At 35.3% G+C, this 72,089-nt stretch overlaps 4 protein-coding genes and 1 long non-coding RNA gene across 5 annotated transcripts; 1 reads left to right on the forward strand and 4 right to left on the reverse strand.

Moving 5' to 3' along the window:
* Nucleotides 1-33,477: 33,477 nt before the first annotated feature.
* Nucleotides 33,478-34,426, reverse strand: LOC130986395 (uncharacterized). Its single transcript, XR_009089258.1, has 2 exons — nt 34,230-34,426; nt 33,478-34,148 (listed from the first exon to the last, which is right to left on the reverse strand). It is a non-coding gene; the product is annotated as an uncharacterized LOC130986395 (long non-coding RNA).
* Nucleotides 34,427-34,858: 432 nt separating this feature from the next.
* Nucleotides 34,859-37,431, reverse strand: LOC131025570 (NDR1/HIN1-like protein 10). Its single transcript, XM_057955368.1, has 3 exons — nt 37,408-37,431; nt 36,940-36,943; nt 34,859-35,928 (listed from the first exon to the last, which is right to left on the reverse strand). The coding sequence occupies exons 1-3, from the start codon at nt 37,429-37,431 to the stop codon at nt 35,081-35,083; spliced, it is 876 nt and encodes a 291-aa protein (XP_057811351.1). The 3' UTR covers nt 34,859-35,080.
* On the reverse strand, nt 37,389-38,038 carry LOC130986381 (protein NEGATIVE REGULATOR OF RESISTANCE-like). Its single transcript, XM_057909788.1, has one exon. It carries the CDS (start codon nt 37,910-37,912, stop codon nt 37,556-37,558), a length of 357 nt encoding a protein of 118 aa, XP_057765771.1. The 5' UTR covers nt 37,913-38,038; the 3' UTR covers nt 37,389-37,555.
* A 6,589-nt stretch (nt 38,039-44,627) lies between these two features.
* On the reverse strand, nt 44,628-46,682 carry LOC130986334 (uncharacterized). Its single transcript, XM_057909725.1, has 2 exons — nt 45,886-46,682; nt 44,628-45,786 (listed from the first exon to the last, which is right to left on the reverse strand). Exons 1-2 carry the CDS (start codon nt 46,664-46,666, stop codon nt 44,708-44,710), a joined length of 1,860 nt encoding a protein of 619 aa, XP_057765708.1. The 5' UTR covers nt 46,667-46,682; the 3' UTR covers nt 44,628-44,707.
* Nucleotides 46,683-54,948: 8,266 nt separating this feature from the next.
* LOC130986328 (alpha-xylosidase 1-like) lies at nt 54,949-60,210 on the forward strand. The gene is made up of 3 exons (XM_057909715.1): nt 54,949-55,543; nt 55,631-56,313; nt 58,144-60,210. Exons 1-3 carry the CDS (start codon nt 55,323-55,325, stop codon nt 60,009-60,011), a joined length of 2,772 nt encoding a protein of 923 aa, XP_057765698.1. The 5' UTR covers nt 54,949-55,322; the 3' UTR covers nt 60,012-60,210.
* Nucleotides 60,211-72,089: the final 11,879 nt, after the last annotated feature.

Below are 72,089 nucleotides of genomic sequence, written 5' to 3' on the forward strand. Positions count from 1 at the left end.
TGTATATGATATGATAGTATATTTGTCTTTCTGTACTAACTAGTGGTGCACCCGTGCTTCGCACGGCATGTAAATTTCATACATTTTAATATTTAAGTTTTTTATATTGCAGTTAAGCTCAACCACCCGTGCGTACCACCTGTGCTTCGCACAGTATGTGAATTTTATACATTTTAGCATTTAAGTTTTCTATATTACAGCTGAGCTCAACCAAATACCCTATAAATATTAAACAATTTATAAGTTATTCAGGGGCTTATAAGGTCTTTCAAAGTGTTTGGCAAAATAAACTCTTAAAGAGCTTATAAGCTGTAAAATTAAGCAGGTTATAAGCTTCTAAAAAATAAGTTTCTCTACGCCAGTTTTTTTTTTTTTTTTTCTTGTAACTAGTAATCATTATTATAAAATAACTCAATTGTGATTTTTTTTTTCATTTGATTTCATTCTAATTCATTTCTTTTCGATTTTCTCTCTCTAATATTTCAGCTGCACTCTAAACTCTAAATCCTAAATCTGGGCCTATATTTCTATTCAATCACATTAATGTCATATTAACGATTAAAATTCTTCAGCTATACCCTGAACCCCGACGCTATATCCCATTTGAATTAATGATGGAGTGTGATAATGGTGGGAGAAAAGTTGTGAGAGTGGGGGAAAAGAGGAGGGACGAAAATGAAGAGAGGTGGAGAGAGTGAGAGCTTTTCTTGCCTTGGTATTTTTTTTGGAGTGAAATTGAGTGAGTGGGAACAGTTATCAGCCAACTCTTGGCTTTAGGAAGGGGTGGGGCACGAAATTTAGGGTAGGGTAGAGGGGGGGTGGCTTCCACCAATGCATGGATGCATTGGAGGTCACATTCTACTAGTTCCCATGCAATTTTAATCATTATGTTGGCAAAAATAATAAAATAAGGGTGACTGATCACATGTGGGCTTGGGCTTGAAAATTGGGCTGATATTTAACTAAATAATGAGGCCTAAAATAGGCCCAAGGCTTGTCCAAAAATCGGCCCACCCTTCGGCCCTTTCTACGAGCCCGTTCTCGCTCAAACCCGTTTTAAAAACAAACACATATTAAACTAAATATGCACTTTGCTTTTCATACCTTGAAATAAAAAGTATGCATGTATATACATAATGATTTAAATCAACATCACACGGAAATATCAAATAATCATCTTCTTATTTTTCCATTTTTCTTAAGAGAAAACCTAGGCATCAAGACTCATTAAATCATCGCGAGGATAATTATTCTGTTTAATCGGGAATTAGGGACCTATCATATCGTAATAATATCAATATGATATTATGAATCCTAGGATCGAAAATTCGGGGTATTACACTTTTTCTTATTTTGGATACTCGATTATTTTCTGGCCAAACTTTGTGTCTGGAATGACATCGCTTCCATCCAACTATAATATATATATATATATATATATATATATATATTTAAAATTAAAGCGTAAAATAAGAATTTTATTGAAAGTTGATTAATTTATATGTCATTAGCTTTTTTATAAATAGTTTGTAATATTTAAAAGTGCCGAAAGTGATGACTTGGTTTATATTCACTTGTGCTGGTTAAGAAATATCTTTGGAAGTTGAAATTTTCCATGAGAGCAGCTCCAAAAAAGTTAAATAAAAGCACCTTATTAACAGTGTTGCATTAAATTAAATGCTTCAGAACTGTTGCACCAGTCAATTACCATGTTAAAAGTTGCCATAATACAGTGAATGTAAGTAACCGGGGCGTGGTAATTACCCATGTGGTATATATTGACCCTTTTGGTGTAAAGTAATTAGTTCACAATATATAAGGGAACAATTTTTAATTAATTAAGGTAAGAAATAAATGTAAGGGTAATACTGTAAAATAATAAATTAATTATTAAGAATAATTACACATATAATTATAACAAACATAAAATGACTAATTTGACCCATTATGGCTGCCATAATTATGGCCATTTAGCACTACCCTTTGTGAATTATAGAACGCTGGGGTCCACATATAATTTCGTACATAGTTTCGCAAAATAATCTACACACTACTTAAAATGTTTGTTAAGAATTCTATATCGAAGCCGGCAATTAAGAATCTACGTGTATTATACACTAATTTTATTTTTAACACGTGCACGAAAAAAATTTCTACTTATTTTTGAACTATATCTCATCATTTATAATACTTTATGTTAAAATAAATAACTTATTTAAAGCTATAATTACTTTATAACTAATGGAATTAAAAAGTATTTTTAGAATTTACATGTTGAATAGATTAATTTTGTCACAGCCCGCCCTAACTAGGGATAGTTAGACCGAGTGATCCACGACTAGGGATGGGGTTAAAGAAGAAGGGGAAGAAAAGGGGCGTCATTTATAGCCGTAAAACTTACTCATCTTAATAAAACTCGTCATTTTTATTCATTAATACTCAATTGAAAACAGTCTATGAAAGACAGCATAAAACTTAATTAATATCATTAATCAAGTTATACATCATATGAAACCATTCTCTTAAGACTCAAAGTATGACATAACATACTATAACATCAACAACATCTTGCAGCGGAAAGTAGCTAGACATATGTATGAAGACATATTCTAGACAGGTTAACTATTTATTAACAACCCTGGAGACTCCGCTCATTGCAGCACCATCATCACATCAGCTCAACCTGCACATTTAGAAAACATATGCAGGGCTGAGTACAAAAGCACTCAGTGGGCACGTATGCCTAGGTATAAAAATACATGCTTCAAAACTGTAAATTGTCATGCCATCATAATCAGTACAGCAAGGGAGTTTTTCGCTAAAAAGGCCCAAGCTTACTAAGTTCATTTGTGATTCTTAAAGTTCGTCTGATCAGACTAAGTTCTTTTGTAATCTATCATATCTGAAACTGTGTGTCGGAGAGGTGGCCACCTCTCACGGTCACTTGACCGGCCAACCCGCTAGATGACTCACGGTCACTGGTGTACACTAGCCCTGGCAGGATAGCTATCAACTGCTCAGGACCCGAATTCGATTGCATCATTGGCAAAGCCAAAGCAGATAGATATCATACTAAAATTTAAACATTTTATGGCAAGACAACAGTTGTAATATTTTCCAGTTCAAAGATTTGTAACGAAATAACTTGTTCAAAGGTAGCATTAAACTCGTTTGATAGATATATAAAACTGAAATTAACAGTTAAATCATCTCATGCATTCATTCGTATAAGAGGCCTACGACACGCAGGGGATCTCTATATACGTATAGTAAAAGTAATGCCCACCTCGTTGTGTCTCTGTATCAATGAGTAACGTCACTCTCTCCCTCAAGTCGTTACTTCCCAAAAGGACCTTCATCGTTATGAAGAATTGGTGAGAAGTTATAAAAGAAACCTCGATTAATAATCTAATCTCTTTTATGAAACATTAGTATCTCTAATGTTCATCTCTCTTGATTGATAATCAATATAACAATTATTATCTCTCGTCATTACTCATTAATTATAACATCCTTATGTTATAATTAGCAGTGCTTCAATTAAAAGAAATATTTAACACATCGAAAAGTCCACTTTCTTAGCAGATCTATTCGCTCTCATCTCGTCTAATTAACCGATTAGAAAGTTAAACTTTCCATTAGGCATGTATTTGAGTCACGGGTCAACAAGAATTGACTATGCTCAAATTCTAATTTCACTAAAAATTTCGGCATGACCTATTCATATATAATGTCAGCCACGAGATTTCAACGCGTGAATCTCACTACGTGAACTCGTCTCTCGACTCAAAACTTAACATCTTGACATCTTTTCAACGCAAACCAAACAATTCAAAATCATCAAAACTCTTTATCAGTAAACTATCATTTATACTCAACACCAATTGTTCGAGTGTCAGATACCAACATTTATGTGCGTTAATCATAACTCTCACAACTCACACCATTTAGTCATATCGTATCATCCATCAAAACAAATATAATCAAGTTGTTTTCTAGAAAGTTTTGCTGTTTTTGTGTCATCTTTAAAAATTCATAACAACCAACTCAATCATCATAAACTCTCATACCAATTGATCTCAAAAACTTCAGGAAGTGTAGTTCACTCTAAAAATGGTAGTTAACCAAAAAGGTTAAAGGTTTTTGGAGATATTGCTCTTTCAGTGCAGGCTGTCAAAGATTGACAGTTTCTGCCAATTTTGTTTAGGCCATTAGAAACCAAGGCAAACCTTAATAAAATTCCATCAAATTTAATCATCCAAAACTAAAGGTATCCTTGAAGATTTGGTTAAAATTTCACAAGAGAAAACGTTCATATGATCTGCCAAATAAACAATGAAACTCATACACTTTTACTGTTGGACAAATATGACAGCAGAACAGGGCATTTTTGAAATAATAAACTGCTCTGTTTCAGAGGTCATAAAAATCGAAATCTTATGTTTTTAGAAAAGTATTGAAGTCTAGTTTCGTTTAAAAAAAACGGTGATGCAAAATCCTTCATGGATTAATAGATATAAACGTTTTTGTAAAGTCTACCAATAGTTGACAGATTTTGTCAAGGATTTTTCAAAATATCTTTAAAATAGCAAACATCATCCAAAAGACATGAAATTTTGCAGCAACGAAATACACATATCATAGATAAACATATTAAAATTTCAGAGCCATCAAGCAATGAAAACTCATCGAAACATAAGCTTGAAACTGCTGTAAAATTTTGACAGAATTCCAGTTTTAATTTCGTTCAACAATTATCATCCATAAATTGTAAATCAATTAGCATGCTCATGTGATATCGTAGAACACATATACGCAATAATATTCATTATGCAACGTCTCAAACTTCACGAATTTAAATAATCATACTCTAAAAATTTATACAATTTTCGTGCTTGGAAAAATACGAATTTAATATATATCGATTCTAGCATACCCCTAAGCACAAATATCAAGTCAAAACGATCAAACAAAAATCGAAAGACAAGCTAATATGTGAAAAACGGGGCTGCCCTCATGGGTTTCATAGCTACGGTTCGTTCCGTTCTTACTCCCTTCATTAAACATGCTCAACATTTACCCAAGAACAACATACTAAAATTTCACGACGATCCGACGTCGTTTCAAAATAAAGTCGAGAATCGACGTTTTTCGACGTCGACGAAAATCGAAAATAAAACCATCAAAACGTAGGTAAAGATCTTACCTACTTAGATACGTGATCGAAAAGATGATCGGCGCTCGTCTCGGTGCTCAAATCGGAGGTCAAAAGCTCCGTCCAAGCTTAAATGGAAAATGGCGTGTGTAGTGTGTGTTTTAGGTGTTGTGTGTGTGAATATGTGAGTTGTGTGTGTGGTGTGGGCTGATATAGCGTGAGTTAGTGAGGGGAAAGGGGTTTTGGGAGGTTTGGGGGTGGTTAGGGGTAGGGTAGGTTAGATATTTAGGATATTAACCCGTTAGTCGTTAAATATCTCGTATCGTCTCGTTTTAACAACTAACAACCCATACTCTTTGTTACTCGCCCTCTCAACCTCTACTCACTTTCATTGCACTCGTAATTCTATATAAATATAGAAAACGCAAGCTCGTTCTCAAAATTCTGATAAACGAGCTCGGTTCGTTTATCGAGAAATCCCGATTTACTATTCACTCGTCGTCCAAAAATAAAAACTTTCATTATTGGACTTGTATCGAAAAACTAAGAATATTTCTCGACGACGTGCACGTAAGATTTTGAAAGTCGACAAAAAGACGAAATAGCAGTATTTTACTATTCATCGTCAAAAAGTCAAAATTTTCAAAAACGTCTTAACGGACTCAGATCTCACTTCCGAGTTCATCGTTCTCATTCAAATAATTATCTCGAATTATTCAAATACTCAAACTCAAATACGGATATAAAATCCCACATCATTCTCACATCATCGAAAGAACATCTCAACATCTTAAAAAAATAACAAGAAAACTTCATATAACTCCTCATCTATTTACAAAGTAAATCAAACAAGGGATCTAAACCCTAATTACTCAAACTCAAGCAATTAAACACGTCATCAAAAGCCCGGGTATTACAAATTTGGTATATTTACTTGTTCAAATTTATAAAGAATTGAATGAGTAATTAATGCCCAAAGATAGCCACTGTTCGGACCACATGTTTGCCCAAACAGTGCACGTGACAGTGGTTAAGGACAGAAGAGACACGATGGTTCGGACCACCTGTTTGCTTAAACCTACGTGGCAGCGGTTAAGGACCGAAGAGGCACGCTGGTTCGTACCACCTGTTTGCCCAAACAGTACACCCCTTCGGACATAAAAGACACATCTCTTCGAACAAGAAGGGTGCACCTCTTCGGACTGAAAAGTCACGTCTGTTCAAGGAAATCCCTGGAACACTATAAATAGGGCCATCCAGAATGAGATTAAACACATTAACGAATTCAGATAATCAACTTGTCATATTAGTTTTGTTTACATACTCAGTCCCGAGTGTCAAGCCGTTCGACCGGATAGCGATCTCCTAGTGCTAAGGACTCGTCTAGGGCTGTCAAAATGGGCCGAAAATGGCCCGGTCCGATAGGCCCGCCCGTAGTTTTGGCCGGGCTGGGCTAGGATTTTCAAAGCCCAAAAAACACCGAGCCTCCCTGGCCCGCGGGCCAAAAAGCCCGTCGGGCTTTTCGGCCTAAATCGGCCCGTCAATATAGAAGGTGAAAATTTCGAAAATTTATATCTCCTCCCAAATTCCAATGGACCCAACCCAATCTAAGTCCATTTCTTCAATTGACGACAATGACGAGTCGAAGTCTAACTTAGGATTTAAATTAGCAATCAACAATCAATATTAAATTATTTTTACTTGAAAGATTTATTTATTTTTGGTGGTTGTTATTTGATTCCAGTTGATTTGATTACTGTATTAATTAATTTGTGAATAAATCGTTTTCAGTTTTTGTTGTTTTTGCAATTAGTTTTTGTTTTTTTACTTGTATTCATATTGTTTACATTTAGTTTTAGTCATATTTGTTTGCATTTAATTTTTGTCAATTACGTAATTTAGATGTAGATTGTTTAAGGCCCTTTTTGTTTCATCGAATTTGTCTTCAATTTTTTTCTTTAAATTTGATTTAATTTATTAATTTTTGGAACTATATATATATATATATATATATTAATTTATCAATTTTTGGCCCGTTTTGGCCCGACCCACCCGGCGGCCCGTATAGGGCCGGGCTGGGCTTCAATGTTCAAGGCCCGCTGAAATTTTGGGCCGGCCCGACTCGGCCCAAAAAGTTGCCTAGGCCCACTGGGTTGGGCCGGCCCGGCCCGCAAGGTTTGACAGCTCTAGACTCGTCTATCATCCATAAACCGTTGTATCTTGGGGGCAATTACTGTAGATCCACGAGCACAGAGAGGAAGTAATTTTGCCTTACGGAGAGAGAATTTATTCTCGCATCGATTCTGCATCTTTTCCATTTATCGTCATTCTATTTTCTACACTACCAAATAACACTTCATTTACTCTTATTTTACATATTTTGACCACTCTCAATATACTTAACAATTTTTTCTTCACTCTTAATACATCGCAACAACCTTTAATACATCACAACAACCTTTTTTAAAATCCGTGTCACTCCATTTTAGGAAGTTACTTCATGACGAAATTATTATTTTTATTAAAATAATTAATCGTAATAGAAATAAATTAAAATTAAATGCGTAAAAGTTCAAAAATTACAAACTAATAAAAATAAAAAATATGACAAACCAAGAACATAATTTACAGTAATCGAAATATGAATTCATAGAGAATTTTATTGTGTATATAGTTATAACAATACTAGTGTCTATTAATAGATAATAAAGGTTTTTTTTTTCCTATTTTTAATATAATAAGCAAAAGATACTTAATATTTATTGCTTCCTCCATCCCATATGAATGTGCATTATTTTTAGGTGACATGATTTTTAATAAATATTTAAATAGGTGACATGTTTTTCAATAAATTTTTAAACAAATGTTCAACACTCGTCACAAAATGAGGCATGAGACCACAAGGTTGGCCTTGTGTTTGTGGCAGTCCATGGTCAGTTGGCCAAAATAATTTTTATTTTATTTTTTATTTGAAGAACAATATTGAGATGGCGGTCTGCCATTTCCATAAAATATTTCGTTATTGCTGGTCTTAGCAATATTTTTTACGAATTTTTGTTTAGAAACACTTTTTTTCGTCCATGAAGGCCTATCATTTTTAAGTAAATGACTTAATTTATCATATATTCATTAAATAATTTAACAAAAAGATGTACTAATTCCTCCGTCTCACAAAAATATGAACATTTTTCTATTTTAGGGTGTCACACAAATACATGAACATTTCTATTTTGATACACTACCCCACCACAATCCCTTTACTTTTCATCTCCACTTTTCATAAAGTGGACCCCTTTTAAACTCACAATACACTTTTATGTAATATTTCTTAAAACTCGTGTTATTTACAAATATTCATGTTTTTGTGAGACGGAGAGAGTATTATTTAATCAAATATTTTAATTTATAATTTTTTTAACAATGAATAGAGCGAATTTTTGTTTAGGATTTGAGGTCTATTTTTATTAAAAAGGCCCAACGTGGCCCAAGTGAATTACTTAGTTTTTTTTTTATATATACTAGTATTTACCAAGTAGTTCGACAAAAAGATATAATATTATTATTATCTAGTCAAATCTTTTTTATTAATATTTTTTTCTCAACTATAAATAGAGAATCCTAATTTAAGAATTGTCACACGGTCAAGTTCACTTATTTGTGGAATGTTCATTTTGATTTGTTGTATTTCAAGTTATCATCTCTTCTTGTATATTCGTCATATATATTCATTAGTGGTCACATTTAAGCAAAATACATAGATAATGAGTGTGTCTGTGTGTGTATAGAAACACACGTTTATTTGGATCTCCAACCATCAATATAATGTGATGGGAATCTATGATGCCACTTGTTTCCTTTCGCCACACCATATGCGGTTTCTTCATGTTCACACATGTGTGTGGTTTTGGATGGATGATGGCATGCATTCACACATATATATATAGGGAGAGGTTCAAGAAAGAACTATAAATAAAAGAAGTCCGGAGAACCATTTTCAGCCATTCGATCATCAAGATCTACGGTGGATGCATCATCTTGTTGGATGAATATAGAACCTGGGTTCGAATCCTAAATGGAGCATTTTTTTTAAATTTTTTTAGTGCATTAATTTTAACAGCGAATGCATTAATTTTTACAGTGAATGCATTAGATTTGATAGTTCTCCCGTTCTCACAAATAATGTAGTTCTCTCTAGAACCACACCCTATATATATATATATATATATATATATATATATATATAGGAGTGGGCTACCGTGAGAGCACATTTTAAAATAAGAAATAAGAGCAATTTTTAATATATGAATTTTATGTAGAACACGTATGAATTCGTTGTATAAAGGTACGAATTGTGAAAAATAAATTTTTGCTGCATTTGGGATTCGAACTCAAGACCATAAATCCATCCAACAGGATTACGAATCAACCGTAGATCTTGATGATCTAAGGGCTGAAAATGATTCTTAGGAGAGCTAAAATAAGTTCACTTCTTAGGATATAAACTAAGAATCATTTTCAGCCCTTAGATCATCAAGATCTACGGTTGATTCGTAATCCTGTTGGATGGATTTATGGTCTTGAGTTCGAATTCCAAAGGCAGCAAAAATTTATTTTTCACAATTCGTACCTTTATACAGCGAATTCATACGTCTTCTACATAAAATTCATACATTAAAAATTGCTCTTATTTCTTATTTTAAAATGTGTTCTCACGGTAGCCCACCCCTATATATATATATATATATATATATATATTTCTACGTCAATGTGTCTTTAATTATTATTTATTGTTTTTTAACTGAATAACGTTATTTTTCTTGAAATGTCTGATAGAAATTAAGGGTTTATGAGACACGCTTAAGTTTTAGAAATCACATATTATAAAATGTTGATAGCCCATAACTGTGACCATGTATGATGCCTGTTCATATATATATGAATTCACGCGTTTGCAAACTTTATTTTTTGACAAATTATATAAATGATTTATAACCAACAATCCTGTATATGATAGGTCTCGATCTAGAAATAGAAGACATTGATGACATTCAAACTAGCTAGCAATATATTAGTTACTACATTTTATCTACCAACTAAGTCATGTTACAGTAAATTAATCAAAAAGATTAACATAATTTTAAACAAATGGATCATCAAACAAGAGTTTAGTAAAGTAAAACGTTTATACTCAAGAGAGGTATTTTGCTAGAGAATGGCGATCATTTTTGCCCCATCTGTTCTTCCCAGCTGGAATCCACCAATCATATCCTCTTGTTGTGCCCTTTCTTTGATCTGGTTTAGAAGCATATTTTTAAGTGGTTAATCCACCAATCATATCGTCTTGTTATGCCTTTTCTTTGATCTGGTTTAAAAGCATATTTTTAAGTGGTTAAAAGTTCCCTCTTTTTACTCTTCATCGATTCTTGAACATTTATATGAAGCTATTGAGAAAGAAGGAAGCAAATATAAAAATCTGATATGCAACATCGTTTGACAATGTGTTTGTTGGAAGATTTGAAAAGCCAGAAACGATAGAGTTTTCAATGACTAAAATCATGATTCTAGAACAGTGAATGGTATCATCATTAGTATGAGGAGATGTTTGAAAATTTTCTTCTCCAATAGCTTTTGTTACTCATCACACGATTAATTGTTGGATCCTTTTAGTTGTTGTCCATCTAAGTGATTGTAAGCTCATTTTTTATTTTTGATTGTCTGTTGTGTCTTTTGTATGGGTTGAGTATTCTTTGTAGTCCTTCATCTTTAATTTTATTTATTATACCTTTCAAAAATAAAAGTAAAAAGTTTATAGACTTAAAAACACAATAATTAGTTCCAACGAGTCCAACATTATTACCACTTTTGATTTAACATTACTTTGTGGCATACGTACATTCTTTCAAAGTCAGATTTTCTCCATGTCTACTACCATTTCTTGAAATTTGGGTAATACCCACAAAACTACTGACCATCAAAATTCCTTGCTTGTTGGGGCAAAAAGATTAAATAATATTGAATAATAGAAAGAAATTTATCTTTCTTGAGGGGAAACGTTTCTTTTCTTAGTGATGGTTTCACCTCATAAATAGTGATATTGACCCTTTTCTTATAACAACGTTTGGGGTGGGGAAAGAAGACTTTTCTCATTAGTTGACAGATATATTCGCACAATAAGCATGATTGTTGATTGCTTCGCTTTCAAGAAAGTGGAGTCAAATGATATTGTTATACTACATATTTACACAACGTGTAAGATGTTATTAGTTGTTTTTAGATGTTTTAGATTTCTTTTTTAATTTTTAATTGAATGTTTCATTATATTAATACTTCTTCCATCTCATAAAAGTGCGCATAATTATTGGCGTCACGAATTTTAATAAATGTTACGTGAATAGCCCATTTTTTTTTTGATGAAATTACATTGTAAATAATACAAACCACACACACTCCACCTAGTGGTTATTGTGGCCGAGAGTACTCGAACCTGTGACCTCTTGGACAACAGGCAACCACCCCAACCACTAGGTCATCCCAAAGGGACATGAATAGCCCATTTTTATTAATAGAAGAAGAGGTTCAAAAAAAAAATAAACTGTACACTTCTATGAAACGTACTAAAGTGACAAAAAATGCACTCTTATAGAATGGAGTGAGTATATTTTAACTTTGACGCCTATTTAAGAAGCGATTTTTCAACTAGCCAATATAGATAGTACAAATCAATAGTTATCATCCTAATATAGTTTCAAAACACACACACACACACACTCTTTTTTCCTGGAACTCTCTTTTTCTTTCTCTTTTGCACTCCCTCGCCTCTCTCTCTGTGACTCCCTTCGTTGTTGTTGCCATCGTCGTCTCCAATTTTTTTCGTCGACATCATCTTCTCCGATTCAACCGAACATCGCCGTTTTCATTCTCTTTTCAAGAATCCGGTGAACTAGTTCAAGATCTATGAGATATAGGAGATTGAGTTTCAGATCTATGAGAATTATGAGATCGAGATCCTGATCTACAAAGATACAAAATGAAATGGTATGACTGGTTCCAATATTTGTTGTGCCAAGTGTAAGAATGGATCTAATGGGCCCATTAGCACTATCCACTTCGTCCGTTCCAAGATCTATTGTACCAAGTGTTAGCACAAATGGTGCGAATTAGCCTATTTGCTGATCTTTAGTTACTTAAGAAGTTAGCAGATTTATTGACTTACAAGTTCTATCTTCAACTTTAAGTACGAACAAACTGGTGTATTCTTTCCATACATCAGAATATACTCAGAACCAACAATATCAATAATAAAATTGCAAACGAACCACATGTTACTAATATGGCATAAAATAAAATAATACTCCCTCCGTCCATCAAAAATAATCCTAAAGGTGGACACACGAATTTTAATAAAAATAGTTATTGTTTTGTGAGTCAAGAAAGAGGCCCACTTAAAAGTCGTGTTTATAACAATAATTAATTGTACTGTGAGTCTGTGAGTGGAGAATGAGGCCCACCATGTAATAGAAAGTTTTCAAAAATGAAAAGGTATTAATTTTAATGGACATCCCAAAATAGCAAAAAATGACTATTTTTTATGAACGAATGGAGTATTTTTATAGAGAAAGAATAAAAGAATATAAAGAAACACATGTTAATACCGTTACTATTTTTTTCTCCGCCCCGTATCCTTAATTTTCTTGAATCACTACTTTGTTTTATAAGAAAAGCTTTCATTTCATAAAATGGTACCAGGGGTACCGATCTTACAAAATTCGATAGATTAAATCATTGGAGCTCCATGAAGAGAACTCCATTTCATTGTTCAAAATGCCAAAACATCTATTCCAACTCCATAGTCTCGCTTTTAGCTCTAAAACCACATCCTTACTCTCCCAATCTTTGCCTTCGAACCTCTTACCGTTCTGTTTTTGCCACAACAACCAACAACATCCGACCCAGATCGCCTTTAGCAACTTCCCAATCTTTTTGTCCTTGCAGTGGTAACAGAAGCTCTGCCAATATTCCACCGACGTTGATGGTTGAACTGTCTGAATCCCAATCCAAAGTTGTATTTCATTCCACACCTCCTGTGTTCTTGAGCACAAAGTGAACATGTGATTTATCGATTCATTGTGGGAAAAGCACTGTTTACACACTAATTCCCCGTCACCAAGGTTGATATTCCGCTTTCTCAATTCATCACATGTCGGGAGGCGTCTCCAGTCTCCTCATGATTCTCCACGCGTTGACCACTGCTTTTTACGGTGCTAACGTTTGCCACACCGATGCGGCTGTCAGCGCTTATGCACTTTGAGCTGCGTTCTCGCTTCTTCTAGTTTTGATGGCCTCATACGCCGTTTTTGTGGTGTATTTGCCATCTGTGGACGCGTTCCATGACCATCCGTCATCCGAATCTGGAATCAACACTACGGAGAGATAAAAGAGATTAAGTGATTAGCGGCCTCAGTCTTCGTCTCCCTAAGCGTCCGACGCCACTTGAGCTCCCACTTCCAACTCCCCTCTTCCCATCTCCCACACTCCTCGACTTTGACATCCCTCCTCAAACTAAGCCTAAAGAGTCTAGGGAACTTGTGTTTTAAGAGTTCCGATCCCGCCCAAGGATGTTCCCAGAAATTAGTGTCCCGCCCGTTTCCAAGCCTATGACTGATGTTCTCCCTGAACCACCCATCCGTTCCCCCCTCCCTCCTCAATCATTTTCGCCCACCATCCGGATTTCATCCATCTCCTTCTCTTATGTGCAAATCACCCTCCCTCCCACTCTATCTGCCCATACAAGGATCTAACCACCCTTGCCCAAAGTAAGTCTTTCCTTTCCCAATATCTCCAAATCCATTTAACTGCCAAAGCTGAATTCACCCACTCAATATTTCGAAAACCCAGCCCCCCTCCCTCTTGCCCAAGCACACCACATTCCACTTCACCCAGGGGATGCGACCCCTGTTCCCGACCCCTCCCCACAAAAAATTACAACACAAGGAATTTATGGTTTTCACGATAGATTTAGGAATAAGAGAGAAAGATAACTGATAGACTGGAATAGCTTGTAGAATTGATTTCACCAAGGTAATTCTACCCGCCATGGACAACTTCAAATTCTTCCAGCTATCGATTCTTTTCTTGACTTTTTTTGCCAGATATTGCCAATCCACAATGCTTTTTGCCTTGCCTCCGACCTTAACTCCAAGGAATTTAAAAGGAGCAGTATCCACTCTGCATTGGAGTTTAGATGCCATGCGTTCAATTCGTCCCTCCTCCACACCGATGCCCATCACACAACTCTTTCCAAAAGTTCACCTTAAGACCGAAAAGCAGTTCAAAGAGTTTCAAAACATTCTTCACAGCCTTTGCATTCTCTTACTTATCTTCAAAGATGAAAATTGTGTCGTCGGCATATTGGAGGTGCGACACCTTCACCTTATCCACTCCGATTTTCTTGATTCACTACTAATTTATATCTATACTGTACTAAAATTTTTAAATTTTAATTTATTAATTTTAAATTGATTTCAAAATTAAATGTAAATTTTGTAGTTATAATAAAATTGATGATTTATTTGTAAGGTACATTTTTTATTTTATTTTTCTTTATCTTCTTGTTGTTTTGTTTTATTTCTTTATAAAATTGTGAAATTAGACTATTTATAAAATATTTAATATGCAAATCAAATTAAAGATCACGATAATAACTTTTATTTAAAATATTTTATGTAAATATTTGATTCAAAATGTAAAAGTTATGTTTATTTACAGATTAAAAATTTTAAAAATTCTCTCTCCTCTCTCATTTTTTTTGAATAAATCTATTTTTTTTATTTTAATTTCATTTTTAATTTTTTTATTTTCATAATATTATTTTTTATTATTGTGAATTCTTGTTTATTTTTTATTTTTTTAATATCCAGCTCAAATATATTCAGTTAAAATTAATTTTTTTTATTATATTTATAAATATGATAATTTAGTTGGTATCAATTTTAATATATATATATATATATAATTGTGCTTTGCATGGAGTGCAAATGCTACTTACATTAAAAATTATATCAAGATTTTAATTTGAAATTACTTTTAAAATTGAATAATAATTTTAAAATTATAATAAAATTGAAAGTTGATATGTAACTATTCCCTCAATCCATAATTAAACTTCTTAGGAAGAAGTAGCCCGGGTAAAAGAAGACGATGTGGATGATTTTTTCTTTTGGCTGGGTCAAAAGCTGACGACTTCCAGTTTAATCTGTTAATTATTGAATCAATTGTCAAATTTTCCAATTGATAACGATAATGTGTGTGGGTATGTATGTAAACCACATTATATCTGAATTTGTTGACCTAGCTATAATTAAGATAGAATAGAGGTAGAGCATCCAAGTTTGATCAGCTGCCTATTATACTCTCCAGAATCTTACTGCACGAAAGCAAAGAATATTTTTATCATGGCACTATTATAACATATGCAAATTCACGTTCGCACGATGCCATAGGGAAAATTAGAATCCTTTTTTGAATAATCATTTTTTTATTGAATAATCTCACACGACCTTCTAGCTTCTATATAACCGTCGGTACTTTTCAATATAACTACAATAAAATTGTCTAGCCATGAAATAATTTTAGTGGCACCAAAAAAATTGATTACATCTTTAAGTATAATAAAGTTTAACTACACCAACATATGTATTTATATACTTTTATGAAACAATATACTCGCATAAGCATTTTGAATAAGAAAACACAATATTTGGTCACCAATTGGAAAAATACAAAATTTGACCATTTTTTACGTTTTAGGAATGTTTTGCCCTTAATTAGAGCGGACCAGATTCAGGTAAGATTCGAGTTTGCGCGCGGGTTAGGCACACATGACACTATTAGTGTCATTAGTGTCACATACTCAGTGCCGCACGAATGGTACTTATGGCCATATTAGTGTCATTAGTGCCATACGAATGGTACTTATGGCCATATTAGTGTCATATGATATTATTTAGATGTATACAGTTATATGACCATTTTGAACACTTTCTCGTAGGGTTTAGATTATCATTTAGGCTTTAGATTCTCCATTTAGTGTGCTGCTAGAATGGTACTTATGGCCATATTAGTGCCACTGCCATTAGTATCATATACTCTCTTATGTAGCGTTGCACGAATGATACTTATGGTCGTATTAGTGCCACACTGCCATTATTGCCATATACTTAGTTTTTTTTTTCGGTTGGCACATATGACACTAATTGTTCTCTATGTGCCTAACCCGTGCGCAAACCCGAATTCGATCTGAATTCAGTCCGCCCTAATTAAGGGGAAAAAAAAATCTTTACACGTAATAAATGGCCAAATATTGTGTTTCCTTCTTCAAAATAGCTATTTCAAAAGCGCTCTCTATTTTTATTATATATAAAATGTAAGTAATTTTAAATATAATAAATTTTGTGACATCCATCAGTATAACTAAATTTGCTATATTTAAATCTATGACATATATAGGTGTCACAATATATTATTTTAATTATTAACAAAATGCTCACAAGCAATTATTCTTTCTTGTGATGTGAGCATTTTTGTACTTCCTCCTTTGACGTGAATGATTTGTTTCTTTTATAATATCAAGAAGGAAACAAATATATATTGAATAATTTTTTAAAAATATATATATTTGTTATGTATTGATTTTCTATTTTAAAAAGTGATTTATTAAAATGAGATGTTGAAATAAAGAAATGTGACCTATTAAATTAGAGTGCAAGGAATAAGAAATTTGTAGTCACATAAATATAGAACATCTATTAATTATATGTCATTTAATTTCGACATTGGCAGTGCAATGCATAGGTGAACATACTTATATAAACAATAATTATATAATTTGGTCAATATTCTAATTAAGCCCATTGTTTATATTGATTGGTTGCTAAGTCTAACTATGAATCAACCATTTCACAATATTAATTATTCTTTTGCTTTAATTTTCTTTCAACACGTTTGATAACATTTGTAATAAAATAAATGCACTCTATATAATATTACTAACACGCCAAATATATCTTTTAAAAGTTACAAAAATATAATGTGAAATATGTAGTGTTTTGTTAGGTTTAGAGATGTTGATATGATGACCTGTTGTACTATATATTGAGTAGTAGTTGCAGAGATTTTTTCAACCAAAACTTGTCTTAATGAAAATATCAATGTCACATGGGAGTAGTTGGTAGTGTAAAATAATGAAGCTTTTATAAGTTTATGTTTGTTTCTCTAATCCTACATGTTTTTTCTAAAATTGGCCTCCAAAAAAGAAAGAAAAAGAAAAACAATAGATGTGTTGGTTTCCCAACCTTCCCTTATACAATATTATTAGGGCTGGAAAAATATACCGAAAATTCGGTATACCGGCCATACCGTTCCGTAAAATACTGTAAAACACCGAATTTAAGGTATACCAGTTTTTTTGGTAAGGTATGATACCGTACCGAAGATTTACGGTAAGGTAAAGGTATAGATTTTCCAAATACCGGGGTATACCGGTGTATACCGATACAGCGGTATATACCGAAAAAATCAATAAATACCGTATTAAAGGTATATACCAGAATACGGTATGATACTATATTACTGGTATACCGAATATTACTGCATATACCGGTGATGCGGTATCATACCTTATTCTGGTATACCTTAATATTCGGTATATACCGGTAATAAGGTACAATACCTTATTCTGATATACCGCAGTTGTCCGCATATATTGGTATACCGAAAATCGCGGTATATATCGTATCAAAATATATAATATTTATTTTTATGTCTATATTTTTAAAAATATTTATAAATTTTATAAAATGATGTATATAATCTATATTATATGAATATATACAATTGTACATGAATTTATAAATATCATCAAATGATACAAAAATAAATAAAATAGAGTATATAGTATAAGTCATACAATAAAATAAAATTATTTATTTTGATATTATAGTATAGTTATAATATATAACTAAAATTATTTTTTTACAATAGATTATACATCTAACTTATAATAGTTACATATATAATAGCATAGTTATAATATTAGTATTATATTATAAATAATATTACGTCTAACATATAAATTATATGTAACTTATAACATCTATATAATTTACTATATATTACATGAATGCATACAAGTATGCGAATATAAATATCATCAAATGATATAAAAGTGAATAAAATATAATATAGTATGTAAGTTATATAATTTAATATAACTGAATTATTTATATTGATATTATAACACATTTATAATATAATATTCTATATTATATAACTAAGATTATTGTTCTACAATAAATTATACATCTGACATGTAACATCTATGTATATAATAGCATATCTATAATTAATATTGATATTATATTATAACTTAGATTACATCTAACTTATAAATCTCATATAACTTATAACATCTATATAGTATATAGTATATACTATATAACTTATAAATTTATAAATATCATCAAATGATACAAAAATAAATAAAATATAGTATATAGTATAAGTTATACAATAAAATAAAATTATTTATTTTGATATTATAGTATAGTTATAATATATAACTAAAATTATTGTTTTTACAATAAATTATACATCTAACTTATAATAGTTACATATATAATAGCATAGTATTATATTATAAATAATATTACTTCTGACATATAAATTATATGTAACTTATAATATTTATATAATTTATTATATATTACATGAATGCATACAAGTATGTGAATATAAAGTATGGTATACCAATTGAATTTTTTCGATTTTGATAATACCGATTATTTTGGTATACCGTTAAAGTGCGGTATACCGTGAAAGTACGGTATACCGAAATTCGGTAAGGTATACCGAAATAAAGGTACGGTAAAGGTTTTGTATATTCTCTATACCGTACTTAAGGTATACCGAACTAAGGTATACCGTAGGTAAAGGTAAGGTAAAGGTATGAATTTTCTCCATACCGGAGGTAAAGGTAAGGTATAAGGTATGATCGATTTAATAAGGTATACCGTACCGTGCCACCCCTAAATATTATGCGTATACTTCTTTCCCAACTGCTTGGATTTTTTTCCTTTGTCGGTGCAGAGATAATGAAAGATAGACTATATATATCCATTAATTCAGTAATCTGAAAGAAATTTAGCATCTAGAACAAGAATGAAGCAACCAATCTAAATGAGAAGATGGATTGTTTGTGTAGTCATTTTATTGTAAATTGACTAAAACATAATTAAAAGGGTAAATATCATAAAAACCCCTGAATTATACTTACTTTAAAAAAATACCCTGAAATTTTTGAAATGCTCTCTAAACCCTTAAACTATTAGTTTTTTTTTTATCAAATATATCCCGTATCTATGTTTTGGTTACCAGAAACGTGATGTGGCTTGCCGGATGCCACAATATAATCCATATTCTATTTTTTTAAAAATGACATGAAAAAAACGACTTCGTTTCGTACCATATTCTATCGCGTTTATTCATAATTGTAGGTTATTAGCGTGAATTTCAAACACGATATGAGTGAATTTTAAATTTCATAGTGGATTTTTTTTTAAAAATGATATGGTACGAAACAACGTTGTTTTTGCCATTGCATTTAAAAAATTATAATCTAAATTACATTGTGGCATCCGGCGAGCCACATCACGTTTTTGGTGACCGAAAAATAGATGCGTGGTATATTTGATAAAAACCTGATAGCTTGAGGGTTTAGAGAACATTTTAAAAGTTTCAGGGTATTTTTAATAAAGCGCGTATATTTCAGGGGTTTTCATGATATTTACCCTAATTAAAAATAGAATTTTTTTTATATAATATATAAGAATGAAGCATCCAATCTAAATGAGAAGAAGGATTATTCATCTATAATGCACGGATTCGCCGGAAATCAACCCCGTGCAGTATCCGATTCGCGTGGGGGGCGGGTGCGGGCGCGATTCGCGTGGGATTCGCACGGGATTCACCACCTGGCGAATCCCCCCCAAAAAAAAAAATCGGATTCGCGAATCGGGAGTTGTTGGCTGGCAGGAGGCGAGGCGGCATGATCCGAGACGGTTGAGCAGGGCAGCGGGGCCGAAGGCCAGGCGCCGCTGATGCAGCCGAGAAAGGAGCAGTAGCAACGGCGGCCCTTCTTGGCCGTCTGCTGTCAAAAACGCGTGGGAGAGAGAGATGAAGGACAGATAGGAGGCAGTGGGCCGAAGGGAGGCGAAATCGGGCTTCTGAAGGGTTCGGGGCGGGCGGCGGCGGCGGCGTCAGTGGAGCCGGTGAGCATTTGGACGACTTGCTTGAAGGAGGAGGTGTCGGATTGCAGGCGTGGGTGCGTGAACAGAGAGAGAGAGAAACAGATCTGAGATCTGTGCGTGTGTGCGTGTGATAGAGAAAGAGAAGAAAATAGGGTTGGGTAATTTGGGTTAATTAATTCAGCTGGGCCTCTATAATTTATTAAAGTAGTTGGGCTTATTTTTAAATAAGTCTTGGGCTGTCCAGTTTCTTTTAATTAAATGATGCCCAGCTTCTTTTACTTAAATGAGACATCATTAGTTTAATTAATTTATTTAAAAAATAATTTGCATAATAATAATATTATTATTATGTATATATTTTAAGTAAATTAATTATCATATGTTTAAAGCATGACATGTATTACTTATCTCACACACACACACACACACACACACATATATATATATATATATATATATATATATATAACAGATGTATCCTTCACGAATCGCACCCTATAATTTTTGAAAATCCGTATCCCCGTACCCGAATCGTATCGCTCCCGCCTCCGCCCCCTCGCACCTGTGCAACATAGGTGTAGTCATTTTATTGTAAATTGACTAAAAAATAATTTAAAATAGAAAAAGTAAAAGAATATATATATCGGGCTAGGTTACATGAAGAATTATATTTTTCGAGAAAATAGAGAATAACGAACAAATCTAGTAAATATGGTGAAAATCTCGTCCCTTCCAATTCCAGGTTTCGAACTCAGACCAAAATGCTTGTCCATTCGATACATTGATTTGTTTATAGAAATTATTGGCTTGTTCGTCGTTTTCACACGTATTTTTCATTCTCTAAATATTTAGCATTCTCCATGAAACCCCTCTTTCTATATATTTAATATTTTCTATGAAACATCTTTCTCTGTGTGTGTGTGTATATATATATATATATAGAGACAGAGAGAGAGAGAGAGTGAGAGAGAGATTTAAACTATCTTTGATACAATTATTCCTTCGAAATTCTGCATTAATGAAATAGTCTATATATCTAATTCAAACCCTAGAATATATTATAAATCAATAGAAATCCCCTTCATTCTTTTAGGGAGCGTTCAGTTGCCTAGATTGAATTTGCCCGAGATTATCTGAGATTGAGCTGAACCCAAGATTAATTTTGTTATAAGGGGTAAGTCAAAATTCATAAGTCAAGAATATTCCTATTAGGGTTGTAAACGAATTGAATTAAAGCGAATATCACTGTATTCGATTTGTATTCATGAAATTATTCAAGATTTGAATCAATATTCGAATACCTTTCGAATAATAAATCTAATTCGTATTCGATTCGAATTAATATTCGAACTATTCGTATTTGATTCATTCAAAATTTTATAAAAAATATCTAAAGTGATATTCTAAACAATAAAAGATTCTATATTCAACCTAGAGATATGAAACTGAAAGAAAGGTGAGCGCTTGCTCTTAAGTTTAGGGCTTAGAGATATTAAGATTTAGTTTTATCATTTTTGTTTTTTTGTTGAGTTCATTTAATTATAATTTATTAGTTTATCTATTTAATCATAAGGTTTAGGTTGGTTGTTATTATACTTTTATTTCATTAGTTATCTCTATTCAATTATAATTAGATTAGATAGTTATAAATAACATATTATATATATATAGTATATTATAATAAATATTTAATCAAATCAAATAATTACGAATATCAAAATTTTTAATTTGTATTTGGTAACTAACCGAATCAAAAATATTATTTGTATTTGGATTCGATTCGTAAATTTTCGAATACGAATATCAAAATTCGAACAAGAATATCAAATCGAATAAAATTATTTGATTCGTATACAACCCTTTTCCTATGTGACATTCTCCCGAGATTGAATATTAGACCGTATACATCCAACTGAATAAGATATTATAAGATTAATCTAATCCTTCAAACTGAACGACACCTTAAGATATTGTATCTTTTGTGTGTAACATAGAGAAAAAGTTGTTACTTTACTTTATGAATAAAAAACATAAAACAAATAATATCACAATTTCGAATAAAAAGTTCTGTATATTACTTTTCGAGAAAGTTATTCGCAGCTAAATTAAATCAAAAGATTAGCGAAATTTGTTGACATACCTTCCGATAAGATATAATTCAATAATGCAAAATTGTCGTCAAAGAAATAAAGCTAAATTCATACACAGATATTTATATGTGCTACATGAAATTAGTGGTCTTCCTAGGCCAGCGACCCCTCTAATTGGCGATCATAGCAACAAATTAGAATCGTTAATTAGAAAAAATAAAATAAAAAGTTCGTTTAGCCATCAAGATCCGTAGGTAAGATCGTGGTATGAGTAGTGTGTGATAATTTATTTATTTTTCTTTTTTTATTACTAAAGTAGGAAAAATTATTACAACGAAATTGGATAGGAAACTCACAAACAAAGAAAATAAGATATCGCAGCTTTCATAATGGTTCACCAAGGTAGTTTCCTCTCAATTACAACGAAACTTTAATTAGAATTCTGTTTGGTAGTTTCTCTGTGTCTCTCCAAAAAGTACACAAGGTAATTTGTCGATTTGCGATTCAAAAGGGAAAGTATTTTTTTAGGGGAAAAGAATAACTATATTAATTCATATCAGATCGTATCATATTTACAAGTCAAATAAAAAATTTCGACTTCCAAATTATTATATTTGGAGAACTAATAGAAAAATTAGCGAGCGCATGGGCCGCTTTGTTCACCTCCTAACACGACTTTCAAAAGGGAAAGCATTGTTGATCTTAAGTTTGAATAACTATAATTATTAATCTAAGACAGAAATAATTATATATTCTTTTTGTCCTAATTCAATAGGTTTTTTTTTTGAGGGGGGGGAGATTTGGATGTTCCATTTCAATAGATCACTTTCTAAAAAATGGAAAGTCAATACATAACAAATATTCCCACAAAACTCATTATTTACAACAAACGTAATTGTGATCATACATAATTATCTATCATTTCATTTAAAAATAATATCTTCATTTCTCTATCTTAGTTTTTGGACAAATATATCATCAAAAAAAGTTATTTTCTCTCTCTTATTTTATTATAAACTATTCATTCCTTAGTATAGATTATGCTAGTAGTATGTAAGCTCAGGGGTATTTCAGCACTTTGGAGCATACAGATTGACTAAGTTGCAATTACTTAAGTCTGTTTAGTTGAGTTAGTTATGAGCTTGTTCACAGCTCATCTCAACCGTTGATTTGTTTCTAATCTAGCCGTCTACTACTGGAATGTATATCAGCTTATCTTCTACCCTGCTGATGAGTGAGAATTCATACTGTATGCGTGTGATACAGTGAAAGAAAAAAGCGTAAGAAAAGTGAGTTAACCATAGCCATAATTGTGGGAGCTCGAAGCTCATCTTGATGTACGATTTCTTTCTCCGGTGATAATAAAAGTGATCTATGTTCTTCTCCGTTTAAAGGTCTTGAGTTGATGTTCATTCTGAATATTCATAACTGTGATGACCTCATTTGTTAATAGTAAGACTATATTTATCAGTCAGGAATTGGAGACATGTTGAACGCCAGGTAAGTAAAAAGAAATTAAAAATAAAATTAAAATTAAAATAGGTGAAATATGACTTGATCCACCTCTACAAAAATAAAACCAAGGTGCCTCTCTCTCTTCTCTAAATTCTACCAATGAGAGAGACAAGAGATACTTGTCTCTATTATATTGATTTTGGAGATTTTGTTGAGATAACCATATAAAATTACCATATCTTTTATATTAAATATTTAAAAAAAATTAAAAATATCAAAATTTATATTTTTTTCATCTCTATAAATAGACCACTCTTGCAATATTTCAACACACCTTCAAATTCTCCTATTTTTTCCTCTTTACATATAACATCTTCGTCCCTCAAAAGTCAAAAGTTTGCCCCAAGAGGAGCAACACATATTTTCATAAAAGTTGTTAAAAAGTTGTTTGATGTTGGGGTCATGTACAAAAATAGAGTTTAAAATGTTACAATTGTAAAATTGATGGTGGGGTCATGTACAAAAATAGAAAGTAAGAAGATTGTGGTAAACTTTTTGGGGACACCCCAAAAGAGAAATTGGGGCAAAATTTTTGGAGGCGGAGGGAGTATTTTTTTTTTAATTTATTTTTTAATGGATCGAAACAATTATTCTTTCTTCAATTCTCAATCTCTACTAAGATTATTATCCAAATCTTGCTAATATTTGAATTTTATTAGTTTTTTATTCTCGTTTTTAAATATTTTGCAATTATTTAATTTATATTTTATATAATTAAAATTATTATGATCAAAGGTAATAATTAGCTAATTATATATGTTATGATTGAAGTGGTCATTGATCAACCACCAACAATAGAGGTGGTTTGCAATATATGTTTTTGGGCACGAGAGTTAAGAAATGTGTATTTTGTGTGTAAGTGAAAATGTGAAAATGTGTGTAAATGGTAAACTTTTACTCAATAAAGAAATAGTCTCACTTATAGTTAGGGATGTCAATGCAGCCCGAAACTCGTGGGCTGACCCGAATAACCCGACAAAATTAGAGGGTTAGGGTTGAAAAATTGCAACCCGAAAAAATCTCCAGCCCGATTAGCCCGCACCCGACTAACCCGGAACCCGATAGGGCTAGCCCGAAAACCCGATGGGCTGGCCCGGTGGGCTGATGGAATTGTGACTGATGCATCCAGTTACAACTTCTGCTATATTTAGATCTATGGTATTTGCTTAAATATATATATATATATGTAGCCTCATTAAAAAAAGTGAAATTAATTAGTTAGAATATATATATGTGTGTGTGTGTGCAATCTCATTAAAAAAGTGAAATTAATTACGGATTTTTAATGAGAAATCTCATTAGTTTAGAAATTAATTATTAGTACCTCATTTTAAAGTGATACTAATTTTTTTTTTCTGTCAATGAGACATGCATGGCAAATCCACTAATTATTCAGTAATAATCCAGATTGATTCTAGTGCATTGATACATGTTAAATTTTACTATCTCATTTTAATATAATTTTGTTTATGTAATCTTGAATATCTTTTATTTTTGCATTTCATGGTTTGCTATATAATTTATATCTTTAATATCTATGTATATTTTATACATTATACATTAGATCATTATGAATAATAAAATACAAATGATAATTTTATTTTTACGCCTTTAACCTGATTAGCCCGATGGGCTAGCCCGAAACCCGAAAGTTTAGGGTTAGGGTTGAAGATTTACAACCCGAAAAAATCTCCAACCCGATTAGCCCGCACCCGACTAACCCGGAACCCGATAGAACTAGCCCGAAAATCCGGTGGGCTGGCCCGATTGACATCCCTACTTATAGTGGGACGGAAGGAGTATTACAGATACTTGGAAGATTGACTCATTGACTGATTGCTAATAAACATAGTCTAAGATCTAAAATTAGTAATTGACAAAATTCGTATAACCTATTGAAATATATATTCACGCATAATTGACCAGTGCAATCAAAAAGACATTTTAGTTTCAAATGTTAGTATGCCCAGAAGCTAGGCCATTAAGGCCAATTGAGCCCAGCCCCATAAAAGATGGTGACCTAGGGAAGAAGGTAAGATGAGGTCGTAGGTTATCAATTCCACAAATTTCTGAATGTTTAGGGCTGAAGGCAGAAGGGTCATGTACACATTCTCTTGCCACTTATAATTTCTGCCTTCATGCTTTCAACATTAAGATTTTTGGTGACCTGATCAGCCAAGACGATCTAACGATCCTCTTCTAGTGATTTATTATTGTTTGATATTATTGTTCAGATTGACATGTTCGACCTTATCGACTAATATCTTTCATCTATTTGCTTTATTCAATTATTTAGAATTCAATTTTTAGTTTACAGTCAAGTACTCAAATTATATATTGAGTTGAGTATGAGAGACCCTTTCATCAATATTACTATTGGCGCTCCTAGAGGGATTTTAATATTATTTATGTTTTAGGTTGACAGTACCTATATGATGCAGGTAGAAGCGTCAAATATATTTGATACTTATAAATATACGAACTCCGTTGATAATCACTGTATACCGGAGTATGTACAATAAGGGTTAATCCGTTGATTCACTCATGAATATTAGAAGAACACCGCGAAAAGGAAATAATCTAACAATCTACATTTTAACTCTCAATTTGACTCCCATAAAACATAAATAAAACTCATATTTATAATAAAACCCTAAACATCTAAAAAGAAACAAAATAACTTGACCAACAAGACAAATCAATAATTAAAGATACCCGCTACGTTTTAACTCTCAATTCGACCCCCATAAAACATAAATAAAAATCATATTTATAATAAAACCCTAAACATCTAAAAGGAAACAAAATAACTTGACAAACAAGACAAATCAATAATTAAAGATATAATATATACAATGATTCTATCTTCATCGTCATAGTATCAGACTTATCCGAAGTCTATTTTTTTTTTCGTAACTATTGGATCCCATCTCTCATAGAGCTCAAATCCTACTGTTTTCTTTCCCCAAAGGTGCATTTACTTTGATGAAAAATGAGAGAAAGTATATTTTTATCCATTTTCACATGTTTACTATAATGAAAAATTTTCTTGGGGCATAATAGAAAATTTTCTCGAGCAGCTCCTTTTCATCCATTTTCTCTCCAATGTTGGATAATATTATCATATGGTAGGGGTTTGAAAATATTTTCCAACATTTTCTCATCTTTTCATCTCTAGTAAATACACCCTCCGTCCCACTCCAATATGCTCGTTTTCCTTTTTCGGACGTCCCACTCCAATAGGCCCAGTCTAAAATTAGAAATAATTAGGGACATTTTAATTCTTAATTAAGAAAATATATACACCCTTTAATTTGAAAACCTAATTTTCATTTCTCATCTTGACTTCATTCTTCACCATTCTGTCTCTCTCTCTCTAGCTTTCCCTCCGGCAACATAGTCCCCAGCCGCCGTCACCACCACCCCTTCCCCTTCTCTCTTCAATTTCTTATTCAATTTCCTCTCTTTCTTCTCTCTAGCGGTGCCAAGCCGCCTCCTCACCCTTTTCTTCTACCTCTGCCGCCATCTCTAGCAGCGCAAACCTTAGCCGCCTCCACTGCGTTCTCCGTCTCCACCCTCGACCGCGTCCTCCGTCTCAACCCACCACTCTTGTCCACCTCCACCGTGTGTACCGCCTCCACCGCCTCTACCCTCCACCGTGTCTTCGGTCTCCACCACCTCCATCCTCCTTTTACACTGGGATCCCCAGATCTGGAGAGGGAGACGATGTGGTGGCTGAAACCGTTGATTTTGGGAGGGGTTGCAGATTTAAAATTTTCTTTCTCAGAGTTTGATTTCTAAGTTCTTGATTTGTTGATTTGTTGCTGTCAAATGGGTAGAATGATGAGAAACAGAGTAATGGGTAGAATTTAGGATTCTTGATTTGTTGTTTTAAATGAGTTCTTAGCAATTTTCGTGAAATGGGTATTTATCAATTGATTTTCGTTGATTTTTGTGAAATGAGTTCTTGTTGCTTGATTTGTTGGAGCAATTTTCCTTGATTTCGTGAAATGACAACTTTACTTGATTTGTTGAAGCAATTTTTGTGTTTGAGTTTTTGTTGCTAAAGTTTCGTTCTTGATTTTTTAGAATTTTCTCTCTCATAATTTGCTGAATTGTTGAAGCTTGAAGAAGAATGAATTTTGGCAGTATATGGTGAAGAAAGGAAGAAAGGATTTCTGCATTTAAATGAGCAAAACAATCAAATGAGATTAAAAAAAAAAAAAAAGGAACACTTAATTGCTTATTTTTTGGTGGACCACGCCATTTACCTATCAAAAAGTAAGTTTCTTAATCTCTGTGTCGAAAATAACTGAGCCTATTGGCCTGGGACGGAGGGAGTATATGATAAAATAAAAGAAGAAAAATATAATATTTTCTTATATATTTTTATTTATTATTTTTCATTTTTACGACTAAAATAAACGCATCCAAGTAATAAAATTGAAAGCCATGTACTGATAATTTCTATAATTTCAATTCAAATAGTTCCATTACGGGTTGAAGGTAAATAGCCAATAGTTGGGCCCTCAGTATTAGAAACTGAATCTTTTTTTAACGTTACGAGCCTATAGTAACCCAGACATATTTAACTAGGAGTATATCGCAAAATAAGCCCGTTACATGAAAAGTCCAATTAGTAAAGATAACTGAGCCCATTTAATTTAAGGTATATTTAATAATGTTGTAATATTGAGCCTCGAAATACATTTTTTCGGAAAGATTGGTAATGCAATTTTTTAACGCCAACGAGGTCAAGTTCAAGAGACAAATTTGAGGCATTTAAAGATAATTCCGTCTGCGTGCAGTATAATTTTTTCACTTCTCTAGAAAAAGAAGAAGAAGAATGATTGGTAATGAATAATTCAAAGAATTGCTAAATGTGATTGGATTCGGTAAAAAAACATAAATAAATATGCACTTTATTTCAATTAAGAAGGTTTGATAAACAGCTAAATCTTATAACAAAATTGTAATTATAATGAGTAAAATATACTATTTTTTCTAATTGAATATATATATATATTATTCCTATACTTTTATTTATTTCGGAAAAGAAAATTAATTATATTTTTTTAAAATTCTAAAAAACTGATTTTGAATTTCTCGACTTTCAAGAAAGAATAATTTGTCGAAACAGGCCAGATTTAAGTTGGAAAAATTAAAAACTTTATTCTCTGTCGCACTTTGACTATTATTTGATGGTTCGAGAAATAATGGACCTGATATAATGCCAAGAATAAAATATGAAAGTTATTTTTCTTTTTCAAATATCCCATTTACATAGGCTTATTTTTATAAAAAATAATATTCTTTTCATTTTATTTTTAATTTATTATTAAATTAGTAAATATAAACATATTAAAAAATTGGATAAATATCACTTTAAACCCCAAACTATTTTCACACTATCAATTATATCCTGAACTATCGAAAATAATTTTTTAAACCTTGAACTATCAATTTTGTATCAATTGTACCATTCGTTCATTTTTTTAGCTTAAAAAATTTGACGTGGCTCACCGGATACTATAATGTATTTAGAATCATTCTTTTTTGACCTATACTATATAAAACGACGTAATTATATGCGGCGAGAATACCTATAGCAACGTTCCAGCGGCGCGGCGATTAGGAGGTGGCGACGAGATTCGCCGGTGAGACAGAAACCGAGGGAGAGATTGAGAACCTATGGCAAATCGGTACTTTTTCAATTTAGCATAGAAATTAGGAGAGAATAGAGAGGGAGAACCGCGCTTGAAACGGCAAGAACCAACGACCTTCACCGGAGAAGAAATAGTGAGTAACATCGGAAGAAAGAGAGAGAAATGGTAGAGGGAGTGAGAAACGACTGAGGGGGAGAGGAACAAAATGGTATGCAAATATGCAATGAATGTGGAGGAAAATTAGGAAGAATAAATGTGATGAGAAACTTACAGATCTACCCTTTCCGAATTTTTAATAATGAATTTGTTGAATATTCAGAATTTAAAAAGGATAAAAATATGCTAATCTAATCGTAGGATTTTGTTTAATGAATGGACTAGATTCATTCTCTATTATTTATATTAAAGGGATTCTCCATAGATCCCTCGTAGTGCTAAACAGCCATAATTATGGCTGCCATAATAGGTTAGATTGGTAATTTTATATTTATTGCATATATATATTTAGTTATTGATTTATTATTTTACAATGTTACCCCTACAGCTATTTCTTTCCTTTCTTAATTTGATACTTAAAGATTATTTCCTTACATATAAAAACTAATTATGCTATGCTTGCCAAATTAGTTATTACCGATAATTACAGATTATTTGTTTATATATAAAAATTAATTATATTATATTTGCCTAATTAGTTATTACCGAAAATGAGGCGCCACTGGTACCGTTGCACTATAATACAATTTGATAGGTTTTAGGATATATGAATTTCCTTTAGAAGTAGTATTTTCTTATTATTCTTTTAGTTCTATTTAATTTATTATTTTATATCTTCAATTTGTTTTATTAAATATTAATATTTTTTTATTTCTATTTTCTTATGTCGTATGTATGTAATAGTTATAAGTGTTTCTTTTTTCTTTTTTAATTTTACAATATGCACACTAACACTAACAATAACACTCTACTCTCATAATCAATATTAATACAAACTTTTTAGTCATGTTAACACTCAAATTAGCACATATAACAATCTACGCATAATTTCAAATATTTATTTCATTTTCAAAATCACATAATTTATTATTATTATTATTATTATTATTATTATTATTATTATTATTATTATTATTATTATTATTATTATTATTATTATTATTATTATTATTATTATTATTATATATCGGGTTCAAATTATAATTTTTTCAATTTAATTCCCATTTACTAATTTCTAATTTTTGTACTATGAATAATCAAACAAAAAACTCAATGTGCGATCCAATTTTTCAGCCTAAATTCCAGCGTCATCTTAGTTAGTTTTATATCAATTCGTATTTCAAAATTTGAATGTTGGGATCCAATTTTTACTAATATGTTGTTATTTTGCTACTCTATAGTGTTAGGTAGTTATTAATTCGTATTTGAAATTTACTAAACAACAATCATAGTATGATTCATTAGTGCAGAAAGACGAATATACTATAATATCATATACAGTTATTTGTTTATGGTATTTTCAAAACAAGAAAATGAGAAAATGTCATCTAAAAATGATTTAATATTAGTATATGATTTAAAATAGTTTTTAACAATAATATTATCATCTTAATGAGTATAATATTAAATTGCACGATAATTGTTTTTTTGATATTTTTGTGTAATCTTTATGCATTATAGAATATGTATGTATAATAGAATATTATATATGTATAATCATGGCATAATGATAATACAAATTCGTTATTTTTTCTCGAAATGAATATACGTAAGTGAGGTTATTCTAATTATCCATTTAATATCTCACACTATAATACTCATGTTTTTCTCTTTAAAAAAAGAAAGAAAGAAAAATAACTTAAAAGTTAATGCCTACCCTAGCAGCCTTATATACGATTAACTCACAATCATGGCAGTATAATAAAATTATCCATTTAATATCTTACTTTCCTTTTTAATATCTTTGCTAAGTTTGTTAAGGGAATCATACATTTATTGATACAGTTGACCTTCATATCCTATCTCAAAATTAATGAAAGGGCATTATAGTCATCTATTATTTCCAGAAATTTTAAGGGGTATTATGGCAGCCATAATTATGGCTCCATATAATTTCCCTTATATATATTCAAAGAACAGAGAACAAATCTCAGCCGTTGATCTTATCTAATTTAACGGTCAGCATTTATTCACGTCATTTTCAACGGATTTTTATGTTGAGCATATAGGGGGTCGCACCCCAAAATCCTCAAAAATTCAGTATATTTTGATGAACGTTCAACGAAATGATTGATATGTTCAATATAATTTGATGAACATGGGCGTGTTCGTGTTCTCCATTGAACACGATCCTATATATATACATATATATTCACTGTGTTGCAGAAACTGTATGAAGAAATCCACATGCACATACAAATATTCCCTCTTGATTCCTGCATGCACATTTACACACACGTGCGCGCATAGAAAGTAGCTAGAGTTCTTCAATTTGAAGTAAAGCCATCTGCATCGAGGTTCCATTGCGTTTGCCATCTGCATCGGGGTATAAGATAAGGACAATGATATAGTCTTTAATAAAAATGATATGTTTTATATTTTTTTTGTTTTAATGAATACTAGTACGCGCACGCCCGTCCGATGCACGACCAACATCAAAATTAAACGATATTTTAAATAAATAAATATATTTATTAAATATAATCAAAACATAAATAAATCTAAATATTTTTTTTAAATAAACAAAATATTTAAATAATCAAAATATAAGTAAACATAAAATCATTTTTTTATATAGTGTGATAGACGATGCACGACGAATATCGATATTAAACAAAATATTTAAATGAATAATATAAATATTAAATATAATTAAAATATAAGCAAATGTAAAATTTGTTTTAAAAATACAATAAAGTAATCTATATATTTTCAACTTTGTATAAAGTACAATGATAATTACAACTATTAAAAATTAAATAAATAAAATATTAGTACATTATTTCAAATTATACATTAACCGTTCCTTAAATTATCTCCAACCATTTACATCAAATTCAAATATTCCAATCATTTACACCAAACTCAAACCCAAAGGTATATTTTTTAAATATTATTTTTCCTCTTACTTTTTATACTTCTTCGGTCATACATATATATTTCATATTATACATTCACCCCAAAGAATTTCAATTACTAATTTCATATAAAATAAATGTTATTCCGAACTTTAATTATTAATAAATAAAAATATTAAATTTATTACACCACTTAGAAAATAAATACATTAAACGTATGGAAGGAGAATACATAAATTCAAAACAAATTAATTTAAAGAATTAATTTGACCCAAAAAAAAGGCAAAACTATTCACCCCTCTAACAATTCCCTAATTCCATAATATGAAAGAAAATTGAAAAAAACTATTAACAAACCAAAAACAGAGATTAAGTGCTCGTTTGGTTTAAGTAGAGAAATGGAAAGAGAATGAAATCAAATAAAGGAGTGGAATGGTAACAATAACCATTACTTTTATTGAGTGTTTGGTTTAACAATGGAAATGAATTATTAGTAGGGATTTCCTTTCTTTTGTTTTCCCTTTATTTTAAGGGGTAACAAATAACAAATTGGGTGATTGGATTACCCTCAAGTAATGGTAATGATTATCTCATTACTCAAAGCAAACAACAAGTAATGGATTCAAATACTTGATTCCCTTTCCAACCTCTAAAAACATCTAACCAAACGTGGGCTAAAAGCATAATTAATTGCACTGCAAAAAGACAGACTCTAATTTAGATTTTTCGCCACCTTTATATCCCATGTTTTCCTCTGTATTATGCCCCTTTTCGATTCACCACTAATAAGCCCAATAATTAGAGAGTATGACAGTTAAATTTAAGCCCAAATTATAAACTACAACAATAAAAGAAAAGGAAAGAATACCTAAATCTAAACCATTCACGCCCAAAGCGGCGCCGCGCTTCTTCATCTTCACTCTTTACGACCATTTCGCTGCCCTTCTTTGATATTCTTTTCTTCAAGTCCATTTCTCAGAACCATTGCAGGCATCTCGCCGCCGCACAGTCAGTTCCGACCCGCCTTCTTTGGTAGCAGCCGCAGCACGGCCCGTCTTCTTGTTTCCTCGTTCTCTCTGCTTTTCTTTCACTCTTGGTCTCTCACAGCTTCGCATCTTTCTCCTATCACTCATCGTCGTATGAATCATCCTTCCTTCTACAACAGCAGCAATGGCACCGCTCAGGCATACAGGAGTCTGCCTTCCGGCCTCCGCGGCCCCGTCTCAACTCCTCCATGTCGCCTTTAAATCAACAGCCAATACGTAACTCATTGATGCCTTCAAACATCCTTTTCTTTTCATTCTCTTTCTCCATCCACGGATTTTGAATACTTAGAAGCTGTCATCCTGTGGGTTCCTGAATTTTTTATAATTGTGTAATTTTTTCATAAAAGAAGTGCAGAGAAAATTGTGAAATGATATCTATACCTGATTGGCATTTATAAATTGTAGATATTATGTTCTTTTATAGCAGTAGTGGGCTGCTGCAGTTTATTTGATAATTGGGGTAGTGGATTGTTCGTTGCAGAACATGGTACGTATAGAATGCAAAATAGAGAAAAATATGGAGTGTGGAAAAACTAAATAACAAATGTACGTTGAAATTGTATTTTCATATAATAAATAGATAGATTTTTTATATAATAAATAGATAGATTTTTTATGTGTACTATATAGAATGGGTAACATTAGGTAGTGGATCTTATTATTATAATACTACACTGTATTGTATTTTTTGCGCATGTAAAACACCTAACAAATGTCAAATTTAATAACTACAGAACGTCAACTATGACCACTCCTTCAAGCAGTTACCAACTAATTTCGTTTATAATAAACAATTTATTATTGTTAGTTACAAAAATAAAATAAAAAATAAGATATTCAGATTTGGGTCTATTAAATTGCGGCAAGAAATAAGTACAATTTGATTCTTATTCGATCGGGTGCCCCATTTTGAAATGGGCGAAGGTGCAGATTGCCCCCTGAACTACACCCCCCTAGAGCTTTTAGCCCCCCATTCTCGGTCAAGGCGCGTTGACCTCCCCAAAGTCTCGGAAGAAGGGTGCAATTAGGTCCTAGGGTGAAACGGGCGTTTTAACGCCGTTCACTTAATATTTTTTGAAAATTTCTAGTGGGCTCCACCCCCAACCAGCAACAGAACGGACCGGAGCAGATCTGCAGCGGCGGCTCCTTCTTGGTCGTCCGCTGCCGGAAACGCGAGAGAGGGATGAGGGGGAGGCTAGTAGCGGGGGAGGCACTCCATCCTTGGCCGTCTGCTATCGGAGATGCGAGAGAGAGAGGGAGGACAGATGGGTGGCGGTGGCGAGAGCGGAGGGATGTGAGGGGTACGACGGCTGGCAATTCTCGCGCGGAGAAGTGAGCAATGGCGGAGGGAGAGAGAGAGAGAGCGGTGAGAAACAGAGAGAGATGAGCGATGAGAGTGGAGAGAATGGGCAGGGGAATCGATTTTGATGATTGAGTGAGAGAGGGAAGGCCTCGACGCGGCACTGCCTCGGTCCGCCGGTTAACACCCCCGATCTCCCACTAGTCGGCAGTCCAAGAACTAGATCCCCACAGAACACCTTCAGAAACCTCCTTCGAGTCCTCCACACCTTGGCCTCAAACCTAAACCTAGAAAGCATCCTCAAATTGAAATTCACATTATCATTCTTCCCCCTCTCGCCAGTAATCTCGTCCACCGCCACCTTCTCCAGAAAACTCCCCGCCGCAGCGAATCTCGCCGTCAGAGAGGTCTCGTTCTTCGTGCCTTGATAGAAGGGCGCGACGGTGGTCTCAGAGAGGGAATACGATTGGTAGTAAATCGCGGTCTCAATGTGATCGTAGCCGAGCTTCATCTTCTTGTTAGGGTTTTTGGCGGTCAGCTTGATCTTGGAGGTGAAGGAGATGAGCAAGTCGTTGCCGAGCGTGAAATTGGAGATAGACAAGGAGTCGACTCGAAACTCGGGGAGCTGGGGGCGGAGGATGAGCCAGATGATGAAGGTGACTGTGCCGAAGATGACGATGAGGCCGATCACGAAAGCGAAGATGCGGCGGAGGCAGGTGGCGCGGCGGACGGACTCGGCGTCGTATTGGTAGTTCTGCTGCTGGTAGGGGATGGAGCCCACTAGAAAATTAAAAAAAAAATTAAGTTAACGGCGTGTAACAGCCGTTTAACGCAGGGGGCAATCTACACCCTTCTTCCGAGACTTTGGGGAGGTCAACGCGCCTTGACCGAGAATGAGGGGCTAAAAGCTCTAGGGGGTGTAGTTAAGGGGGCAATCTGCACCTTTGCCCTTTTGAAATTGTAGGATGTAGAAAGTAGCATATACTATATATTTAGGCCATGTTTCATTGAGTGTTTTTGAAGATTGAAAATGGATTCAATTAATTAAATTCATTACTTATTATTTGATTTAGGTCATGAGTTAATCATTACCCTTATTTAAACGCAATCCAATCATTCAATTTGTCACGTAGCTCTCAAAATAGAATGGAAACAAAAAAAGAGGAATCATTTACTAGTGATTCATTTCTATTGTTAAACCAAACACTCAATACAAGTAGACTGCGTTTACTTTGATGGATAAATTTATTTGTGGAAAATGATAGATAACAAAAATTTATGCCTTTAAATATCTTCTTTCTTTTCCAACATTTGACACAAAAGAGATGCTCATCATTTTTCCTTCTTATTTTCATTTCAAGAATGAATAATATTATCACACCAAAAATGGAGGGATAATATTATCTTTGAAGTGAAAATAAAGAAAGAAAAATAGTGAGCATCTATTTTATGTCAAATGTTGGAAAATGAAGGAGACATTTAAAGGCATAAATTTGTGTTATTCGTTATTTTTCATGGATAAATTTATCCATCAAAGTAAAGGCAGCCGTAATAATTATTGTTATTATTTCACTCATTTATTGATTCCATTCACTTTCCATTCATCTACTTGAACCAAACAAGCATATAGTTACAAAAGGATATAAACGAATGCAAAAACATATACGACTAAATGCATTATTTTCTACTATTTGTTTATATGCTATATTTATTTTATTTATGTATTTTGTAGGTAGGTAGTTTGTTGACAAAGAGAAAACTCTATGGTATAACATAGTCTTTTCCACGAACCAACCTATTTATGCCAAATATACAAGAAATATTGCCTCATAATTTTTTCTAAGAATCTTTTATCAATGGTGATTATGGATCGATCGATGTTTGATTTTCTCACTTGATTTATGTCGTAAATATTGCCAAATATGTTTGATGTTTGAATCTTTTATCAATTTATAATATTGAACGATCTGCCGTTGAAAAGAAAAACAATTGTATACAGTATATGAACCAAATTCAAAAAAGAAAAAAAGAAAAAAAAAAGCCACACAACAACAACAACAATTGCGCACAAACCTTATTGTTCTTGATACTCGAGCAATGAATTATTGTATAATTAAACAAATACAATGTAATAATTTATCACTGGATAATTTTCTCGTTTGCATCATGTTGATATCGAATTTGTAGAGCTCTTAACATAATATATTAAATTCATCCATTCTCCAAATATAATTCAGAAATGAGAGAAATATTACATACCTGTCCATTTCTAAGATCATCCATGATTTTGAAACATGAGTTAATTATTTTTTTTCCTTTTTCTTTTTTATGATGATTCAAAAGTAACTAACTTCGAAAAATAAGTAGATGATCCATAAAATTTTGTTAGCGTTAGAAAGCAACAGCCTCAAACGGAATCAGACGCATCAGAAACCGGGTGGGAGTTAAGATCCAGACCGGTTTTTTCATGCACTCGAGAGCCTTCAGGATCCGGCTTAACTCCGTCAAAGTCCTCACGTTCGAACGACGGGCTCCAGGTAGGCTTCGCCGCCGCCTCACCGCCAACGCACCTGACGCCGTCACGCCTCTGGAAGTACTTGAGCGCCACCCGAATTCTCTTCACTATAGCGAAGAACTCCTCCACTTCTTCATCCGGAGGCAGCGGCGGCGTCGCCCGCTTCTGAGCGCCTGTATCTTCCCGGGGTTTCCCGTTGGTTTCTCCGTCATCATTGCGTTTTCTCTTCTCTACTTCCATGGAAGACATAACGGAATTGAAGCACAAAGGAATCAACTTTCTTCTTTTCCTTTTGCAAAAAGTAAAAAAAAGAAAAAGAATAAAATTAAAAGCAGATGCTCTGTGAAGGAGGAGAGAATGCTGTTAAGGTTGGAAAAGACTTAAATTAATTTGTAGAGGACTTCAACAAATTACGTCACAGGGTGACGTAACATGGTGACGAAAATCGACTATTTTAGGAGAGAAATTATCATGCTTTCGGTTGGTGGATGCAGTCATCTCTTCCATTATCGCTAATTCTATTCCTATCCCACGTTTTACTCAAATTAGTCCTCATTTAAAATAATAATTATAAATTTATTATTTTATCTTATAATTTATAATTCTCAAATTAAATATTTAATTCCATAACTCATAGGCTCCAAATTAATTTTTGAAATTCTGTCAATTCTGGAACTACATTGGCTTACCTTGTACAAGGACCTTATGATCCTTTTGTTGTTGTTGTAAGTATCTCGATCTATTTCGTGTCTGCCTCTTTTTTTTTTTGAATTCGTTGATGCTACAACATGCACCGAAAGCTGATAGTGTATAGGTTTTTGACCTTAGAACAAACCACATTACTGATATTCTTCAGGTTAAATTTCTCTTTTTTCTTAATGTAAATATATTTATGATTTTATTTTATGTATTTGATTTGGATGATATTTGTTGTAGAGACGACGTTGAAAGAAGACCAAAAAAGATGAGATTCGCCGATGACATGGCATACAAAGTAAATTGGAGAGTTTGAGAGTAGGCGGCTGGAATTTGGAAACTACAATTAGAATTTGGAGGCTTTGACTAAAAACTGGCCGGTTGTATAAGATAGATTTTATAGCAAATAAACTTGGGTTAATAGCCAGAAAATACATGAACTTTCACGAAATTTGCAAATTGCACATGACTTTTAAAAATAGCCTCAGAATACATCACATTTTAATTTTGTTGCAAATTGCACACGACGAAGATTCCGGCAACTCTTAAGTTTGACCGGCGATGACATGGACAACCACGTGGTTTTTTTACACACTGGCAAGCCACGTGTGCAAAACGACGTCGTTTTGATATTTTGAAAATTTTCGTTGTGATATTTTGAAAATTTTCTAAAAAAAAAAAGAAATCCTAAAATCCGGCAGCCATTCCACTGCCTTCTTCCTGCTCTAGGCGATCCACCGCGCCGCCGTCACCATTTCCAGAATCCGGCGAGCCATCACCGGCCTCCCCTTCCGATTCAAAGGCTGAGCAACATGACTCTGCCCCTTCGAAACACAACCACAACCACCGCAACATGACCACCCTCCTCCTGGCAAATCCGGCACTCCCCCATCCCTATTAGTGATGCATTCTCATATTCCTCCTCATTCTCAACTGTCACCACCACTTATTTAATTTCTGCCATTGATGATGAGGAACCCACCATTTCAGGCTTCTTTCCATTTAGCCCACATCTCACAGCCTCAGGAACCGGCTGGCTCGGCCCACCCGCTTCAGTCTTCGGCGATTGGTTCACATTCCCCACCAAAGGTTCAGCCATTTACACCTTGTTTACACCACCACCGCTTCAAGCAACAACAATAAGCACAAAAAATCATGGATTGAACAAGTCAACAAAATCCGCCTCCCACCCTGCTAACCCAATCACACTCCACAGTTCAAAAATCAAGAATCCCCCAACCCTAAATCATCTCATTTCCAACGATTGGGAAAGAGAAAACCCAGAAAATAGAAAAGTAAGATAATGAAAGAGAAAATAACAAGAAAACAGAAATGTGATGATGGGGAATGGCGGCGGCGAGAAGCTCGAAAGTAGCGGACCTGATCCGACGCAGCGTCCTTGCCTTGCGAAGTAGCAGCCCTAATTTGGGGATCTAGAGTTTTGTGAAAAAAGTGGAGGCGACCCATTTGCTGTCCTCGCCGAAGATCGAGGCGACACGAGCCTGGGCGATGAAATCGAAGCATGAAAAGGGCGGCGACATTCGCTGTCCGGCGATGGTGTGCAGGGTGCGGCTGGGAGTGATAAGTGAGGCATTGGAGATTTTGGCTGATTTTTTCCTTTTTTTTTCCTTTTTCTTTTTTTATTTATACTCACTCAAAACGACGTCGTTTGAATGCCGGTGAGTCCACGTCTGAAAATTTCGGTGCCACGTCAACACCAATCAAAGTGGTGGTCAACGCGTGTGCAATTTGCAACAAAATTAAAATGTGATGTATTCTGAGGCTATTTTTTAAGGTCATGTGCAATTTGCAAATTTCGTGAAAGTTCGTGTATTTTCCGGCCATTAACCCAATAAACTTTAGGGCCTGTATTTAATTTTTGTTTTAAAATTTTTGGGGGCTATGAGTTATATGGTATTTAATTTGAGGCTATGAATTGTAGGGTAAAATAGTAAATTAATAATATTTATTATTATTATTTTAGATGAAAGGCTATATTGAGTAAAACTAGGGCTATGAATAGAATTATACCCTTTGGTACTAGCACAATCCGCTTGCATGAAACATAGATATTAAATACTACTCCCTCCGTCCCAATAAAAGTGGCCACTTTTTTTTGGGCACGAAGATTAAGAAGGGGATTGTTATGTTTTAATTGAGTGTGACCCACCAAAATTAGTGAGCAATTTTTAGAAAGTGGCCTACAATTGTTGACCAAATTAGTGAGTAATTTTGACATTTTTAGAAAGTGGCCTACAATTGTTGACCAAATTAGTGAGTAATTGTTGACTTAATTAAAGTAAACTTTTGCCATTTTTAGAAAGTAGCCACTTTTAATGGGACACCCAAAAAGGAAATGTGGCCACTTTTATTGGGACGGAGGGAGTAGTACTTATGTAAAAAAATGGTTCAATTAATCAAATAAAATTATATTTGTGATGTTAATTAAAGAGAAAAATGTAAAAATAGCCACACTAAAACACCTCTTATAAAGTCACACTTATAAAAGTATAATAAAAGTAACAATTCTTGCATGAAAAATACAAATACACCCTTAATTGATCCATAAGTGTTGCTTCTCAGCATGAGAGACTGAGTGTACAATTGGGGACAACGTAGACAATCTTTTGTTCATTTAACGCGTATTGGATGAGCTAAAATCTTTGTCCCAAAGTGGATATTTCCACCTTTCTTTTGAAAGGCCGTGGAATTAATCATTGGTCGGGTAGCGCATGAAGACTTATTCCCAGTCAAACATGTAATAAGTGATTGTAGCATCTATTATCATCTATTGTACACTGTTGCACTGGTCAAAAGATCTAAGAATGCTAAAGTAGGCTTTTTCGATGATGCTAAGTAGAAGTTTGAAGTAGGTTCCTTATGATGGTTGCTTGGAAAGTTTTAGAGGGAAGTATCATCACCAACATCCTTTGATCGATTTCGGTGGTTGAAATATTTTCCAGCAAGAAATCTCCTACATACTGCAGTCGAAAGAGCTCGTGAACTACCTTAATCACATGAAAGGTAACTTGTACCTGTTAACGTTCACTATCGAGATCTTGGACAATATGGATGGTGTTCTCCACTGACTGAGTTTCGTCGTTGAACGTGAGAGAGTTGTAGAACTAAATTACTCATTCATTATGCAAGAGTTACAGGTAGTGGCTGAAGAAGTGTTTAGGGTTATGGTTGCAGAATATCTCCAGAATTTTGTATACTTCCAATAAGTTAGAGCCGAAGAACGAGACTGTGCGCTCGTAGGAAACCTTCCCGTTAGTGGAACTATTAACTTTCGTGGGGGAATTGAGAGAGAGTGTGTCCTTCACTGGTATGTCGGTTATTGAGGTGACGATTGACCTTCCTACTAACGTATTGGGACCGCAACAAGTGAATACCAAGTCACTTGTATTTAATGCAAATTTGACAGAAATCATTACTTGAAAAATCCTACGACCTTATCCGATAAGTAGTCTATTACAGGTATTTTATATATTAAAGCTCTTGACAAGACATAAACACTTTAGGATTTAGAGAAATAAATACGATAAGTGCAGTATCGGCATACTAGTCAACTGATCATACTAGTAAGCTAATACCACTATAGTAGTTGATAACACTCGTGTTTTCATAGTTTTTTATGTTCATATGATGCCAATTTTATAGGAAATTGAGTGTTGGATGATTGTTTTGTTCTTATATTGCTCTATCTTGTGAAATATGATACTTGCTCGAACTTTGAAGGAATTTACTGGAATATTGAGTACTAATTTGCAAAAATGGACTAAAATAGAAGTTGTAGCTCGTCTCGATACGAGTTCTTGAGCATAAACGAATTGCAAATTGGAGTACGAGAGAGATATGACCGAAACAAGAAAGTCGCGCGAAGCAGTGGCGACCCGGCGGCGAGCACTGGGTGAAAAAAGATTTTTGCATGGTGGGCGGCGACCCAGCCGGCGACCACCGGGAAGGTCACCGAAAAGTGCCATTTTTTGGCCTGGAGCGCGGCGATCGCCGAGGAGGCTGCCGTGTGTCCGGGAAACCTTATTTTTATGCGTTTTTCAATGTTTTTCGAGCTCTGGACTATATTTTTCCAATGTGCCTATATATAGGTCCTTTATTTGACTTCTTAGACACATCTCTTCACCTGTTTTCTCCATCTTTTCAGTTTTAGACTTAGAATTTCATTGTTTTCATAGATTAACTTTATTTTCATGCAAGATTCAAGCTGTCATTCATGTGTTTTATATAATTCAGTTTTTATATAATTCAGTTTTTATTATTGCTTTCTTCTTTATTATGCTTTTGATTTCTTTTGCTATATCTGGCTAGTTCTTTAATCTGAACCTAGGGTTTGTACATAGTTGATTGAATATGTGTGCTTAATTTATTGATATCAATTTGCCCTCCAGCTTGTGATTCATGATTCCTGGTGTTTGATTTCTTGTGAATTATCTGCCCAATAGTTTACATGTCTAGATGTTCAGTTTGAGTCTTGAATGCGATAATTGTTCAGCCGATTCATGAATGCATGATATAGTGTTAGCCTTGAGTCTTGAATGCGATAGGTGAAGCTATAGGAAGAAATTCTTTGTGTGCTGTTGGGAGTTAATTTATTCATTTGAGTCTTGAATGCGATAAGGGATATATTAATCTACGTTTATAGGTGTTCATTAGAGAAGCTTATGAATAGTGTTGTGATCTTTCATCAGGGCTGGATTAAATTGGTAATTAAATCAATAGATTGAATGCATGTATTTGAATAACGATAGTACATCCCTAGGGTCAGAGTATTTTATTATTTGAGTTTTTATCCTTTTTTATTTGCTTTATTTTGATTTTAGTTTTATTCATCCATCATATTTGAGTTTGCCTGGATATTGTTAGAGTTTTATTAGGATTACTTAGAGTGATTTTGATTATCAGTCCCTGTGGATACGATACTCGGTTACTGTTTATTTACTACAATTACACTGTGTTAGTTGCAGTTTTTATTGCTATAAAAATAGTGATCAATTTTTTGGCACCTTTGTCGGGAATTGTGTAGATTTTACTTTAATATTTCTTATAGGACTTAGGAATTATTTCAGGTGTTTACTATTTTTATTTTTAATTTTAGTTGCTTGTTTCTAATTTTTATTCGTTGTTACAGGAGTGTATGATAACAAGATCCAAAGGAAAGGAGCAAGTTTTGCCTTTGAACTTGGAGATTGAAAAGCAACACAAAAGGGATAATCGTGAAAAGAGAAAGCAAGCAATGACCGAGAATTTTGATCCTGCGGAGATGATGTGTATGATGGAGAACTTGTAGAGGTAGCTCGATGAGAAAAGAGCAGAAAATAGACGTAACCGAGCACCACCTCCCCCGCCGCTTAATCGCATGTATCAACATCGTGTTGATCAATTCCAATGAGGTGGATGGGAGCCAACTGTTCAGGCCAACACGTTCGAGCTAAAGCCAGGGTTGATTAATATGGTTCAAGCTGAGCAGCTTATAAACTAGTTTTCCTAGACCCATCTGGGTTCAACAAACCCAATTTTTCGCGTAACATATAGAATCTTTATTCAACTAGGGTTTTATAATAATGTAGGCTTTTTAATTGTCGGTATGAATTTTCTCAACAACAATATCTTTCTTATCGACATGATCTCTTATAAAGTGATGCCTAATATCCACATGCTTGCATTGCGTGTGAAATACTGTACTTTCAGTAACAACTATTGCACTTGAGCTGTCACAAAAGATTGGTACAACACCATGTCTTCACTTCATAGACCTTTAAGTTGTTGCTTGATCCACAAAATCTGTGAGCAACAACTACCAATAGTCATATATTTAGCTTCAGTTGCTGAAGTGACTGTCAATGTCTGCTTCTTTGAAAACCATGACATCTGGTTGCTTCCAAAAACTGACAAGTTCCTGAAGTAGATCTCGATCTAACATGGAACTTGCAAAATCATAGAATTTGCAGCCTTTTCTTCGACTACCTTCGCCTTGGGATCAATGTACTTCTTGTCATGTTTACTGAATTTGGTATTGCTCTTACACCACCTCATAAACTTTGGTATGATAATATGAGTGTTTTGGCTCTTACTTTCTAATCCGGTATTTCATGCGTTGATAGCTAGATATTTTATTTTATGTTTTAAATCTAGCTAGAAATTTTCTCAAATCTCTTCTTCTTTACTCTCTTAAATCTTCTCAATTTGTGCAATCCAGTTTCTCTAATACACAGTGAACTCAAAATAAATTAATATAAAAAAAAGGTAGTAAAAAGAAGTAATGGCTGAGAACCACTGGTACCACATTATTCCTTAGATCAGAAGCAATTCACATACATTATTTGCTACTCATAAATAAAATCTGATGAGTTCCGGATTTTTGTGTATCCCGACAATTTTTCTGGCACAACTAGCATGGATGCTAAAATAACATTTGAAACACTCCAACGCGAGAGTATCACGATCTCGGTAGCCTTCCCCACAATGCCCACACCGACGGCCGCGGACCATGTGACCTCGAACGAGAGTGAGAGGGCATTCATGACATGATTCTAGACGCACCTCAGTAATCTCGTACTTGATAGAAGATTTCCGATCCAAGCACGGCACACAGTCCACGTGGAACGCCTGATCGCATTCCCTGCACCCATAGTACCACCACCTATCGTCAAGGCCCCGCTCACAGACCTCGCAGATTAGCATTTGCGATCGTCCCTGAGTAGGCGGGGCAGTGACGAGCTCGAGAGGATGTCGATCGTACACGTGACGAACGGTGGCCGGAAGCCATACACACGTGGCATGTATGCTGAAATTGCGGCAGGTCACACATTTGTAGGAGACGCCGATCAGGAATCCACCACAGCAACGACACGCTTCGGTTTGAGCTTTGATTAGATACGAGGAGCGGAGGACGTGTGCCTTGGCGTGTGCGGCGTGCGTGATTGATGCCGGCATCAGGGCGCACTTGACATCCATGCTGAATGTGGTTGTGCTGAGCTGCAAGTAGTACGTAAATCCGTTGGTGAGGCGATCGCAGCAGCTTGGTTTGGCAACGGTCATGAAAGACTTGTTTGGGCCTTTGAGGAGGAGAGGAATGCCAATTGGATTTTGAGCCAGCACGCGCGGGAGACGCACACAGCAGTCGTGGAGGAAGAGCTTTGGGCACTCGGAGCAGGTGTAGAATGGAGGTGAGATGAATTGCACGCACGCGTTGCAGGTTGGGAGCGGATGGACGTCGTCGTCATTGCCATCTTCGACGTCGTCAATGTATTCGGGATCGTTGTGGTGCAAGGTTAGTGGATGTTGGTGGGGTACTCCATCGTCACTAGTGGTTGTGGTATTGTTTGTTATGTGTCGTATCATACTTGTGTATTCATCTGGAACCGGAAGATGAACCATGTCTGGGACTCGAGCCTCTCGAAGCAGAACTGTAGGCATGCATACCAATATACTTATATGACTTTACGAAGCGCAAGCTGTAATAAAAAGAAGAAAAAAAAAAAAAAAAGGAAAATTTGCTTTCTCACCTGGTTTGAAGCTTTGGTTATCTGCGACGGCGCACATGATATGGACATAGTAATCACATTTAGTACATGAATAAACCCCCCAACTAGCGACCACGTCTCTACAAATCGCACACTGACGCATTGACGATCTGGAACCGTAATTGAGAAGAAGGGGATGAAGGTGTTGGTGTAGGAGGATTGCATTTGGCAACGTAGCGCAATGTGGATGCAGCCAGAAACCACAAGCATTGCACACATAGACCAGAAACGTCGGGTGGGCCCACAACAGACCCGGTCGATGCTCGGTCCCACACGCACCACAGGCAAATGAAGCATCTGCTCCTGAGCGGATGACCGTCAGCCTGTGGTCGTGGCTTCGGTGAACTATCTTGACCGTTCGAGCGCAGATCATATCGAGCTGGAAATCGCACTGTTGGTCGCGACAACGGTACAACACATCCCCACAAACAGCATTGCATTTGGAGCAACGGCTTTTGTGGAGATTGAGCTGCAGTCTGAGCGGTTCCAAGGAAGGGTGCAAATCGTTGTCCTCTAATTCTCTAGGAAGAGCACTGCAATGATCGTGCAGATAGCGAGCGGCGCCGCCGCTTCTCGACTCCAGCGCTTTGAATGGAGTTGAGAAGATTGGCTGCATGCAAGCAACGCATAGCCTAGAATTCCCATCGTCGGGATCGATATTGTTTTCTTGCTTGTGCTTACTGTGAAATCTAATCGATTCTGCACCACGTGGATCTAATGCTGCTAAAAGACGCTGATTAGGAATTCTTATTTCATGATCCATTTTGCTACACAGATGGATGCATTAATTAATTAATATATAAATGTTCTATATATAATGCCACTACGTCATCAAAAGAATGAAACTCTAAACAAGAAAAGAATAATTTATTTTACTATTACTTTACCTTATACATAACCTAGCCAGAATTTATAAGATAAGAATCATGTTTCCTTTTATGCAAGAATATATAAAAGAATAACATCTTAACAATCACACGTTCGGAATTATATGTCAAGCAAGATAATATAAAAAGGAAGAAGGGTAGTGAGTTTACCTGCCTTTCACTTCATCTAAATTAAAGATGAGTGGTTGTGATTAAAAAGAGAAAGTGGGGTCATGTCTCAAAATGGAAGTGATACGCTTATGAGATATATAGACGAAAATGGAAAATGTGATACACTTTTACGGGACGAATGGAGTACAATTTTTCAGTGAGGTATACATCGATTGCTTAATTTATTAATAATATTACTAGTTAACATTTGTACTTCTGTAATATACGAGAAATATTTTTATATTTCTTTATATATATATAAATAATTGATACTAATTACTCAATTATCATATTTATAAATATAATAAAAACATAATTTTAGTTGAATATAGAAAAAATATAAAAAATCACAATAGTAAAATTTGATATTAAGAAAAAGTAAAAAAAAAAAGCTAAAATAAAAAATAAAAATGAATGAAAATGAAAATAAAAAAATAATTAAAAATAGATTTATTCAAAGAAGATGAGTGATGAGAGAAAATTTAATTAAATATAACTTTTACATTTTAAATCTAATATCTATTAAAGCTCTTGTTTTGATCTTTAATTTGATAGACATATTAAATATTTTATAATTAACAAATTTCACAATTTTAGAGAAGAAATAATACAAAAAAAAAATATAAAGGAAAAAGAAATAAAAAGAACAAATATAATTTACAAATAAACCTTAGTTTTATTACAATCAAAAAGTTACTGTACTACTCAATTTTCAAATTGATTCCAAACGGAAAATTGCATTTTATATATTATAGACGTATATATGTTAATCAATATATTTAAGATTATCTTCTATTGTCAATTTGTATGACATTATCTATTGCATGGAGAGATGAAGGGCATGTGGACATCCTAAGGATTTGAGAGTTTTAATATTAGGATGAAACGATTCACAAAAAAAAAAAAAAAAAAAAAAAAGGATGAAACGATTCACAAATGCTATAAGCTATGTTGCATAGGTACGGGGTGCGGATGCGGGGGCGATACGATACGAGTACGGGGATACAGGTTTTTAAAAATTATAAGGTGCGATTCAGCAATGATACATCTAATTATTAAAATTTTATGATATATAATGCTTATAAAATATATACAATTTAAATTTTCTTAAATTAATTATATGTAATTTACATTTTATTTTACCCAAAAGTTAAGCATTTTCAATTATATGAGTTAATTGAGCAACAATATAACGATTCAAATATTATTAGTCCAATATATAAGTCATATCTGAAAATAAAATTATCAAAATAACCTTGTATAGGCCTTTCGTGCACGAGATACGTGAATTTCGCCTATGGAATTTGCGAATCCGGTTTATTTTTATAAATTATTTTAAAAGATACGCCACGTGGCGAATCGGGTGCGAATCCGACGAGAATCCGAGAGAATCGCACCCTAAAAGAATCCGATTCGCCGTACATGCTAATTTTTGAAGAATCCGTGCATCATAGGCTATAAGAGATCTATACTATATTAAAAAGAGAGTTGCTAATTTGAAATCAATTTCAAATTAGTTTCAAAACTGAGTTGTAAATTTGTAGTTATAATAAAATTAAAGGTTTATGTTTAAATTATATATTTTTCTTTTTATTTTTATTTTCTTTAACTTCTAATTTGTTGTTACATTCTTTCCAAAATTGCGAAATTCGATTAATTATAAAATATTCCCTCCGTCCCGGCCAAAAAGCTACATTTGCTTTTCGGCACGGGATTTAAGGAGTTGTAGATTAATGTTTTATGTGTGTAATAATAAAGTGATAAAGTAAGAGAGAAAAAGTAATAAAGTGATAAAGTAAGAAAGAGAAGGTAATAAAGTGATAAAGTATGAGAGATGTAGCATCTTCGTTGGGACGGCCCGAAAAGGAATATGTAGCATCTTGGGCGGGACGGAGGGAGTATTTAATATGCATATCAAATTAAAGATCACGATAAGAGCTTTAATATGATATATTTTATGAAAATATTTGATTTAAAATGTAAAAGTTAAATTTGTTTAAATATTAATGTTTTATAAATTTCTCTCTCCTCTCTCATCTTTTTTGAATAAATATATTTTTAATTCTTTTTAATTAGTATTTTATTTTTAATTTTTTAAACTTATTTTTTGTTTTTCATAATATCAAATTTTATAATTGTGAATTCTTTTTTATTTTTTCAATATCAATTCAAATATATTCAATTAAAATTAATTTTTTATTATATTTATAAGTATAATAATTGAATTAGTATTAATTTTATATAAATATAAAAATTAAAAATATTTTTCAGTGCATTACACGGGATGCAAATGCGCTAGTATCATATTAAAAGGCAATAAAAGATACTTTGATTAATCGAACAGTTTATTTTTGTGCTCTTCCATTATTATTTTAATTTGTTTAAATTTCTTTGCTGGTTCTTGAAATTGTTTAAATGAGGATCGATGAAAGTTTGGCCTCCAAACCCTAGCCGCATGGTGCTCTCTCTCTCTCATGCGATCCCCCCCTCCGCCGCGCCGCTGCGGCTGCGGTAGGGTCATCTCCTGCTTTTCTCCGGCCGGTTTGGCTTTCCCCGGCCCGGCATGGACTCTCGCTTACTTCCTTCGGAGTTTCCTCCTATCTCTTCTAATTTCTCGCGTCATTCTTCGAGGATACAGTTCAATCCTGCTGGAAATCTTCACTCTTTGGTTGATCGATCTTCCTTGATTGCTCAAGAGTCCGATTCTGTTGATGCCTTGCTGTTTCCAGAAATTAGGGTTCAGCCGCCACCCTTGGTTTCTAGGGTCTCCCCGTTAACTGCTCAGCCCCCTGCGGTCTCACCGTTGCCCCTACATGGCATGCTGTCGCAGTCGCTTTCGTCTTCGGTGCTCGGCGGTTCCCAGCAGCCGTCGCCTGCGGCGTTAACTTTGGTTAACCGGTCTGTCGACGCTAGGGATGCGCTTCATCCGATGCAGCAGCCAGGGTTTCAGATGGTAACTGCTTCCTCTGCCGGTGTGCCCGCTATCAGCTATGCCGGTATCTGTTTCCCGGAAAACAAGATGCCTCCGCCCCCGTCTGGAGGTGGGCAGCCTTCTCGCCCTCTGCCGGGTTCGACGGATAGGCATTCCAAGGTTAAATCCTTCGCCGATTCGCTAAGATTGAAGTCGGGGCTGCCTGCCGACGTTCCGGCCCACGACTTTGCTTTTCTAAAGCCTTCGATGGAAGACGGTCGTCCTCGCCTCAACATCTCTCCGGCTTTCCATCAACGACAAGTCTGCTCGTTCCAATTTGCCGTGCATGGCCGATTGTTTCTTCGCAAAGGGGATGCTCCCCGCTTCGCTGCTGATATTTATAATGAGCTCACTATTTTGTGGAAAACGTCGCATCCCTGGGAGGTCATTCCCCTTGGAAAGGGTTTTTTCACTTTGAAATTCTCTTCGCAGGAGGATTACTCCATTGCCTTCTCTAGGGTTTCTTGGCGCCTAAGTACTGGAATCCTACATCTTCAGGCTTGGGTTCCCAAGTTCAATCCTCATAAGGTCATGTCTACTCTTGCTCAGGTTTGGATTCGTATTTTCAATCTCCCACATGATTATTGGCACCCCGAGGTCCTCGCTGGCATCGCTAGGCAGGTTGGAACACCGATTATCATTGATGGTATGTCTGCTAGAGCTTCGGTGGGTTATTTTGCGCGTGTGCTCGTGGAGATGAATGTTGCTTCTGATATTCCAGAATTTTTGGATGTGAAATGTGGTGACGATATCTATGAAATTGAATTTGGCTATGAGAATTTACCTTATTTTTGTGGGATTTGCTCCGTGGTGGGCCATGCTGTTGAGGATTGCAGGAAAAACTCTGAGACTGCACCTTCCTCTCCGGCCATCCAGAGAAAGGATCAGAACTTCAAAGGACATAGCAGGAAAGGCAACCGGGGATCTGCTAACTCTTGGCGGCCTATTCCCAAAGCCGTCGATGAGAAGCTTCATGAGGAGACTCCTCATATCGCTGATTTTCCTAATGAAACTGGGGCAAAGAACGTGGCTCCGGATCTTAGCGTCTCGACATCAAATTCCTTTGCTATTCTTGAGATTGAGGACCCTATAGACAATGGCAAATGAATGAATTTGCAATCTGTGGATCATGGCACAGAATTTCAAGAGGGGGTGGTGGAAAAAGTGGATGAGGAGGTTGACACCGATACGGGCTCTCCGCCATCACCTCCTTTGAAGATTAATTCGGACTTGACTTCTCCTGCCCCGAGTTTTAGTGATGAGACGCCAGAGAAGGAGTTGCCTCCTCCTCGCGGCCGAGGGCGACCGAAGGGAGCTACAAAGAAGGGGAAGGTTCCTGATTCCTCGATCAAGCACCGACTCCGAAGTATTATAGAGCGTGGCCATGCTCTTTCAGCTAGCCGGGCTACTGGTGTTTTGCAGGAGGCCGTTAGTAACTCTACGGTGCCGGTGGAGTTTTTGAATAAGGTACAACATGTTCAATCTGGCGGAGCGATTCTGCAAAACTTTGTGATTCACTCCTCTTCCGATGCTGCCCGAGCTATGTCGGCGGTGGCCAAAAAGAAGAAATGGGGTGATATGTTGGATGATGATGATGTTGGGGACGAGAATGTTTTTTCTTAGCTTTCGTTCCTTTGTTTCGTATTCCCGCGGTGCTTTGTGAGGGATTCTTACACGGTTTTTGTTTTGAAAAATCTCCTCTGCTCTGACGCCTTGACTCCTCTGGCGCCTTGACTTCTCTAGCGCCTTGGCTCCTCTGGCGCCTCGACTCCTCTGGCGCCTCGACTCCTCTGGCGCCTCGATTCCTCTGGCGCCTCGTCCCCTCTGGCGCCTCGACCCCTCTGGCGCCTCATCTCTTCTGGCGCCTCGACTCCTCTGGCGCCTTGATTCCTCTGGCGCCTCGACTCCTCTGGCGCCTCGACCCCTCTGGCGCCTCGTCTCTTCTGGCGCCTTGATTCCTCTGGCGCCCCGACTCCTCTGGCGCCTCCACCCCTCTGGCGCCTCGACTCCTCTGGCGCCTCCACTCCTCTGGCGCCTTGTCTCCTCTGGCGTCTTTTGTTCGTTCTTGTTGTTTTCCTTTTCCTTACTCTTGGGTTTTTTGTCTTTTTCTTGTTTTGGTTTTTCCGGACCTTCCTTGTTTGCGGCTGTGCTCTCAGGGGTTTTTATTTTTTTTTCAATAAAATTTCTATTTCAGCAGTTTAAATGAGGATCAATAGTAATAAGACAAAATATGTTAACGGTCTTTCTATTTATTAGGTCGTCTAATGAATGAAAATTTAGCCCGTTTCCTCTGCACTTGCACAGAATTGATAGTAGAATATTAGAGTTTCAACTAGCACTACTACAAAATTATATATATATAACACTCAATACATAACGATTTTTTAAAAAAACCGTTATGAGCGCACTTTTAGGAATAGATAACGGTTTGACAAAAAACCGTTATCTATGTATTGTTGTCCATAAGCTTAGATAACGGTTTAAGTTAATCCGTTATGTTTGTGCGTTATCTATTAGTTGCATACATAACGGTACTACAAAACTGTTAATCTTACCGTTATCTATAAGCATCTTTTACAACGATTTATTAAACCGTTATATATTAGTGCTTTGAAAATTGTTATGTATAAATATATTTTTTTAATTATTTTAAACTTATAATATACTATTATATTTTAAAATAATAAATAAATTGGTAGATTTAAAATTTGAATCTATTCATGAATATAGACTTTGAAAAATTTAAAACACATAACATTTTTTTCATTAAATAATATTTATATAAAATCTAAAAACATTATTAGAAAATACAAAAAAAATTGAATAATAAAAGTATGAAACAAAAGCAAAAAAAAAAAAGACTTGCACAGAATTGATAGTAGAATATTAGAGTTTCATCTAGCTAGACTAAGGGTGTGGGGTGAGCATCGGTTCGGTTCGGTGTAAAACCGAACCAAAAACTCAAAACCGAAAACCGAACCGATGGTTAAAATTGGAACCGAACAGCACCAATTGGGGGTCCGGAACCGAACCGATAAAACCATCGGTTTCGGTTCGGTGAACCGAACCGAACAATGTAGATTTTTTTATTTTATTTTTTTCGAAAATACCAATTAAAAATTGTAAAATAATGTAAAATACACAAATTTCAAATGTCAAATCCCCACAACATGAACATGATAAATAATTATATATTATAATTGTGAATTAGGGTTTTAGTTTTAGGTTAAAAATTAGAAAAATAATTATATATTATAAAATAATTATATATTATAAAATAATTATATATAATAAAATTTTAATATGTATCGGTTCGGTTCGGTTTAAAACCGAACCAAAAATGAAAACCGACACCAAACCGAAAATTTTCGGTTTTTACTTTTTAAAACCGAACCGAAAACCGAACCAATAGAATTGGGACCGAACCGCACCAATCCAGTTCGGTTCGGTTCGGTTTTAGTGTCGGTTCGGTTTCTGCTCACCCCTAGGTGTGTTTGCTTTTTATCCCTTTAAATGAAGGGATAACAAAAATTTATGTCTTTAAATAATTGCTTTCTTATCTCACACATTTTACACAAACATCATTTTTCCTTCCTTATTTTCACTTCAAGGAAGAATAATATTATCACACCAAAATGGAGGGATAATATTATCCCTTCTTGAAGTGAAAATAAGGAAGGAAAAATGGTGTTTGTGTAAAATGTGGGATAAGAAAACAAACATTTAAAGACGTAAATTTTTGTTATCCCTCCATTTAGAGGGATAAAAAGCAAACACACCCTAAGAGGGAAAATTCATATTTTTAAAGAACATTTTTGTTCACGAACTATAAAATCTAAACCCTTTCAAGCTCTTAAGATAATATACAAGTTCAATCGTTGATTCAAGTCCTATCGATGTGGTGTGGGTTGTATTTGATTTGATTTATTGGATTATACTTGTTTAATTATTAATTTGTAATAATATGATTGTTATTTGATTAATTCATCGATTTCATGATATAATATGTATTTTGTATCTTAGATAAAAGAATAGATGAAAACATAGAGTAGAGTTTGAATTATTCCGAGAATTATGCGGCATTATGAAGTCAAAAGATAATGACATTTATACATCACTGTATGTAGTTGTACGCTTCGTGTCGAAATTCAAATACAAACTGCAAAGCGTGTAAATGCAATAGTACATAAACTGGTAAAAAGTGTTTTACATTGATATGAGTTTTGCTGTCACATGGAGCACTGAGGTTTAGACGTATGACATAAAATAAAATCTTAACTACATTATAATCGGAGTAGGGATGTCAATGCAGCCCGAAACCCGTGGGCCGACCCGAATAACCTGATAAAATTAAAGGGTTAGGGTTGAAAAATCGCAACCCGAAAAAATCTCCAGCCCGATTAGCCCACACCCGACTAACCCGGAACCCAATAGGGCTAGCCCGAAAATCCGGTGGGCTGGCCCGATTGACATCCCTAAATTGGAGTATGAAAAGTGAGGTTTTGTTGTATTTTTCAAGTTTGCCTTTTATGCTAAACAAATGAATGTACTCCTCTGTCCCACGAATCTTGATACGTATTTCTTTTTGGCCGTCCCACGAATTTTGACACATTTCTAAATAAGGTAATAATTATTATCTTTTCTCTCCTACTTTATCACTTTTATACTTTATTAACTACACACTTAAAACATTAATCTACAATTTCTTAATTCTCGTGCTGAAACCAAACGTGTCAAAATTCGTGGGACGGAGGGAGTATGAGATTGGAGGTTAAAAATATGTTAATCTAAAAATGAAATTCCACGTCCTTTTCTTTATTTTTGATACTTATTAGTGTTTTTGATGTTGTTAATCAGAGTTCTAAATCAATGATCTGAAGTGAGAGCACATGGCATCAAAATCATGGATTTCAAATATCACTTCACTCGTCAATAATTTCCTATACAGAACCTAAAAAAAAATCATGTACAGATTTCTTTAGGGCCCCTTTGCGCCTAGCCATAAATGCAATATTTTTGTGCTTTCTAACTAACTGTACAGAAACGGAATTTACTCAACGCGCCCTGCAACTTCAAGTAGTCCGCCAAGAAATATGCAACTTCAAGAGCGATTATGCAAAATTGCAAGAAAGAAAAGCCAATAAACAAAGAGCAGCAAAATCAAACAGAAACAAGCATCATTACAGAGAATCTGCAATAACTCAGACGTGGAGATGGGACCAAATATCCCAGAAAACGGTCTGAATTTCTGGGGCCCAAACAAACTTCATAGTCACATGCAAATGCAAAAATATGTCCAGTAACTTATGTCAACCACATCCATACCACTCTGTTCTATGCTATTTCTCAGCCATTATAAAAACTCTCTGCCATAACTGAATTTCACACTCCCAAAATTCAATCAATTCATCATGCTCCTCTCTTCATATCTTTCTTATTTCCTCAGATTTCTTGTGTTATTCCTGCTTCTATCTACACTAACTGGTGCAAAAACTCCGCCCAAAATCGGCAAAGGCTACCGTTTGATCTCCATCCAAGAGTCTCCCGACGGCGGCATCGTCGGCCTCCTTCAAGTCATTCAGAAAAACAGCATCTACGGCGCCGACATTCCACTCTTGCAGCTCTATGTCAAGTAAGTTCTTTATCCAACAGACCGATTCTTGTCTGAACTAAAAGAAAGATACAAGTAAAAAACTCGTGTTTTCCATGGCTTTTGCAGGCATGAAACGGACAGTCGTTTGCGGGTTCACATAACTGATGCAGAGAAGAAAAGGTGGGAGGTGCCGTACGATCTTCTACCAAGAGCAACCGTTCCGGCATTAAAACAAACAGTTGGTGGGCTAAGAAACACTGCATACAAAGCTGCAGACTATGCTGGGAGTGAGCTGATTTTCTCTTACAAAACCGACCCTTTTAGTTTCTCTGTAAAAAGGAAATCGAGCGGCGACACCCTCTTCGATACGAGGTCCGAGGATTCGGACCCTTACAGCGATCTGGTCTTCAAAGATCAGTACATTGAAATCTCGACAAAGCTGCCTAAAGATGCCTCCTTGTATGGTTTGGGAGAGAACACGCAGCCGCATGGGATCAAACTCGTTCCAAACGATCCTTACACTCTGTATACTACGGATATATCGGCCATCAATCTCAATGCCGATTTGTATGGATCGCACCCCGTCTACATGGACTTGAGGAATCTAGGCGGCGGCCCGGCGGCGCACGGCGTTTTGCTGCTGAATAGCAACGGGATGGACGTGTTCTATAGAGGGGATTCGTTGACGTATAAAGTAATTGGGGGTGTTGTTGATCTTTATTTCTTCGCCGGAGCGTCGCCGTTGGCGGTGGTTGATCAGTATACGGCGTTGATCGGCCGGCCGGCCGCCATGCCCTACTGGGCTTTTGGTATGTTCTTCAACACTTTGATCAATTTTTCAAGATTAGTATGTTGTTTCTTTGTTGATTTTGAATTATTTGATCTGTGGTTTACATGTCATTTTAACTCAATCAATGCGCTTATTAATGAGTTCAACTATACTATAATAAATTATAGTACTAGTATAACTATAAACCTTGGTAAATAATTATTATTTTTTTACTTTAAATTGCTTTACAATATTAGGCCTGCTGTTTCTAAATTATCGTTGTATTGCATTAGATAGGTTTTAATATCATAGCTAATAATTTAAGACTCTATATGCATTAAATATAATATGTAATTGAAATATATCTTGTTCCTTTATTGTTAAAGCACGTTACTTTTTATATGAGATTCTCGGACTCACAATTTGTTATATTCTATTGGATCATACTGCTTATTTCACTGTTTAATAACTATTTATTTATAAAAATAAAATAATATATAATAGACTCTAATTAATATTATAATTAAAAATGAAAATTTTGATAAAATTACTCCCTTCGTCCCCCAAATAACTTTCAACTAGGAGATAACACGTTTTTTAAGAAAAAATTGTTAAGTGTATTGATAGATAAAAAAAGTGTTAGTAATTAATATCGAAAATGGTTAAAATGTATTATAATTAGTATTGAGAATGGTGATAGGTTAAAAAGTAAGAATAAATAAAATATTATTAGTGGTAGGGTAATGCCCCAAAATGAATTGGAAGTTATTTGGGGGGACGTCCCAAAAAAAATATAGGAAGTTATTTGGGAGACGGAGGGAGTATATATCTTAAATTTAGATGAATTAATCATTAATTCAAAATTCTGCCAATATATATATACACAGTAAATTAAGTTAATTATCTTTAAGTTATATTAAGACATATTAAATTAAAATTGAAGAAAAAAATAATTAAATTTTATGTAAAGAAAATTAAAAATAAGGCACAAGATGGAACACCAAAAATGGAACAAAACATCTCATGTGTATTTTTAGTTTTTTACATAGAGATATCCAAAGTAACTGGAAGGTTACTACGACCATTTTATTTAATTAGGGTATACAATTTTTTATAAATATTAACTAGGTTTTATTTCATTCAAATAGAGTATAAAATTATGTTTATAATTTAATTTCACTTTTTTTAGGGAAATTTAATTTCACTTTTATTGATTAATAATTTATTATTAGGATTGATTAATTTAAAGTTAAAACATATAATTTCTTTTTAATTTTTTTATAAATAGCTAAGTGATGTTAAAAAAATATTATTTAAAAAAAATATTATTAAAATAATAAATATAATAATAAAATAGTATGACACATAAAACACATCAATTTTTCGGTAAAGGCATCCCAAAAATCAGGTAGGCGCGCAGCGGCCTTGCTCAGTTTGAACATTTACTATTTTTAGATGTGTATACAACTACCATTCTTTTCAATACATTAATATTTTCGTCTCATAATTTTATTATAACTATATTTAACACTTACTAGCTCCGGCATACACTTATCGTTTTTGATAGATAGATGTGATAATTGACATTTTATTCAGCCCGTGACCATGTCCAAAACGTTCAAGGCCCACATGGAAACAAGTTGAAGATCCATTGTTTTCTTTGATACCCCATAACCATTTATATAGCTGTTGAATAACGCGGGCAGTAGGCCACAAAACATTTAAATACATTACTCCATTTTGCATTAAATACCATTTGCAAGTTCAGTGGCTCTCCATGCTGAATAAGTTGATGAGTTGAAGTAGATGAATGCGTTGGTTTAAATTTGAGAAGAAATTAAGATATAAAAGCGTTGTGGTATTGGCGCAGGATTCCATCAATGCAGATGGGGATACCACAATCTATCAGTAGTGGAAGACGTAGTGGAGAGGTACAAGAAGGCGAAAATCCCACTGGACGTGATCTGGAACGACGACGACCACATGGACGGCCACAAAGACTTCACCCTCAACCCGACCAACTATCCCCGTCCGAAGCTTCTAGAATTCCTGAACAAGATCCACGCCCGAGGCATGAAGTACATCGTCATCATCGACCCCGGCATCGGCGTCAACACCTCCTACGGCGTCTACAACCGCGGCCTCGCCAACGACGTCTTCATCAAGTACCAGGGCAAGCCCTTCCTCGCTCAGGTCTGGCCGGGCCCCGTCAACTTCCCCGACTTCCTCAATCCCATCACCGCCCGGTGGTGGGCCCACGAGATCCGCCGCTTCCACCACCTCGTTCCCGTCGACGGCCTCTGGATAGACATGAACGAAGCTTCCAATTTCTGCAACGGCCTCTGCAAGATTCCCGTCGGGAGGATCTGTCCCAACGGAACGGGCCCCGGCTGGATTTGCTGCCTCGATTGCAAGAACGTGACGGCCACCAAATGGGACGATCCGCCCTATAAGATCAATGCCTCTGGCACGCAGGTTCCCATAGGGTATAAAACTATAGCTACCAGTGCTTATCATTACAATGGGGTGTTGGAGTATGACGCGCACAGCCTTTATGGCTTTTCGCAAACAATTGCCACTCATAGGGGGCTACGGGCGCTTGAAGGCAAGCGCCCGTTTATCCTGTCCAGGTCAACGTACGTGGGGTCCGGCCACTACGCTGCCCACTGGACAGGGGACAATAAGGGTACTTGGGCTGACCTCAAGTACTCCATTTCCACAATGTTGAATTTTGGCATCTTTGGTGTTCCCATGGTCGGGGCGGATATATGCGGCTTCTACCCCGCCCCGACCGAGGAGCTCTGTAACCGTTGGATCGAGCTCGGGGCGTTTTACCCTTTTTCTCGGGATCACGCCAATTTCTACTCGCCGAGGCAGGAGCTGTACCAGTGGAAATCCGTGGCGGTTTCCGCTCGGAACGCTCTAGGTATGAGGTACAAACTCCTTCCGTATATCTACACATTGAGCTACGAGGCTCACACGACGGGCGCCCCGATCGCGAGGCCGCTGTTCTTCGCGTTCCCGAACGAGACGAGAGTGTACGGGGTGAGCACGCAGTTCTTGCTCGGGGGCGGCTTGATGGTGTCCCCTGTTTTGGACAAGAAAAAGACTAAGGTGCATGCTCTGTTCCCGCCCGGCACGTGGTACAACGTTTTCGATATGACTAAGGTTATCGTGTCGAGAGCATCGCATTACCGCTCTCTCGACGCGCCCCTGCACGTGATCAATGTGCACTTGTACCAGAACGTGATTATACCGATGCAGAGAGGCGGGTTGATCTCCAAGGAGGCGCGAGCCACGCCTTTTACCCTCGTGGTCGCTCTCCCCTTGGGGGCCGACGAGGGGGTGGCTCGAGGGAATCTCTTCGTGGACAACGACGAGATTCCCGAGATGGAACTTGGGAATGGCCATTCCACATATATTGAATTCTATGCGAAAGTGAGTGAGGGGACTGTGAAGGTGTGGTCGGATGTTCAAGACAGCAAATTTGCGCTACAGAAAGGATGGATTGTTGAGAAAGTGATCGTTTTGGGACTAAAAGGGATTGGCAAAGCAGTCGCAATCCAAGTTGATGGAAATGCAGTTGTTGATGATTCCAAGATTCAAATAAGCTCAATTGAACATGAAATTATAGACAAAAAAATTGAAGATGAGATGAAGAATGTGATGGTGGAGGTTAAAGGGTTGGGGTTGCCTATTGGAAAGAAGTTTGTTTTGTCGTGGAAGATGGGAATCTAAGCATGAAAAAGATCATTATTATTGTTCGTTTTTATTTTAATGTTGTTGTGAACGATGAGGAGATGGCATGGAAGGGTTTGTTCATCCCTCTTCATTCAAACATGCAGGAGTGAGTTTTATTTTGTTGTTGCAGAATCTTGAGAGAGCAACGATGTTTGTTTGTTGAATATATAATTGTACCTTAAATATTTCTGGGCAAGTTGGATTTTGTGTTCAATGTTTGCTCAAATCTGTGATGATGTTGATGCAAAAGAATTAAATATATTTAGTAATTTAAAATCAAACTCAATTTGATAACCAACAGATCAAGGTAAAGTTTTTGTGAGTTGTATAAAAAGAAATCCGTCATTTAAATTCTTATCTCACGTCTCTTTTGCTTTGTATTTTCTTAAATTTCTATATTTTAGTCCTTGTTAAATTCAATGTGTTAAAAAATTTAAATAACCAATTTTACTTAACAAAAGGCTAATGGTAGCCACCAATAGAAAAACAAATTAATTATAGTTAATTTTCTTGTAAAGAGAGTAACTTTTTAATTAAGTTCTTAGAAATTCAATTTTTTGTTATTTTCGGACTTTGTATATATTTAGGTTCTGAATAAGTGTATACTCCCTCCGTCCCACCATTTTAGTCCCTTATTCCATTTGAGATGTCCCAAAAAGATAGTCCACTTTACTAATTTTGGTTTGTATTTCTTCTAATATCTGCAGAAATTACTACTACTTTCCCCCTGTTTTCTCGGAGGAGAACACATGACCCTTTTTCTTCAAAATCTAAATGGCACCAAATGACTATTTTATGTTGCTTAATGCGAAATTCATATACTTCAAACAAAAAAAAAAAAAAAAATTTGTTCTTTTTTAACAAATCACGAATCGCCTAAACGTGTATTTTCAAAAAACAAAACAAAAGAAGAAAGGTAGAGATTCTCATCCAAATCACAGGTATTGGAAGTTTGGAACAGTAATACATTGTGCAAAAGTGCAAAAGAGAAATTTATAGATACCATGAGAAATTTATTACTCCCTTCCTTCGTAAAGAAATCAGTCGGTTTGTCATTTTTATTTATTCATAAAAAATATATTCGAATATATTTTATTCCAATATAGAATGAATTCATAAAAATTTATTTATTCATAAAAATATAGAATGAATTCATTCTATTTTTAGTAAGTTTACTTCGTACAATTTTCTAATTTTAATCCTCACATCAGGGGCGGATTCAGGATTTGCCTATACGGGCAGCTGAACTTGAAGGTATGTATGGGGGTTCGGGGACTGTAGCCCCCAAGCCAAAAATTTCGGACAGTCCGTACAATTCATCTTTATGTTCAAGTAGAATCTTAATGGACTTAGAATTAGAATTCGATCACTAATTATAATAAAAAATTATTTTCTTTTTATTGATTCAATAACAAATATATTGAAAGCATATAAAAAACTATGTCTCTATTTTTTAAAAAACATTAATCTATCTTCTACAAGAATAAATTAATTTTTATTATTATTTTGAAATATTTTTTATCTTTTTTTGAAAGTTGGAGCGAGCTATGAGCTGAACTACATAAATATTAAGCTAAATATATTTAATACATAGTATAAAACAAATTTTTGGGGTCGCACTGGGCTGGAGCACTGCCCCAATGAAGATCTGCCCATGCCTCACATTATTCTTTTATTATCAAACTTGCTATCACTAGATTTACTATAATCGCTTTAAAATTACAATAAAAGTAAAACTCTTATTTCACTCACGATATACTTAACGATTTTATTAAAAATCCGTGTCATTTTGAATATGATATTTTTTTATGGACGGAGATAGTACAAATTTATTTATTTTTAAGAGTGATTAATTCTATCCATAACTCTTATTTTTACTCACTATAGGCGTATTAATTCAAAAATAATAAAAATTATTAGCATAATTTTACTGTAGCCAAATTAAAGATGATAGCAACAATAAACCCATAAAAATAATTTTAATACGATCACGTCAGTGACACATCAAAAGCTTAAATTCATCAACTTTTATAAACTTATATCTCCAATAATGAATCTAGAAAAACAACTTCTACATGGGTCCATCATATTATTATAGTATATTTTTTGTATTAGATATATATATATATATATATATATATTTGTATATATATATATATTGTATATTCATTTATAATATGTTTATTAATTATTAAAATAGAAATTATACACAAAAACAAAAGAAAAAATATAACAAAGGTTTCTCTGAAAAAGCAATGGAACAATAAATAAAAACATAAAAAGAAACGAAAATTAAAAAGAAATCACTCAAAAGAACAAAAAGAAAAAAAGGAAGAGGTAACAAAATATAAACAAAAAGTTGACAAAACAATTTTAAAAAACATCGACGAGAAAAAAATGAAAATTAAAAATAAATCACTGAAAATAACAAAAAAAGAAAAGAAAAAGAAAAAAAAAAGTTTACGAAATTATTCAAATAAAGGAGAGAGAAATCTTTAAAAGTTGGGTTCTATTGTCAATAGTTGGGTTCTTAATGAAAAGAGAAAAAATAATTTTCGATGTTCAGTTGCATAGTTGGTTGCTATAATAAAATTTAATTTGATTATTAAGAAAAAGAAAATTAATTTGAGAACTATGGACTATAAAATAAAATTATAATTACTTTTATTATTTTTAAATTAAAGTTATAGACAAGTAAAATGAGAATTATGAATAAATTCACGTATATTTTAAACAAATTTTGTATGTGGGGCATAAAGAATGAATGAAAATTTCAATTTCCAAGCCCATATTTCAGTGTCTCAGATTCACTTAACATGATCATCTTCTGCATGCATCCCTGGCTTCATTTTTCTTCAATTTTTCTATAAAAAAAAAAATACTACATGAATTCATATTTCTTACCTTATTTTCAAATTATTGATATCTTTTAGCATTCGCGCCCATGCATCCACAGTGAAATGACTTAATCTCTTACTTGATCTTTTTAGTTTTGATTTTTATATTTTTCATTTAAATTTAATTGCACAAATTTAAATAACACAATTTACTTCAAATTTAAATTGCATTAATTTTAAAAACCTAAAAATTACATTAAAAAAAAAAACTTAAAGACATAATTTAAAATTACTTAAAAAAAAGGGATATTGGCCCCAAAATATATGAACTTTGCTCTAATTCTTGTATTGCCTCCTAGCTTTCCATAGTTGTAAAAAAATATACCAACTTTGAGATTTGTCTCAAATTGCACTTTTCCATGTTTTGAATATTTTAGAATTGACCCCCTTGAATGACTTGTTTTTAGATTCGCCCCAGAAACTATTTTTGACTAAAAGACAATTTATACCTAAAACATGTTTAAGATTGGGCTTAAATGGTATATCGGCTGGAAACTTTCCTCGTGCCCGATAGATTACTTCGTGATCTGGGTCTGGACTGTGAGACAATGCCACGTACTATTAAGCAAAAAACAGTTTAAAAGATCCTTGTTGAAAATGGTATCAGAGCGGGTTTTTATAGAGGAATTATATAATTTTTAACTTATTTTATGATTAACCCATGTGGGAGGAGACTCCATTAAAAGTTTATGGATCCGGACGAGTGTCCGAGATGTGTACACTACAGGAATTCTCTCCAGAATCTGGAGAGAGAAACCAGTCGTCTATTAGGCGATCTCAAATGGAACAATCGAGCCCTCGTTACCAACTTACGACGAGGAGGAGATGTCGAGCTTATTCGCGATATTATCGCGAGTATCCAATTCTACCATGAGAACCTCATAAGGTTTGCCTCAGCCAGAACGGCGATCGAAAGAAACAGAGACGAGGCCCATCAGTCACACAATTGATGGAACATAAAGACAAGGCAGGAGTGGTTTATCCAAGCTACCACAAGATCGAGCCAGACTCTTCCGACAACGTCAACTTGCGGGAGATTCAGAAAACGGTGGAATACTATGGCAACAAGCTATATGAACTACCGATGGAAATGAGCCGAATATCACTCAAACAAGAGGAAATATTAACCCTCTTGCGTGATATCCAGAAAAGAATGGAGGAGATCGAAAGGCGAAAACCATGCTCCGGAAGAGTTCGGAATCAATGGTTCAAAGACCCAACGAATCCACCTCTATTTGATGCAGCACCCAAGGAGTTGCAGCCGAAGGATATAATCCGAATCATGAAGGGCAAATATCATGAATAGCCTTGACAGAATCGGATTAGAAGATCTACAGGAGTTAGCAGAATCTTTTGCTAACCTCAATATGGTTGATCTAAAGATGAACCAAGGAGATGAGGTGCCCAAAACTGAGCCTCAAGAAGGAAAACCATCAAAGAAGGGACCAGCTCAAGAAGAGGCAAGCCAGTTCCAACGAACCAGACGACGGAGGCCTCAGATGCAGGACACTCCTGTAGGAAAGGTCACCTTAGAACCAATCCATCCATATGGTTTGATTCTCAACCTCGATGAAGCCAGTTTCAAAGAATGGGAGAGTCTCATCGACGAATGGGCTTCATCATTAAAGGTCGTGATTGCCACAATAGATTACGACAAAAAAGAATTTGCCAGAATTTTCGAAGCCAGCCTGGCGGGAATGGCAAAACAATACTGGGATAAAATTGAGGTCTCAGCAAGGGAGGAGATGTTTAGTAGCACGTCAATGTATGATATCATTGAGGAGACTACCAAACAAATTAAAATCCATTTCTTGGGAATGGGTTTTTTCGAAGGATCCGCGGAGGAGAAGCGCAAGACATATCAACAGGCACTTTACAATCTGAGATTGATGGTGCTAGAGCCAAAAGCTCTCGATGAATTTCTGCGCCTGTACACCCTATATGTCCATATGGGGGTGGTGGATGATCAGAAGGCCATGGACCTCTTTTTTCCAAAGTTTCCAAGTCCATGGAGGGAGATGCTCATCAATGAGTATGTCTCACCAGGAGGATATCCACTTGATAGCGCTTCAAGAAGGATGTCTTATGTCCATAAGAAGCTGTCCGAATGGTGCCAGAAGGCAGCAGACCAGAGGAATCTCAAGAGATTGAGGAGACTCAACAAGAGATCCCCATTGATATGCAACAACATTGATCTTCCAACAGAGATTGGTGGTGAATTGTTATATCAAAAGAAGAGCAGAAAGAAACATATGTATCAACCCTATGAAAGAAAGTCCAGAAGAAGTTCTTGGAAGCCAAGAACTATGTGGACCAGACAGAAGGCACGCTCCTACAAAACAGGCCAACGGAGCGGACCGTCAAGAAACCGATTCTCAAATCAAAAGAGAATCCCGGCGAGGAAAACTTTCAGGCGTACTCAAGCCAAAACAAATGAAAGTTTTAAGGATTGCAACTGCTGGACGTGCGGTGCAAAGGGGCATATTTCTACAAATTGCCCAGACAACAAGATAAGGAAATTCGAATCCACACCGGATATCGAAGACGCCATCTACCACCAGGAATTGATACCCGTGTATCAGTTCGAAAATATATCCTCTGATGAGAGTATATATGAACAAGAAGAAGTCTTTAGTTCTGAAGATTCGGAGATGTCCGATGGATCAACCGGAGCCGAGTCAGACTAAAGAAGAGCACGAGGTTCACCATACCCAGAAGGAGGATCAGAATGGATTTACAAGCCATTTTCTGATTCCACAAGAAGAGATGGTGAAAAAGCTCGTGAAAAAACTCAAGAAGGAAACCGATGAGGTACAAACATACCAAGGGTTTTCCAATGGGAGATTGAATCGAGTTTTACATAGCTTGATTCCATCCAAAAGGAAGCATCATGTCTATTTCGGCGTTACAAACCGAGAGACGGCACTTCCAATTGAGATTACAAGTAATCAGGTGGAAATCCAGCTGGTTCCAGCCGAAGATATAAGACAGGATCTTATGAAAATGAAGCCAGAAGTCGCATGTACGATAAAATGGATTCATATTGGAGCTATCCAATTGGTGATCAAATCTTCCCTCTTCCCAGGGACAGACCAACCAATTGATGTCGCACTCTGCGACAAAAGGGTCAAAGATGCCAGAGAATCAGTTCTTGGAGCTTTTTCAGGCAATCTCTATGCCAAGAAGATTATAACCGATTTTTATCCACAAATCGCTTATAATCTGCAAGATTCATCCTTCAGCCGAGCCCTGACTCTCTATCAGGACTACAAAAAGAAGGAGTACATGACAGATGGAAACAGGCCATACTCACTGACTTATCAAGTCTCGTATGCCTTATCAAATTCCCATCATACGGAGTTATTTCTGGGAAAAGAATTTATTGAAATTCCAGAAATATTCAAGGAGGTCGCCAAGGCAGCCCCTCCAAACCGAGTGGAAATTCCCCGGATCAGGGAAATCGACATCGATGTTGGAGACAAACCGGTGCTTAGCCATACCCAGAGTCTCAGACTGGGAGCACCAAGGCTATCATTCCAAGGAAATAGGCTAACTTCAGGGCCTATAACAAGAAGTTTCTCTCATTCATATGAGAGAATGGCAATCCAGGAAACACCAGTTCAGGACATGAAAATCAAGCTCAAATGTCCTGAAGGATGGAGACAAGTTTCCACAAGATTTGATACAACTAACAAGGAAAACAAGTTTCCTTATAGTACGTTGTATTATTTGGCGAATCCAGGAGACAACCGATACATCGGAACTCTGGAGGTTGGAGGCTTTGAAATTCAGGTCGAAGGCCAAGCCGGACAAGAAGCGGACGTCCTGATTCTAGGACGAGATTTCCTTGACAAATATAAGCCATGGTCATGGAAATCAGGAGGAATGGAGATCACAATCGGACGCCAGAAATTGATGATCCAATGACAAGCCCATTCTCAATATACATCTCTGTAGGGATGTTATACGAGAAATTTAAAGCAGAATATTTTGCTGCTTATGTGGATTCAGGAGCAGGAATCTGTACAGCAAAACGAGGAGTCTTTCCAGCAGAAGTGGAAGAAGATCTACCTCGAATTGCAGGAAGGGATTTCTCCAAAAAGATTTTGCTCTTATCAAAAGGAGTAAAACAAACGGAAATATTGATCGGCGGAGCAGGACAGACACCTTGGTACAAGGTCAAAACTCCACCAATTTATTTCCATGATACCGGAGCAGATATATTATTTGGAAATAATTTTCTGCAAAGCTTCAAGCGGTACATACAAGACAATGAAGCCAGGAGGCTGGTGTTCACAACCAATTGTGATCACAAGATCATTGTGCAAAGGCTCAATGGAGCTTTTCATCGCTCGATGCCAATCAAATTTCGCAGCAAGCGTGGTGATGATGGCAGACTCCGGAGACCCCAAATGAAGGATCAAAGGAGATTCGGAGAAGTTTTGCTCAAATGCAGAACTGAGGGATTCCCAGATCTCTCCGAGGAAGAAACTCAAATCCTCAAAGTATCCCTGATATCACATAAAGATATCAAGGAAGAAGAACAGGTGTCCATTGCCGACGTCAAAAGGAGAATCCAGAAATGTTACCACGAGGATCCTTTGGCATGGTGGGACAAGAACCAGCTCAGAGCAACCTTGAAAGTCAAAACTGGAAAGGAGCATGAGTTCGTGAGATTCAGACCTATCCTGATGAACCCCAGAGATCAACAGGATATGATGAGTATAATCAAGGAACACCTTGATTTGAAATTAATCGAAGAAGGAAGATCACCCTACAGCAGTCCTGGATTTCTGGTGAGAAATCATGGGGAGATCAAGCGAGGAAAACCAAGATTGATCATTAATTATAAAGGGATTAATGACATTCTTGAGTTTGACGGATACTTCATCCCAAGTAGAGAACACCTCATCAACTGCATCAGAAGTGCAAGGGTATTCTCAAAGTTCGATTGCAAATCAGGCTTCTACCAGATTCGCATGGAAGAAGGGAGTAAGAAGTTTACAGCCTTCTCAACTCCACAAGGACATTATGTCTGGAATGTCATGCCAATGGGGCTAGCCAACGCACCTCAGATATTCCAAAGAAAGATGGATAATCTCTTCAAAGATTATTCTTCGTTTATGTTTGTTTATATTGATGATATTCTTATTGCATCAAAAAACATTCATGAACATGTCAGGCATCTGGAGATCTTTGCGGATGTTTGCCAACGAGAAGGACTTGTGCTGTCTGAAAAGAAGGCAGTAATAGCCACCCAGAAGATGGAGTTTCTGGGAATTGAGATCGATGAATCGGGAATCATTCTACAAGATCATATTGTGGAAAAGGTCCAGAATTTCCCGGAGGATCTCAAAGAAAAGAAGCAGCTCCAAAGCTTTCTTGGAGTTGTTAACTTTGCAGGAATGTTTATCAAAAATCTTGCAGAGCACCGGAAAATCTTTAGTCCATTACTAAAGAAAGATGTTCCATTCATATGGAAGGAGGAACATCGGGAGGGTATGAAGAAGTTGAAAGAGATTTGCAAAAATCTCCCAAAACTCTCAATACCACAAGATGAGGATGACCTGGTCCTCTATACAGACGCAAGTGATTTCTGGTGGGCAGCCGTGCTCACAAAGATCACCCCTTATGGAGAAGAACCTTGCAGATTTTGTAGCGGTCTTTTCTCCGACGACGAAGCTGTGCGATGGCACATCAACGAAAAAGAATTCTTTGCTGTTCGAAAGGCGTTTAAAAAATGGCCGCTTTTCTTACTGACTAAAAAATTCGTTTTGAAAGTAGATAACACTAATGTTAAAGCTTTCTTAACAAAAAATATTGAATCTAAGCCTGAAAAGGCTAGATTACTTAGATGGCAAGCAGAATGCCAATATTATGATTATGATATTGTCATTGTGAAATCTGATCAAAATGTTCTTGCAGATTTCCTTACAAGGGATGGAGCTCCCTGAGGTGGAGGCCATCGAGGCAAAACAGGCGCAGCTCTTTGAAAGCTTAGAGTTGCTACAACAGGAATGGCAAAAGTGTGTATTACACACTAAACAAGCAGGGAAGATACAGGCGGCTGATGAAGCCCAAGTATCTAACCAAATCGATGCCTGCTTCATGAAGATGTTCAATCTTCAAGAAGCAATCAACAAGCCGCTCTTGCGCGCTATCCGAGACGATCGGATTAAAGCAATGCTTTCCGTACAGGGCGGATTACCTGTAGCAGGGGATTTAAGTACCCCTAGCCCAAGTCCTGAGAGGATGGCTTTACAGCCGGATGCTCAAGGAAAAAATGTTGTTAAGGGGTCACACCCTGAAGCAACATGTCAACCCTCCACCTCTGGGGTAAAAGAGGAAGAGATCAATCTTAGGCCCATGACAGGCCAAGTTAAGGTTGATATTGATTTTATTGAAATTTCTCCTTCTTGGCAGATGTATCAAGACAGGTGGGAGAAACTTCTCACAAGGAAGGGCATTAATCCGGGAAATTGCCGGGTTGATGTTGCAGGCAAGTATCCACGAGTTTGGACAACCCCAGGTGCCAATCCAAACGACGTCAAGGAATGGTATGAGTTCGGGGCGTTAGCCTCAGTTTATACCACCTCTCCAGCCTTCACCGAGATCAAGGGTCTACCCAAATGGATCCAAAAGACGGTGTTCGATGCATGGGAGAACAACGAGTCCCTCAAACGGGGAGATGTTCTGGAATTGTACTTTTTCAGTGCAGCACCAGAGCCAGTTGGAAAAGGAATCCGTGAAGCTTTCCACTTCATCAAGCTACGGAGACCTGATACGGGAGCTCTGAACAGGATCAAAGTTCCCGACTTCCAGGCCTCAATCGTCTCAACATTCAAGGAGGATCAAATCTCCACCAGACGAGCATGGGGTCTATGGGTCTGTCTCACAGAGATGGACAAAATGAAGTCCAGATTCAAGTTCTACCAGAGCTCAGATCTGGGAACGTTCCTGGTTAACACTATGACAGGAACTACAACCCCTTTTGCCGAAAAATATTTCGAGAATAAACGGCAAATGATATGGGAAAACAAGATAGCGGGGAGCAAAGATACTCGTCGCAAATTTTGCAACATGGCTCATCTGGGCCATTGGATCGAGAAAGTCTGCGACCAATGTTCAACGCAGAAGGAGCCAGAGTTCGGCAAAGGATTCTTCCCGAAGCCTGACAGAAGGAGGTTCCGGTCTGATGAACATGACGAGCATCAGACCCCAAAGGGAAGAAACCCTCGGGCACCAAAAAAGTAAGGTGGCCGACAAAGCAAAGTGAATCATGTGATTCACAGCAAGGATCGCACCCACAAAAGAAACGACAAAAGTGGGTGGAATGACAGGAGGACCACTCACCAAACGCTCCAGGACAAACGTGAGTAGAAGGAAAAAGCAGCCGGCCCCTACCAGCATTATCACAAAGCGATAAAGCAAGGGTCCAGCACCATGTGATAACACTAACTAGTGTCGGCAATTATGGGCCGACAAAAGAAGGTGGAGGTCACATTCAAAAGAGCTGGCCACGAAGAAAGCATCCGACGCCAACAACCAAGCAATAATAGAGGGGATCAAACCTCTATATAAACCCAAGCTCTGGAGAGAAGAAATTATCCGAAAATCACAACACATTTTCACACACCACTTCCTCTCTCTAGAAAAATTATCCTTGTATTTTTTAATTTTAGTTTCAAAGTTTTCGTTTTTAGTTTTAGTTTCTTTTTATTTTATGTACACAAGTATTAGCTACTAATGAGTAGCTAAACAAGTTAGTCTCCTCCTTGGGGAGTATTTTATGAAATAAATTAATTATTATATAATTCCTCTATAAACGCTTAGTTTTTGTCCAACTATTCCGGTTGAGTAAAAAATATTTTCTTTATTTTTTCCAACAAAGTATTTAGTCGACACTTAGTGAAGGAGAAGGGTTGCAACCATCTCTTGCGAGTGTGTGGTTGGTGCGTGCCGGGTGGGCAGACGAGCCGTAAAACGCAACAAAACTGACTCTTGAAGAAGACCAGTCGACAAAGGTATAATGTTGGTTTAAATTTAAGATTTATTTTGAAGTGTTACGGAAGCATGTTGGGCCTGATTAATTGTTAAACTGTTTTAGAATTCATAATAAGGGTATTTTGTCTTGGATTTGTAATATGATGGGGTTATTCTGCACTTTTCTATTCTTGAGGGTCGATTTCTAATAATTTGAAAATGGGAATTTCAAGATTTGCTACAATTTGAAAGGTGATATATTTTTTGGCAAAGATTGAAAGGTTAGAGGCAAAATAAGAATTGAGTCAAAGTTGGTATATTTTGAGGCAAATTACCCTAAAAAAAACTAAAAATATAATTAAAAATACCGCCCCTTTGCCGAGTTAGAATCTCTGCCACCCGTTCCTTGTGTCATTCTAGATGCTCAGGAGTCATGTAAGAAGTCTTTATGAACATGACTCGATCGTTATGGATCTTCCTCTTGAGGGCATTCTTTTGGTCGTACATTTCCATGATTCAGGTGATCTTGTTGTCGGACCTATCCAACATCTCCTTGCATTCGGGTGGAGCCTCCGAGGCTTGCGATGTCGACGCCTTTCCCTTCGCCGCTTTGTTTCCAACGGGGTGGGAAGACGTGATTTCCTCGCCCGACGCTGAGGTAGTGAAGTCGCCCGTCTTCGACACTACAAAAAAATATATCGGACACCGACGGAATTATCGACGGAACAACGGCGGAATTCACCGTTGGTACGGAACAATGGCGGAATTCCGACGAAGATGTTTTCAAAATTTTACCGACGAAATTATTAGCGACGGAAAATAATCCGTCGTTAAATATTATTCATTATTTTTAATTTATTTTTTAATTATTTTTTTTAATTTACCGACGAAATAGCGGCGGAATTATTAGCGACGAAATAATCCGTCGTTAAATATTATTTATTTTTTTAAATTTATTTTTTTATTATTTTTTAAATTTACCGACGGAATAGCGACGGAATTATTAGCGACGGAAAATAATCCGTCGTTAAATATTATTTATTATTATTATTTTATTTTTATTTTTTATTTATTTTTTAATTAATAATCCGTCGGTAAATATTATTAATTTTTTTGTTATTTTTATTTTTTTTAAAAATATTTTTATTATTTTTTAATTAATATTCTAATTTATTCTTATTTTTAAATTATTGAG

Source organism: Salvia miltiorrhiza, chromosome 5 (genome assembly GCF_028751815.1).
Source record: "Salvia miltiorrhiza cultivar Shanhuang (shh) chromosome 5, IMPLAD_Smil_shh, whole genome shotgun sequence".
NCBI lineage: Eukaryota > Viridiplantae > Streptophyta > Magnoliopsida > Lamiales > Lamiaceae > Salvia > Salvia miltiorrhiza.

Bases quoted from the DNA above. Each gene is read 5' to 3' on its own strand.
- LOC131025570 (XM_057955368.1), bottom strand. From the start codon at position 37,431: ATGGATGATCTTAGAAATGGACAG.
- LOC130986381 (XM_057909788.1), bottom strand. From the start codon at position 37,912: ATGTCTTCCATGGAAGTAGAGAAGAGAAAACGCAATGATGACGGAGAA.
- LOC130986334 (XM_057909725.1), bottom strand. From the start codon at position 46,666: ATGGATCATGAAATAAGAATTCCTAATCAGCGTCTTTTAGCAGCATTA. The intron at 45,787-45,885 runs GTGAGAAAGCAA...GCATGCCTACAG, and splicing joins TAACCAAAGCTTCAAACCAG to TTCTGCTTCGAGAGGCTCGA.
- LOC130986328 (XM_057909715.1), top strand. From the start codon at position 55,323: ATGCTCCTCTCTTCATATCTTTCTTATTTCCTCAGATTTCTTGTGTTA. The intron at 55,544-55,630 runs GTAAGTTCTTTA...TGGCTTTTGCAG, and splicing joins CTCTTGCAGCTCTATGTCAA to GCATGAAACGGACAGTCGTT. The intron at 56,314-58,143 runs GTATGTTCTTCA...GTATTGGCGCAG, and splicing joins CATGCCCTACTGGGCTTTTG to GATTCCATCAATGCAGATGG.